The 60,948-nt window shown below is 36.8% G+C and overlaps 3 protein-coding genes across 3 annotated transcripts; all 3 read left to right on the top strand.

Moving 5' to 3' along the window:
- Positions 1-1,294: 1,294 nt before the first annotated feature.
- LOC139040596 (olfactory receptor 4C46-like) lies at positions 1,295-2,224 on the top strand. The gene has a single exon (XM_070487353.1). The coding sequence runs from the start codon at positions 1,295-1,297 to the stop codon at positions 2,222-2,224; it is 930 nt and encodes a 309-aa protein (XP_070343454.1).
- A 10,361-nt stretch (positions 2,225-12,585) lies between these two features.
- LOC106829672 (olfactory receptor 4C16-like) lies at positions 12,586-13,497 on the top strand. The gene has a single exon (XM_014838906.1). The coding sequence runs from the start codon at positions 12,586-12,588 to the stop codon at positions 13,495-13,497; it is 912 nt and encodes a 303-aa protein (XP_014694392.1).
- A 33,811-nt stretch (positions 13,498-47,308) lies between these two features.
- On the top strand, positions 47,309-48,214 carry LOC123277886 (olfactory receptor 4S1). Its single transcript, XM_070487352.1, has one exon. The coding sequence runs from the start codon at positions 47,309-47,311 to the stop codon at positions 48,212-48,214; it is 906 nt and encodes a 301-aa protein (XP_070343453.1).
- The last annotated feature ends 12,734 nt before the right edge of the window (positions 48,215-60,948 follow it).

Genomic DNA, 60,948 nt, shown 5'->3' with positions numbered 1-60,948 from the left:
TGCAGCACCACATTGTACTTGATATTTGCAAGATCAAACATGTCACTGTGTGTGCATCTGTCTGTGTGTCTTTGCATGTGTGTGTCTGCTAAAAATGTTTCATATACACTTGCCTCTGAAGTAATATTAAAGTACTTATAATTACTAGAATGATATAAAAAAGAGATTACTAGTTCAATGTTATTAGTTATAACAATATAGGGAACGGATTTAGAATACGAAGGGGAAAATAGTTAACCTGATCTTGGCCTTACCCTTTATTAGCTGTTTAATCTTTGGTGAGGTCCTTAATTTCTTTATGCTTCTATTTCCTAATGTGCAAGTTAAGCATAAAAATTATAATGGTAATCATCTTGTAGGTTTGTGGTAGGGACTAAATCAGCAGATGTCTTTAAAAACACTGTGTTCAGTTTTATAATTATTATAATGTCGACATAAGTCTCTGAGGTTACTTCCTCATCTGCCAAATGGATGAAATGCATACCAAACACACTGGCTGTTATCAGTATTAAATGGGCTCATGTGTGCAAAGCACTGCTACTATGTCATGTAGATAGCAATTAATTGTTAAAAAGTATATTTTTTAGTTATCATAAATTTATTAGACTTAGTCAAAAAGCATATGAATTCTTTTATAAAAGCTCCTGTATACTTTCTCTACATTCCCATCATCAATGACCTTTTACTGCTTATGTCAACTATTATAAATCATCTCCTACCTGGGATTCCTGTGCCTGGCTTCTACCTTCTTACTGAAACTCAGTCCACTTCATCCAAAACACAAAAAGATCTTTTACTAGAGCAATGGCCATGATTCCTCCTTCCTCAAATTCTTCTTCGTTCTTACACTCACATTCTCGATTATCTTCCGTGGTTCCCCTTTTTCTAAGGATAAAGGGCAAATCCCTTAACTTTCCATTCATATCCTTTACATGCATCTTCTACCTCTCTTTTCTTGCTTAGCTGCCACTCTGTATGTGATATACCACTTCACATTTTGTTCTTAGTCATCTCAGATGACTAAGTGTGCACAAATGGTCTCCTATGTGTTTAAAAAAGATCCTCAAGTCTATACTCTTAACAGAATCTTAAACCAGGAGTCAATTTGAGTAAACTTCCCACATTCAGAAACTTTTCTTTCTATCTCAAAAAAATCAGAAGAATTTACAACTCAATGGGATTCACACATTTAATATTTTTTAGAATGGATAAGTTCAATTAATTTAGATTACATTAATAAAAATAAAAAGTTATTTTTTTCAGGTAATGCAATTAACACAATGAAATGAAATACATGGAGAACATGAACAATGTGACAGAATTTGTTCTACTGGGGCTCACAGAGAATCCAAAGATGCAGAAAATCATATTTGCTGTGTTTTTTGTCATCTACATCATTTCTATGGCAGGAAATGTGCTCATAGTGGTCACCATCACTGCCAGCCCATTATTAGGGTCTCCCATGTACCTTTTTCTGGCCTATCTCTCTTTTATTGATGCCTGCTATTCCTCTGTCAGTACCCCCAAATTGATTGTAGATTCACTCTGTGAAAAGAAGACCATCCTATTCAATGGGTGTATGACCCAAATCTTTGGGGAACATTTCTTTGGAGCTGCTGAGATCATCCTGCTCACTGTGATGGCCTATGACCGCTATGTGGCCATCTGCAAGCCCTTGCGCTATACATCCATCATGAACTGGCGGATGTGTGGCCTGCTAATGAGAGTGGTGTGGGTTGCAGCATTTGTTCACTCGAACATACAGATGCTCTTCATCTTCCAATTACCATTCTGTGGTCCTAATGTCATAGATCACTTTATGTGTGATCTGAATCCTTTGCTCAATCTTGCCTGCACTGATACCCACACTCTAGGGCTCTTTGTTGCTGCCAACAGTGGATTAATCTGTGTGTTAAACTTCCTCTTCTTGTTGGTCTCCTATGTGGTTATCCTGCGCTCCCTAAAGACCTACAGCTCAGAGGCAAGGCGCAAAGCACTGTCCACCTGTGTCTCCCACATCACAGTGGTCATCTTATTCTTTGTGCCATGCATTTTTGTGTACATGAGACCTGCAGCTACGTTACCAATTGATAAGGCAGTTGCTGTATTCTATACTATGATAACCCCCATGTTAAATCCCTTGATCTATACCTTGAGAAATGATCAGATGAAAAATGCCATTAAAAAATTGTGTAGCAGAGAAGCTATTTCAGGTGAGATATAAATTTGCCTGGAGCCTGACATTTGTTCAACTGAGTCATCAGTCAAAAGATCATTTTTGAAATAATAAAATATATTGGTATTAAACCACAACCACTGTAACAACTAATAAAGGTAGGCACTGTTACTATCCCCACTTTGTAAGGGAGAAAACTGACTGATAGGAGAAGGCATCAAAACAGCTATATTGAAGAGCCAGTAGCCAGAACCTAACTGATGTCTTAGACCTTGCTCTTAAATGTTGATACATGGCCAGGTAATGTTGATAGAAAAGTAAGATAATTAAACTAGTCATTACTTATTGTGCCACAGACTATGGTAAGCATACTGTATATATTAGTTCATTGTCTATAACTAAAGTATAATAATTTTTTATTAATAATTCTGCTCATTTTTATACATCATAGCTGATAGTAATATGTTTCTTGTACTATTATTTTGTGTAACTACTGTAGGGCTATAAAAGCAATGGGCCATTTAGCTTCTGAGGGGTAATTAACAAAGATTACTCCATGGTTCCAAATTTCCTTGTATGCTTCAGAGTCATTTTGTTTTGTTCATATCACCATTATTAAGCTGCCAACCCACTGGAAAGAGTGATGACTCAAATAAAAGAATATTAAAATTTCAGATAGCAATGTCTATTTATTGAGTAAACAGTCATTCTCTGTAAAGTGCTTGCCTGCTGAATAACAATAGTATCTACAAGGCAGCACAATGTCTGGTGCACTCCTGATATCGAGTGAAAGAATAAAGGTATAAGGAAAGATGAATAAAGTCATTAAAATATAGAGAAAATGAATAGTACTGGAGACTAGGGAGTATTTCTTTCCACTTTTATCTGTTTCAGACTCTGAGAATTATTATTTGGGAAATCACAACTGGTTTTTATTCTTGCTTACACTGAGGAATGTGAAAGAAATTGAAATTGAGATTGTCATCTAATGAACAAGTAGTTTACTTTGATATCCTCCCTCCTCTCAGGAAGATTTCATCATCTTGTGAATGTGGGCTGTTTATGCTGTATTTCTCTGTTGATCAGTTTACTTTTTGGTAACATTTCATTATGAAAAGTTTGTTTTTTAAAAATATAGACACATCTATGCATAAAGTATTTCAGGATAAATTTATTCCATCCATTCATTCTATCCTTCATTCATTAATCAATAAATATTTTTGAGCCCAAGGAATATATCAGGTACATTGCTTCAGTGATGCATGAAGAGTCACCAGGTCAGGCTTTTTCAGAGCTTAAGACCCACAGAGAGATTGCCAGAAAAGAGCAGACAATTACAACACAACATTATAAATAATATGATAGTGGAAGCACAGTATGTTATGAAAGCATGTTTGAGGGACACACAACAAACCTGGGGCATCAGGAAAAGCTCCATAGATGAAAATACATAAAAAATATAGACCCAAAGGATGTAAATGAACCAGCACAGCTAAGAGGCATTAACTGGGATGAGAACATTCCTCGGAGAGGCAATACATAGCAAAGCCCAGGAGCTGAAAAAGAGTATGCAGGAAACCAAATCAATTCAGTATGTCTGTGGCTATTAATTCATCCTTTCATTCAATGATTATTTATTGAATCTCCACTGTGTGCCAGGCAAAGTTCTGAATACTGAGTTGCTAAAAGGCTGAATAGCAAGATATGAAACTGGAGAGATAGGAATAGGAATGATCAAGAAGGGTATCATAAGTGTTTCAAAGCTTAAAGCTAAGTACCATGGGGAAAACATTGAAAGGTCTCTCAAACTAGTAAGTGATGCAGTTATATTTGAGTTTTAGAATGATAACTTTAGCTACAGTATGGGAAATGCATTGAAGGGGACAAGACTGACAGCAGAAGAGCATTTAGGAGGTTACTGTAATGATTTTGGTGTGAAAGGATAGAGGTCTGAACTCGAGTGGTGCTAGTGAGGATGCAGTTATGTTGTGGACACTGCTGCAGTCAGCGCAAATTCCTTTCAGTGCTCCAGTGCATCCAGGCCCCAGCTGCTGTGTGTTTAGGCAGCTAAGAGCTCACAGCCCCACCCTTCTCTTGAGAATCATACCTGAGAAAATTAAGCTGTCTCACCTCAAGTACTACGCCCACCATCCCAGTGTCTACCAGTGATCAATGACTGACTGGCACGGGGTAAAACAGGCCGGTCTCCTTGCCTCAAGGTGGGATCAGTTCTGTAGTATGATGTATATCCCCGAGCTCCTGTGGCTCCAGCCTGAAGCCAAACTCTAGCTGAGACCATATCTTTTTCCCCCTACCATAGTCAGCTTCTCTCAACTCCTTCTCATTATAAATCATTTTCAGAAAAACTTCTGCATTTAGGTACACAAACTACCATGGAGAAATAGAGAAAGAATAAAGAAATATTTAGGAATTATCAACAAAAGAACTTAATATTCTATGAAAAGAATCCATGTTCTGGCTTAAATCGCTGGATGGATGAGGAAACTGAGAAGATGAAGCAAAGAGATGGATCTTCTTTGTTAGTGTAAGAACCTCTCCACCCGCTGTGCAAACAGCATCTCCCCAGTTATCTGAAGGATTAACCCTGCATAGCCTAAGGAAACTGCAACGGCCTCTCCTGAGGCAGGTGCCACAAAAGGCAACGCTGGTTCCTCTCAGGACCAACACCCACCACCTTCTTTTTCTTTAGACCTATAACTGAATTCATATTTCAGCAGGTCTCCTCTTTTTGCTGAGGAAGACTGGCCCTGAACTAACATCTGTGCCCATCTTCCTCTATTTCGTATGTGGGATGCCTGCCACAACATGGCTTGTCAAGCAGTGCCATGTCCGCACCCGGGATCCAAACCAGTGAACCCCGGGCTGTAGAAGCAGAATGTGCAAACTTAACCGCTGAGCCACCAGGCCGGCCCCAACAAAGTTTATTTTAAAAAATTCTATTAACAAGAAAAAGTTTAACTTTTTACTAGCAGGGTTAACAATATTTTATTTTAATTTTGATGCTAATTCATTATATAATATAAATATATCTATTACTAACCCACTTATTGATATCCTCAAGTTTTCTACAGTTTGCTCTTATATGCTATACAAATATCATTAATGAATATACAAGATCATATTTTCTGTGTGAAAACAATTTTTAACTGAGATATTATTATAAAGTTGCAAGCATTAATTTAAAAGATGTTACCGATCATGAAGAATTTTCATTAAAAGACTTTAGCTATATTCCACAGGATAGTCTTTAATACTATATGTCTACATATCTAAAAAGTATTTTTCTCTTATTCTTTTCATTATTTTATTTCTCTTTTTAATGTATCACCTTCTTGGACATTTTCATTTCAATAAACACAGAAGAGGATATGATTTTTTAAAATAGTTTGTCACCAATAACAAAATATTTTTTTTCCTGACCCCCTTCACCCATTTTGCCCACCTCCCAGTCTCCCACCTTCAGCAACCACCAGTCTATTTTCTGTATCCATGAAACTTTTTTGTTTGCTTGTTTTTGATTCCACGTAAGTGAGATCATATGGTACTTGTCTTTTCCTGTCTGACTTACTTCACTTAGTATAATGCGCCTAAGGTCCAGCCATGTTGCAAAGGACAAGATTTCACTCTTTATTGCTGAATAGTTTTCCACTGTGTGTGTTTATGTGTGTGTGTGTATAGACATATATTTACACATTTTCTTTATCCATTCGATTGGTTAGGTTGTTTCTATGTCTTGGTTATCATAAGTAATGCTTCAATGAACATGAATGTGCATATATCTTTTCAAATTAGTGTTTTGGTGGTGTTTTATGGATAAATACCCAGAAGTGGAATTGCTGGATGATAAAGCTGTTCTATTTTTAATTTTTGAGGAAACTCCATGCTGTAAAACATTATTTTAAAAAATATAACTATATGCAGTCTACAGGACACCCATTTTAAATTTAAGGGTACATATAGGCTGAATGCGAAAGTATGAAAAAAGACATTCCATGCAAACGGTAACCAATAGAGGGCAGGATGACTACACCAGTATCAGACAAAAAATAGGCAAAAGAGACAAGGATGGTCATTACATATGAAAAAAGGACATTTATATTGGAAATTATAATAAATATTAATATATATGCATCCAGCATCAGTGCATCAAAACATGTAAAGTGAATATTGACAAAATGAAGAGATAAATAAATAGGAATGCAATAAGAGTAGGAGATGTTGATATTTCACTTACAAAAATAGGCAGACATTCTACACAGAAAATTATTAGACCCTAGATAGAAGAGTAGTCCCAAGACCTGACTTCACTTCTGTCTCTGTCCTTCTAAATTAGTCGTCTTAATATAGTTCAAAAAATTTTCTTCTATGTATCTAATTTACCACTACATAGGTAATTTTGAAAAAGATGATAAAGTATTACTCAATTTTTTTTTCAACTTTGTTTAATTTCTTTTATTCATTCATTCACTTAGTAAACAATTTACTATTAATTGCATGCCATAAACTGCTGTTTGCTAAATACTTACCATGATAAAGATATGGTGGAGAACAATAGGATCATGGTCTCTGTCCTTAGTGTGTTCTTACAGCTTACAGAACTGGCTAAGAGTTTGAAGAATACAAATGAAACTCTTGGTTTCTAGCCCTTATGCAAAGTCTTCCTAAATTTCTCTAGGCATTGATCATTTCAATCATGATTTGCATACGTCTGAGTTTTGGACACAGTGCTTGTGTGGCCTTGTTATGCAGGACACTTTCTCACACCTTTAAGAAAGTCTTTTCCATTGGGAGAAGTTAGTCATTAGATTCTCATGATTTTTGAACATGGTTTTGCAGACCATTCTGCAATTTTTTTAGTGTTGCTGTAACACTGCAATTTGTAATTGGCTCACTTCTTTAATCTCCCTGTTTTCTTGGGTTACTTCCCCCAGTCTCATGATTTAAGCTGTTATTTACAAGTAAACATCCCCAAATCTAGACTTACAGTCCTGATTTGAAAGTCACACTCTAAAAAATCGAACTTTTTATTGATCGTTTTCCCTCGTGTATCCTATTCCTACCTGAATTTCAATCTGTCCTCATGGTCTCACTATTCATCCTTAGGACCTCAACGTGAGATATCGTTAGAAATGTCTTGCAGCATCATCACTTTGTAGGACTCCTTGATTTCAATTTAGGCTAGTAGAAGGAAAATGTTTAGAAAAACGTCAAAACACACAATAAAATAAAATAGTTATTACTACCAATGCCAGTATTGGAATTGCTACGTATGTAATCTGTAAAAGCTATTTTAACTTCATTGAGTCAGTTGTCTTTCATATGAAATATCATTGTTAACTCCTATCTCATGGAATAGTTATCTGAATTAAAAGATATAACATTGTAAAGAGACAGACTCAAAGCAGAGTGTACAAATGGTATTAAATAAATATTTGGTGTGAAAAAATATGTCAATAAATTGCATTCCTTAATATGTATCTTATTACTAATGTTATCATAAAAAATGGAAATAAATTTGAAAAAATATGAGTGATCAATTCAGTTTGCAAAAAGACTAGGCATACATATTAATCCAAAAACAACTCATGATAAATCTATAGTTCTTTAGTGGAGGAGCATCATCCTCTTCATCTATTTGTATTTTTCATCTTTCTTCCAGGTATCTTTGTTTGTATCTGGTTACTGAATATGAGGAAGATTAACTTTCTATGCAATAAGCTAAATAGAAGAACCAAATTTTGAATTTGTTGCAACATCTAGGAAGTTCTAATTAGCAAAGGAAGGGAAACTTTGGAGAATAATATCCTCTAGGATGCTAAATCTTACATCATTGTGTCAAGTATTCCCCCTGGAATTTGGAGAAAATATTTTTTTCGGTGTTCTGAGATGACTGCTATCAAAAGCCTTGAAAGAGGAAGACTTGACACTAATTCAGAGTCTTCCAACAGGTAAGTGACAGATTATTTCCATTTCTGTACTCACAAAAGCATCTTTACAAAATAATCCTACTTGGTTTTCTGTTTCCATATTTATTGTGATTCAAAGCTCCCATGTTCTCTGACAAAGGAGTGGAAAAAAAATGAACTACCTAAAAGTATTCAGAGGCTCACTGTTAACACAAGAAATAGAATAAAATATAAGCATTGAGGAAAAATGATCTAGTACTTAACAAATATTTTATGAGTACTAGATAAAAGGATCCAGTCCATATTTTCATATTTATTACAGTTTCTTGAGAGAGCAGAGTGTAGAAAAGTTCACAAATAATTTCCTGTGAAGTAGTTGGCAAGATATGTACTCACTAAGATCGAGGTACTAGAAAGTTAGAAGAGATTATGTCTGGTTAGAAATTATAGAAAAAGTTAATGGAGGTAGTGATCTTCACATAGCTTCTGGAGAATGCTAGCTTTTCCATCTCCACGTAATGGCTTTGAACAGAATATTCTACACTACAGTGTAGAAATATTACTTCTTGTATTCTTCCAAAAGGATATAATAAGAATATAATTTGCATTTGGCACACTTCAGAAATTTAATTTGGAAAGTTGAATACTTCTCAAAACATGGCAGTGAGGAGGCTTGAAACTAAGTAATGAAGTTGAGAGATCACACGCTATATATGGGGGAGGAGAGTTCCTGAAAATTTGGGGGTAAAAGTCTTCCCTTTTTTATCATTAATTCTCCTGCCCCAAATTCTCACACAAGTGATCATATCAATCCTCCTCCCTTCACCAGGTTCCTGCTCTATTTGGAAAGAAAATAAATAAATATTAACTACCAGATATATAGGGCAGCCAGATATGGTAATGGGTGTTAAGTTTTATGGTGACATTTTCATTGCAGGCAGGCTGTTTTCTAGGGCATCTGTGAACCAGGGAAGCAGGAAATATGAGATTCATTTACACAGGATGAGGAACTCAAGGAAAGTGGATTATACACTCTTTTAATTGAGCTTTTGAGGGTTAAAAATCTTGGGACAAGCTGTTATCCTTCTCACAAAGAATGTGAAATTCTGCATATACATAAAGTAGCATAGAATTTCTCCAAAAGAAAGGGAGAATTGTAACTGAATTAGGGAGGGATGGATAGTTTATGAGACAGTCCTTGTGGAAAGCAATGCTTCTCACTGTGACCTCTGCAATAAAACAGATTATTTAAGCATATGAAGATCTATCAATCCTTGCATTCCATCCTCATCTATTCTCCATCTTTGCCTGCCTGTCTTTTGGCTCTTCTCTGCTCCATCAATATCAAGAGATTATCTGTTTATTATAGTTTGACAAATTTAGTCATTCTAAAGTTGGCTTATCTTATCAAAAGAATTGAGGTAAACACAGTAGTTTTTAGAAGGTCTTCTGTATGATTAGTGTAGTTTTATCTCCATATTCTTGTAACCATTTTAGCATTAGATTCATAGAGAACCTGATGAAAGTTGTTAACTCTCCTCTGGAGAAAAAAAACGGACATATGTTCATCCTCCTAAACTTACATAAAATAAGAATTAATATAGGATGATACAAAGAATGTAAGATTATTTTTGCATGCCCTAAGGGCCAAGGATTCATTTTTTAAAAAATGCTTTAAGATCATTCTATCAGAGTCCAATGTCTTATACGGCTATGCAGTGCTATTCAGAATATAACATCTTATATAGTAGGCCATGGAGCTGATTCACTAAGTTATTTAAAATTTATCTCAGGGTTGTTTTCTTTTTCTTTTTTGGTTTTATAGAATGGGATACTATACATGATAGATAGACGATCCCAGTAAATTAATGATGCTACTATATTTTGTAATAAGACTTCCATCCAGGAAAGAAGCTAAAATAAATACACACATTCTTGCATTGTAAGCAATAATATGTAATAATATAGCAAGGGCTATAAAGAAAGACTTCAGAGAGCAGAAGAGTGACTTTCCCTTCTCACAGGCAATCATTGAAGGCCAGCTAGAGGATGTTTCTCAGCAGTTTTGTCCTTAAATTACCAGAAGATTGAAGTAGCTAGAAATGGAAAGGTGTTCCAGAAAGAAAGGAGAAGGCAAGATGAGCTTGGATATGCTGCACTTATTTATTTTTAATCTTTGGCTTCCACTTTAATTCCATTATAGACATTTCACTTGATGCATTTACTAATCTTTATATGCTCAAATTGCCTCATTAACATATCCTGACTATACATAGACTACAACAAATATTTGTTGACTTGGGAAGTATAGTCTCCCTTTTCTAGATGGTGGAGTATTATAGATTACAAAATGCATCCCTTTGTTCAAGATACAAAGAAAATCACTGAAATATACTTGAGGGCACACAACAGGTTTTCCAAAGAAATTTCTAAATATGTAGCTAAACTAGTCTGCATTGTTTGTAACACGAATGGATAGAAATTGGCTTTACAGCTGCAGATATGGGTGGAGAATTTTAAAGTCATCTGAAATTATTGATTAAATATTTGATTAGCACAAAATTATTAACAAGTTAAGTAATCACATATATTTATTATTCTCAATTTATCTTAAATATATTTGTCCAAATGGAAAGGAATAAATAAGCTTGTCCTAGAAAATAGGCGAATAGGATTCAAAACTGTACACCCAAAACGGTGGTCAATATCATGGAACATTGAAGTGACAGAGACTTTCACATCATCTTGCTCTCAATGCCTACCATATTTTCAAGGGCCAATGTTTTACAATACATCACTCTTTTAAATGAAGAAAGGAAACAGTGAACTTATTGTAATAATTAAGATACCAAGACTCAGTTCCCTTATATTTTAAGATTTTACTCAAAATCTCACAGTGCAAAGAGATCTTTTTTTTAAGCTTTGTAAAACCAAACTGAACAATGTCATGAAAGAGTTTCCCTAGAATTGTTTTGGATTTGCAGGAATAAGTGATATTTCTGCTCTGTTGAGGAGAAGAAAATTGACCAAGGGAGAAGAAAAAATGTGTAAGGCAAATTTTATGTCTATTTAGTCTATCATAGTCTGTGCTTTTCCTACTTACAACTTTCAAGACAATGTTTTGAAGATTGAATGGGACTGAGGAGGAGCAGAATAGAATAAATGTCTTCCAGATTATATTTAAATATATGATATTTCAGTTTATATTTTTGTCACTTCCAGCATCAGCTTCACTTGAAAGATCTAGAGAAAAGTTTTGTTTCTGGAAGTGAAACCCATGAGAATAATTTTTTTCAAATGTGAAAAAAAAATCATTGAAAGAAGTGACATTCCCAAGTTAAATAATCAATGTCTTTGCCATAAAAAAAGTAAATTAAATGAAGAAGTCAGTAACTGACTCTATACACTATACCTCTTTTTTTTTAAAACTACATCTCCCACCCTCTTTGCCTTCTTTGCTCTGTTCTGGGAATCATGTCTTGCAGATACTTGAAAAATACAAACACTATTTGGAATACAACTATGATTGCGCCCTACACTAACCACTTAGTAAAACAACCTGCAAACAATCACCCCAGATCTGAGATGCTTAAGCAGAAAACAGATACTATAGAGTAATAACCCACCCTCCTTTCTTTAGAAATGTAACTTCAGGGACTCTGTGCTAAAGGGAAATTTTCAGAAATTGTAAAAAGAAATATAGAAATGGGGAAATGTGATATATTGTCAAATATGAAAGAATATTCATTTTTGTTCATTGATATTTGTTGATTACAAAACGTCAGAAACATTCTTGAAGGTATAGCAGATTACTAAAAGCTGTAAGTGTTTCCAGTTCCTTTTTTCAAGCTATAATGTCTGAGAGTAAGTGTTCGGGAAGAGTTGGAACATATTAAATTTATACATATATGTATATATATATAATATACATTTTGGATTATATATGTGTAATAAATGCATCATACATAAATATATGTATAAATAAGACATTGTTTATGGGTTTAAGAGTGGTGTATGATTCAATATTTCTATCACAAACCTCCAAGGGCACTCAAATATTTCCTAAATGCCAAGTGACACACCATGCAAAACATGGGCCCTGAGGTTTTTTAATAACACAAAAAAGAAGGAAATAACAAAACACAGCTCTCCCTCTCAATTATACATTAAATAAATTGGCAAAGTTAATCAAAATCATATCAAAGCTAACAAAGACTTTTCTTTCAAAAGTCCTGTAGGAAAAAATCACATCATAAGCTTATTTGAAACTCCTTATAACAGTTCTGAAAGTGTTTGTTAAAAATTAAGGAACAAAGTATTAGCATGAATTATTAAAAAAATCACAGATAGGATGTCCTCCAAGAGGAATATTTATTTTTCCTTAAAATGTTCCATAACATTGCCTAACACATCATAAATTAATCCCTCATTTTTTGCAGATGAACCATTTTACACTCATCCTTTCTCTTCATTCATGAAATCATGCGGCTGAATAATAATGTGACTGAGTTCATTCTGCTTGGGTTGACCCAGGATCCAGTTAGGAAGAAAATAGTGTTCATCATTTTCTTGATTTTCTATTTGGGGACCTTGTTGGGTAACTTGCTGATTATTGCCACCATCAAGACCAGCCAGGTACTTAGGAGTCCAATGTATTTCTTCCTTTTCCACTTATCCTTATCTGATACCTGCTTCTCTACTTCCACAGCTCCTAGAATGATTGTGGATGCCCTTTTGAAGAAGACCACTATCTCTTTCAGTGAATGCATGATCCAAGTCTTTACATTCCATTTCTTTGGCTGTCTGGAGATCTTTATCCTAATTATTATGGCCGTTGACCGCTATGTGGCCATCTGTAAGCCCCTGCACTACATGACCATCATGAATCATCGAGTTTGTGGTGCATTGGTGGCTGTGGCCTGGGTGGGGTCCTGTGTGCATTCTTCAGCTCAGATTTTTCTGGCCTTGAATTTACCTTTTTGTGGTCCCAATGTGATTGATCACTATTTCTGTGACTTGCAGCCTTTGTTGAAACTTGCCTGTACAGACACCTATGTGGTCAATCTGCTCTTGGTGTCCAACAGCGGGGCCATCTGTACGGTGAGTTTTGTCATGCTGATGTTCTCCTATGTTATCATCTTGCATTCTCTGAGAAACCACAGTGCTGAAGGGAGGAGAAAAGCCCTCTCCACCTGCGTTTCCCACATCACCGTGGTCATCTTGTTCTTTGGTCCTTGCATATTTATATACACACGCCCTGCAACAACGCTCCCCATGGACAAGTTGATAGCTGTGTTTTATTCAATTGGAACACCTTTGTTCAACCCTCTGATTTATACACTGAGGAATGCTGAAGTGAAAAACGCTGTGTGGAAGTTATGGAGCAGAAGTTGATCTCAGATGACAAAAGACGGTTAGAAGTTTCTCAGTTTTCTTCATAGTCTGAATTGACCTAGAAGAAGTCCCTAGAGAATATTATCTTCTTGTTGTGGAGTTAATATAATACCGTCTCAGGCTATGAGAGCTAGTTCCTTCAAGACTGTAAGTAATGTGAACACATATACTAGTTAGTATTGAGTCAATTTTATGTAGAGGAAAATATACCGTGAAGTATAAACAAGTTGTACAGCCCATTACCTTAGATGTTGCTCACCGCTGTGCTTCTGCCTCTCTCGCTTGCTTAGCCTCACTGTGGATTTCATCTAGTGTGTCCCCTGCCTTTCTTATGCTGCCTCTGGTGTTTCTGCTTCCAGATACTCTCACCTTTTATGCATATTACACAGCCTTGTAACTTTTAAGTCTTCCAAACCTTTTCATTTATTAAACAATTGTCTCATCACATTTGATCATGGACTTTCAACTTAGTTGTTCTTTCTGACTAGTACCAGATTCAAATAACTGTAGAAGCTCCATGTGGTAAAGGACGATATATATAATCTACTAATCCCCTTTTAAAATATTGGGCATTTACTCCAAATTCTTACCATGTGTTTACCTAGATCCTTCTAGGAAAATGACGGAACATAGAGAGGAAATTCATCCTTCTGAGACAGATCTTTGATCTTAGTAAGGTTTTGACTGTTAGGTTTATACTCAGAATACTATCATTAATAAAATCTACTTTGATGCTTCTAACTTAATTATTTCTAATTTGGGGGATGGTATTAAGGTTTCTCTTGAATCATACCAATTATGGTAATTTTTTAATAGTATCAGGTTATGATTGTAGCATAGATGGTCCAAATTAAGGATAATATATTTATATGGGCTGGAAGAAGACAGTGTAACCAGTTGGTGTTAGTGTATTTCAGAATATTAGTAGATTAGAACAATGAATGAAATAGCTCAGAGGAGGATATTTAGACCTTGAGACAGAAACATTTGTATCACAGATATGAACTGTGAATTTATCTTTTGGGGGAAAAAAAACCCTGTGGAAACAGAAAAAAAATAATAATGGTTGCCAGGGTTTCAGAGGGAGAAGTAATGGGATGAATAGGTGGAACACAGGGGAATATTTGAGAAGGGGAACTACTGTATTTTATTCCCTAATGGTTGATACATGATGTATTGTATATGTCAAAACACATAAAACTATACAACACAAAGAGGAAACTCTAATAAAAATTATAGACTTTAGTAAAAATGTATCAATATTTGTTTACCAGTTGTAACAAATGTCCTGCACAAATGCAAGATATCAGAAACTGGGAAACTGTGAGGCAGGCAGAGTGAGTACATGGGAACTCTGCATTTTTTGCATAACTTACTCTAAATCAAAACCGAACTAAAAAATAAAATCTATTTAAAAAGTTATACTTGCAACAGAAAGTTCAAGTATTCACTACCATGTTTAAAATATTTTATTTGAATATATATACAATTCATTATATAATTACATACTTTATTAAGCCACATATTGATACTCTCAAATCCTTTACAGTTTATCCTAGTATGCTATACAAATATCATTAATGAGTACACAATATTATATTTTCTGTGGGACATATTATTTTTTTTAACTTGAGGAGTATTATTTTAAATTTGCATGCATTAGTTTGAATGCTGTTGCAGATCAGGAATAATTTGCATTACAAGGCTTTAGCTATCTGTATTACACAGGATAGTCATTAATACTTTATAGTTACATGTCTAAAAGGAGTTTTTCTCTATTTTATTTATTTTTTATCTTTTTCAACATACTAAATTCATGGACATGTTACAGTTAATAAACACAGAATATGACATAATTTTTTAAATAGTTTAAATCTCCAATAATAACAAAAAGAGTTTGAGTTTTTACTACAAATTTATCCTATCTAGATTTATCTTATATTCTGAAAGGAAGTAAATGTAAAACTTATGCTTTCAAAGCCTCAGGCAGGATTTTGCATTCTAAAAGTGTCTGAGAAAGCTTAGAGTCTAAAACTAAATTTTTAATTTACTAGAAAAATATTTTATACAAAATGAAAGCAAAAACATGTATATTCTACCTTCTTATTGCTATGCAATATTCTAGAAGTTAAAAATATGATAGTGAAGAAAAAACAATATTCATGGTATCATGGAGTTTACAGTGTGATGTACTGAAGATGGATAATAAAAAAAGATGAATATTTAATATACTAGGGATTTAAATAATGCCTTGAGTTAACATAAAGCAAGGTAATTGAAGAGTGTGATGGTGGCAAAGTTAGGGGTAAAGATGCATACATTTTAGGATAGGATGGTCAAGGAAGGTCCAAATGATTAGTTGACTTTTTCAAATAAGACCAAAATTAGTGCTTCTCAACCAGGGGACATTTTGCCCCACAGAGTACAGTTGTCAAAGTCTAGACTTGTTACTGTTTGCCAAAACGATAGGAGTGGGGGATGGGCACTGCCACTATCGTCTGGCGCGTAGAGTTCAATGATCCTGTTGAACAACCAACACCACACAGGAAAAATCCTTATAACAATGAACTATCATACTGAAAATGTCAATTGTGCCAAATATGGGAGCCTCTGACCAATATGAACAATTCTTAAATCTATCAGCAGGGAGAGAGTTCTGGGTAGATGAAACAGGAAAGATAAGTAGGATATGCTTATTATAGACAAAGAAAATCAAATATCCCAGTCTGTCTAGAGAAAGGGAATAAGAAAGACAATACTTGAGGATGACACCAAAAATATCGTGGGGAAGTTCATTTTATAGGACTACAGGATTTTATCTGGAGTGAAACAGGAAAACAGTATTTGTGGCATGATATGAGTTATGTTTTCATAGGATAATTTTGAATGACTTATTGAGCATTGTAAGTGGAAACTTGGATATTAGGAAGAAAGTGCAATAATCTAGAAAAGAGATTATGATAGTTTAGACCAAGTGAGTAGCAATATATGGTGAGAAGAAGTCTGCTTATGGATACGGTTTTCATTGTTGATGAGAATGTAACATGGTACATCCACTTTGGGTAATGTTCTACATGGTTATCATAAATTAAACATACACTTATCACATGCCTCAACAATTCCATTCTTAGCTATTTATCCAGGAGAAATAATATGTTCTCAAATGCCTTGTACTATAATGTTCACAGCAGCTTGGTACATGGTAGTCAAGAACTTTAAATAACCCAAGTGTGCATTAATAAAAAGAAGCATAAATTGCAGTATATACATACAATTGAATCTTCCTTAACAATAAAAAGGAATTAACTACTGATACACACAACACCATTGATGAATTGCAAACATTTTTCTGAGTTAAAGTCTTATTTAAAAGAGAATTTTTTTATGGTTTCATTTATATTAAGGTCTAAAACAGGCAAAGTAATCTTTGATGGAAAAGTAAAATAAAACAACAATTGCCTATATGGGGTGAGGGAGCGGGTATTGTCTAGAAGACAGCATGAGGGAAATTTCTGGGGTAAAGAAAAATTTCTAGATCTTGATAAGTACCAGGTTATACAGGTGTATTCATTTGTAAATGTTAAATGTTTGAAAAATTTTATAATAATACGTTGGGGAAATAAATTTTCTTGAGTATCCAATAGTACTAGCCATTTTATTTTGTTAGTTTTGTTTTGTTTTATTTCTGTGAAAAAAAGGTGGCTTTTATTGTGTTTGCTTCCAATAATTTTTATTGCATTTTCATGCAGTACTATCCTTTGATGGGAGCAATTATCTATTCTGTTTATTTTTCACTTTTCTATCACAATACACCATTACCCCCAGTTATTATATACCCTTCATAGGGCATTGTTTTTAATAGACGTATAGTGTTTCCTCTTACCAAGCACAACAGTATTTTAGCCATTCTTTTACTGCTTGAATTTTATGTTGAGTTGTATTTTTTATTTTACTGAACAACTTTGTGAGAAGAGATTTTTTCCACATTTATAATCATTTAGATGATAGCATCTCATTCAGTTAATTATATTCAACAGAACCTGAGGTTCACTAGATATTAACAATGATTCTTTTCATACTTATCCATATTAGACCCAATAACTCTCTGATATCTTATTTTAAATGACCAAAGTATACCTCGCCCTTTGGCCTCGACTGGAACTTGGAAGACAAAGATAGTAAAGGTGACCTCCACAAACATGAAACAATGAGAAGAAGAAGTCAAGTTCCCAGATAAACAGTCAGCCCTGCCCGTATTATAGACTGTGACACTAAGCAGACTTGTTCCCTAGGTGCCAGGAAAGATACGTGGAAAGGTAGAAAGAGACCAAATCCTGAGTTCCAAGGGAGAAAGAAGAGAAAAAGAATTAACTTAAAGAGAAAGTTTTGCCCAAGAGAGCAAATGTGGATTTAAGAGATGAAGCCTCAATAAGCCATTATCAGATGTTTGCAAATGAACCAGGGGCAGACAGAATATCAGCAATGATGCTGACATGATTTGGTCACTCTGTAAGGAGTGTCTTTTCAATATTTCTCCATTTTCTTAAGTTCTATTAATCCTTCAAGTTTCAATTCTGGTACTATTTCCTACAGGAACGAGTTCATTCTAAGTTACTAGCCAGTCATTACACTCAGCACAGCAAATAAAATCATATCCAAACAGGATGTCTCCATCACTGAAATGAAGTTATTTAAAGCCTAATATATCATTAATATCAATAATTACATTAAAAGTAATAATCAATAATCACATTAAATGTGATTTTAAATATAAATTTAACTTTAAATATCTAAATAATGATAGATATTGTCAGAATGGTTTAAAAACATGACAAAACTTTCTGCTCTCTACAAGAAACTTTCTTGACATATAACCATATTGTTGTTATAAAGTTGGTATAAAGTAGAAGGATGGCAAATATATACTATAGAAGTATTAATAAAAGAAAATTAAGAGTGGCTTTATTAATATCAGGTAAGGCAGACTCCAGAACAAAGAAAACTACCAGAAACAGAGAGGAACACTATACTGATAAAAGAGTCAATCTACCCAGAAAACATAGCAATCCTCAATGTGTGTGCACCAAACAATTTACTGCAAAATATGAAAAAGTAACAAGTAAGGGAATTGAAAGCAGAAATAGACAAATCAAAACTCCTCTCTTAAAAATTAATAGATGTATACAGAAAATCAGCAAGGATAAAGAAGGATATCACAATCTACTATTGACACTTTAGAACACTCCATCTAACAGCAACAATATATATTTCTTTTTCAAGTGCCTACCATACATATACCAGGAAAGACCATATGGTAGGCCATAAAACTTGTTGATGAAGTTGAAAGAATTAAAATAATACAGAGCATGCTCTCCAATCACAATGGTGTAAAACAATATAAAAAAATCACTGAAATCAAGAATGAGTTCTTTGAAAAGACAAGTAAATCAACAAAACTTTAGGGAGATGAACAAATTTAAAAAGAGATAAGAATCAAATGGATAAAAGTTAAAAAGAAAGATGAGACATCATAGACAATGCTACAGAAATTTTTTAAAAAATCATAAGGGACTGTTATGAACAGGTATAAACCAACAAATAGATAATGTAGAAAAAATGGATAAATTCCTGGAATATACAACATACCCAGAATGAATCAGGAAGAAATCAACAGACTGAACAAAACAATAGCAAACAGGAAATTGAATCACTAATTAAAACTTTCTGACAAACAACAGCCCAGCACCAGCTGGCTTCACAGATGAATTCTACCAAACACTTAAAGAAGAATTACTATAAATCCTATTTAAACTCTTTCAAAAACAGAGGAGGGAATGATTCCTAACTGTTTTTCATGAGGACAGCATTATCCTGATTCCAAAGGCGGACAAAGGCATCATTAAAAAAGGAAACCAAAAGCTTATATCCCTGATGAAATTAATTACAAAAAGCCTAAACAAAATATTAGCAAACTGAAATAAACAGCACATTAAAAAACTCATACACCGTGATCAAGTGGGACTAATCTCTGGGATGCAAGACTGGTTTGTGATAGGCGAATTAATTAATGTGATACTCCACACTGACAGAATGAGGTTAAAAATCTCATTATCATCTCAATAGATGCAGAAAAAGCATTCAACAGAATTCAACATGTTTTTATAATAAAAACTCTCAACAAATAGAAATAACTGACCTCACCATAATAAAGTCCATGTATGAAAAGCCCACAGCTAACATCATACTCAAGAGTGAAAAACTGAAAACTTTTCTTCTAAGATCAGGAACAAGGGAAGGATGCTCATTTTCTCTATTTCCGTTCAATATTATACTGGAAGTCCAAGCCAGAGCAATTAGACAATAAAAAGAAATAAAAGCCATCCAAACCACAAAGAAAAATGTAAAATCATCTCTGTTTGCAAATGACATGATTTTTAATGTAGAAATCCTAAAGATTCCATAAAAATCTGATAGAAATAGCAAAGGAATACAGTAAAGCTGCAGATTACAAAACCACATACAATTGTTTTGATATACACTAACAACTAATTCTCTGAAAATAAAATTAAGAAATTCCATTACAATAGTATAAAAATAATAAAATAGTTATGAATAAACCTATCAAGTGAAGTGAAAGATTATTACACTTAAAAAGACAAACCATTGATGAAAGAAATTAAAAACAAATGGAAATACAGGATGTGTTCATGGATTGGAAGACAATATTGTTAAAATGTTAATACTATTCAAAGTGCTTTACAGATTTTATGCAGTCCCTATCAAAATTCCAATGGAATCTCTAACATAATTTTTTAAAAATCCTAAAATTCACATGGAACTACAAATCTCCAATTGGCCAAAAGAGTATTGAGAAATAAAAATAAAACTGGAGTCATCAGACTTCCTGATTTCAAAATATATTACAAAGCTATAGTAATTAAAACAGCATGATATCGGCATTAAAACAGATGCATAGGCCAATGTCACAGAATAGAGACCACAGACTCACCCATGCATATCCTATAAATAGCTCTTTGACAAGAGTAAGAAGAATATACAATGGGGAAAGGATAGTCTCTTCAACAAATATGTTGAGAAACTGGATAACCAAACCGTATGTAAGAAATTGGACACTGATCTTATACCATACACCAAATCAATTCAAATGGGTTAAAGACTGTAATGTAGGACCTAGTGCCATAAAACTGCTCGAATAAAACTTAGGTGAAAAGTTTCATGACATTAGGCTTGACAACAATTTCTGAAAAAGACACAAAAGTACAAGCAACAGAATCAAAATAATGAAAGTGAGACAACATCACTAAGCACAGCAAAGGAAACAATAAACAAGAGTGAAAAAATAATTTTCATAATGGGAGCAACCATTTGTAAACCATATATAAATGATAACAGATTAATATTGAAAATATACAAAAATACTACAACTCAATAGCAAATAACTAATAACAATATATGGTCAAAGGATTTCAACAGACATTCCTCCAAAGAAGACACGAAAACTGCCCACTGATATATGAACAATCAACATCACTAATCATTGGAGAAATACACATCAAAACCACAATGAGATATCATCTCATACTGTTGAGATGGATTTATCAAAATAACAAAGATAAGAAGTGTTGGTGAAGACATAGAGAAATTGGAATGCTCGTACACTGATGGTCAGAATGTAAAACTAAGCAACCCCCAAGAAAAATAGGATGATTTCTCTTTAAAAAATTGAAAATAGAATTACATGTGATTCAGCTTTCTATTTCAGGGTCTGCATATTCACAAGTACTGATATCAGGACCTCAAAAGGGTATTTGCACTCTCATGTTCATTATAGCATTATTCACAATAGCCAAGATATGAAAACAACCCTTGACAAACAAATTGATAAGAAAATTTGGTGTTTACATACAATGGAATATTATTCAGTCTTGAAAAAGAAGGAAATCCTCTCATATGCAATAACTCGGATGAACCAGGAGGACATTAATAACGTCTGTACATAGAGGCACAAATACTACCTGATTTCATTTGTATGAGGTATGTATAATAGTAAAACTTAGAAATAGAAAGTAGAATGGTAGCTTCTAGTGCTTGGAGAAGGTGGAAACAAGGAGTTGCTTTTTGATGAGTATAACTTTCACTTATGCAAGATAAATAATTTCCAGGAGTGTGCTGTAAAACATTGTGCCTATAGTTAGCAATACTACATTGTGTACTTAAAGTTTGTTAAGAGAGTAGGTCTCATGTTATGTTCTTACCACAATAAAAATATTACAAAAATAAATAAAAATTTTAAAAGAATTGCTTTATCTCAAAAAATAATAAAAGTAGTAAAATATAAAAACGAAGATATACAGATGACAAATACCATACAAAAGATGATCAACATGATATGTCAGTAAAGAATTACAGTTAAAGCAATGATAAGATGTCACTATGCACCTATCAGAAGCCAAACCCAAAACACTGACAACAATAAATGCTGGCAAGGATGTAAAGCACAGGAACTCTCCTTCATTGCCCATGGGAATGCAAAATGGTAAACCACATAGCAAGACATCTGTTGGTTTTTTACAAAACTAAAAACCAAAACCTGCACACAGATGTTTATAGCAGCTATAACTCATAATTTCCAAACCTTGGAATCAATCAAGATGTTCTTCAGTAGGTGAATGAGGAGATTGTCTTATATCCATAATGGAATGTTATTCAGAACTAAAATTAAATGTGTTATCTAATAATGAAAGAATATGGAGGAACCTTAGATACATATTACTAAGTGAAAGAAGACAATTTGAAAGGCCACATATTGTATGATTCCAATTACATAATGTTATGGAAAAGGCAAAAAATGGAGAAAATAAAAAATATCAGTGGTTGACAGAGGGTGGAGAAAGGAAAGGATGAATAGGCAGAGCACAAAAGATTTTAAGACAGTGAAATTATTGTGTATAATATTATAATGGTGGATAATGTCATTATACATAGGTCAAAACCCATACAATGCACCAGGCTAGGGGTAAATCCTAGTGTAAACTATGGACTTGAGGTGATAATGATGTGTCAGATTCCTTGATTGTAACAAATGTACATCTCTAGAGAAGGATATTAGTAAAGAAGGAGGCAGTATATGTGTGGTGGGTGTGGCACAGATAGTATATGGGAACTCTGTTTTCCACTCCAATTTGCTGTGAACCTAAAACTCCTCTGAAAAATAGTCTATTGCAAATGTTATGTTTGCATCAAGAATTGAAAAACTGTTAAGTTTTGAACCTGATTAAAATTAAAATTGTCTGTTCTGTGAAAGACACTGTTAAGACAATGAAAAGACTAGCACAGACTAGGAGAAATTATTTGCAAAGCACATATCTGACAAAGGACTTATATCCAAAATGTACAAAGAACACTTAAGATCAACATTAAGAAAACAAGCAACCCGATAAATAAAACGGGCAAACTATGTGAACAAACATTCACTGAAGAAGTTATATTGATGGAAAATAAGCATATGAAAAGATTATTATCATATGTCATTAGAGAATGAAATACCACACAAACTTATTAGACTGACTAAATCCCAAATACTGACATCACCAAATGTTGGTGAGGATATGGAGACACAGGAACACTCATTCATCTCTAGTGGGAATGCAAAATGATACAGTCACTTTGAATATAGTTTGGCAGTTTCTTACAAAGTCAAATGTAGACTTACCATGTGATCCAGCATTGTGTTCCTAGGTATTACCCAAATGAATTGAAAGCTTAGGACTCTGCTAAAAATACACTCTGTCTTTCAATAGATGACTGGAGAAGCAAACTGCAAAACACCCATAGAGTGGAATATTATTCAGCAATAAAAAATGAAGTATCAAAAAACAAAACAACAGGATGGAACATTCAATGCCTATTGCTAAATGAAAGAAGACAATCTGAAAGTCCACAAACTTTAAGATCACAAATGCATGGTATTTAGGACATAAAAAACAATGGATACAGTAAGGAGATTAGTGTTTGCCAAGAGTTGGGAAGGAGGAAGGAATGGGGATGATAAAACACAGCACAGGGGATTTTTAGAAGGGTGAATCTATTCTATATAATACTGTAATGGCGGATACCTGTCATCATATGTTTGTCAAAACCCATAGACTATGCAACAACAGGAGTCAATTCTAATGGAAACTGTGGACTTTGGGTGATAATGATGTGTCAACCTAGATTCAGCAATAACTTAAAACATTATATAACATAATGCAAGATGTTGATAACACTATGACACTGGACTGTGGGAACTTAGTACAATTTTCATTCATTCTGCTTTAAAACTAAAACTGATCTCTAAAAACATCAGGATACCTGTTATCTTAAAATTGAGGCAGGGGCAGGGTAGAGAAGGTGCTCAGAAATAGATGTACTTATGGGTAATATTTTATTTCTTGTGATGATTGGCAAATTTACAAGTAGTGATATTAGTTAAATAAATGTAGAAGAATAAAATATAAAATGAGTAAAATAAAATGTAAAAATAACTTGGATATTAGTGAATTCTACAAGTAAAATTTTACTATAAAACTTTTTTTTTTTCTGTTTATCTGTTAGCACTTCCTTCTTGCTGGTTTTCTCCACTTATGGTGAGCAGGAGATCCAGATCTGTTCTCTCAAAGACTCTTTTAGGAAAAAAAAGAATGACTCTGTTTAATAGTCCAAACAAAAGTAATGACTGTGTTTCATCTGCCAACAGATCCCTGACACAATTACAGCCTCGGGGAAATGTTTCTGATCAAACTATCTAGACAAACTCATATTTCAACCTTGTGAGATAACTCCACCTACACCTTATATACTGAAAAGTGGAGAAGTTGTACTTTCTCAGAGGAAAATCAAGATTCAGTTATTGAAGAAGGAAAATAGACTCCTCTCAGGGATGAACAATCAGGGCCCACTAAGGCAGCTTCTGCATCTCATGTTTAACCATCATTATGAATCAGGGCAGATGTGTCTGAAAATCTTTTTAGATTTGTGCAGCAAAACAGCAGATGTCCTCCAATGTTGACTGTATCCTCCTTGATGTCGCATTCCTCACCACATCATGAAAAATATGCATGCTGTTGAAGAGACAACCTGTCATTTTCAATGTTCCATTTGTTGTTGTCTCCCAGTGCTGTTATTCTAACTACTCAAGTCACACCCAAGTAAGGTGTTCCTAGAAGACCACTTGTTGTGTCCCAAGACCTGACCTCACTTCTCTGTGCCATCCTTCCAAATTTGTGGTCTTGATAGTTCAAAATAATTTATTTTATTTCATTTACCACTATCTAGATAATTTTGTAAAACATAATAATAAACTGTTACTCAATTTCTTTTTTAATTGAGTTTAATTTGCTTTATTCATTCATTCACTTACTAAACAATTGACTACTAATTGCATGCTATAAAACATTGTTTGCTCAATACTTACTGTGATAAAGATATGGAGGAAAACAAGACACTCATGATCTCTGTCCTCTGTGAGTTCCCACCGTTTACAGAACTGGCTGAGAGCCTGAGGAATAAAAATGAAACACCTATTTTCCAGCCTGTATGCAATATTTTTCTATTTTGAATTTCTCTAGTCACTGATCTGTTTAGTCAGAATTTGTGTGTGTGTTTTAGCCACTACTACTCATGTGGCCTTCTCAGGCAGGACCCTCTCCCATAGATTGGAAAGTCCATTCCTTTGGGTACCATATCACTACTCTTTCATGATTTTATGCATGACTTTTGAACATTCATTTTGAGGCCATTCTGGGATTTTTTTTTAAAGTTGGTGTAACCCTACCTTTGGTACTTGGTCCACTTCTCTAAACTCCCTGTTTCTCCCCAACCACATGATTTAAGCTGTCATTTACCAGTAATGATTCACAAATCTAGTTCTACAGTCCTAACTTGAAATTCATATTTTAAAAAAGAAACCTATCTACTGAAAATTTTCACCTATAAATCTTATGGCTACCTGAATTTCAACTCGTCCTCAGTATTTTACCATAAATTCTAGGCACCTCAACATGAGATGCCATTACTTAGCTATTAGAAATGTTTTTCATTATCATCACTTTATACTACTCTCTGCTTTTCAGTTTAGGGTAGTGTAAGGAAAATGTGTAGAAGGAAGACAAACCGTGGAATGAAACAGTCATTGTCAACACTAGAATCACTATATGTATAACTTAGGCAAGCTTCCTAACTTCTGTGACTTTCAGCTTTCTCTTCTATGAAATGGCATTATTAATACCCACCTAATGAAACGGTCATTTGAACTCAAAGATATGACATAGGTAAAGTGGCAAACACAGGGCTCAGTGTATAAAAGGTATTCTTGGTGAGAAAAATTGTTTCAATAAATTGTATTCCTTAATATGTATCTTTTTACTAACATGAGTTAACAAAGTAAATGGAAATGAATTTGAAAAAAGTGAGATGTTAATTCAGCATGCAAAAATAGCTTTATATACATATTAATTATCAGATCGCTTCTGATAAATATGTAGTTCCTTGGTGGAGAATGTCTGTTTCAGGCACTACATTGACTTTCCTGGACTGAACTTGCAAATAAATTACAAGAGCTGGATAACTTTGTTTCCTAATGCAAGGTGAGGCGACTTAGGGCACTGGGTGGGAGCAGAGTTGTTTCTTGGTGATCTACTTTCTCTTCTACCAATGATAAAATTTCTTCTTCTTGTTCTCCACCATCCATTTATATTTTTCCTCTTTCTTACATTGCAGTTGTGGGCTTTCATTCCATGTTCCTTTCTCTACATGAGGCCCAGTGCCACTCTCCCCACAGACACCATCATGGCTGTGTTTTACTTGGTGGTCACACCTCTCTTAAACCCCAGCAATTACTCCTTCAAGAATGCTGAAGTGAAAAATGCTGTGAGGAGACTGATGGAGAGGAAAACGACTTGGGACAAGAAATAGATGATTAGGTAAGGCAAATAGGAGGAGAAAGGGTTGTGAAATTGGGGTACCTACGATCTCTCTTTGTCTCTGTCTTTACTGATGGGGTGGCCTTGGGCTAATTACCGTCATTCAGTTTCAGTTTCCTCATCATTTTGTGACTGGACAGGATCAAAAGGGTCTCTAGGATGAAGTCCAGGAAGGATCTTCTAATGCTGCACTTCCACATTTGACAGTGACCATGAGGCTGGTTTTGAGAGAATGAACTCTTCTAGAAAACCAGAGTCAGCCCAGCAATAATGAAGAAGGAACTGGAACAGCAGATGAGGACCATATCAGGGAACAGTGGTCATATGCCCTCTGTGTTTGAAAAGCTTGAACTTTTGGGTTTTGGGAGGTGAAAGGTAGAGAGGCAAGTAGGGGAAATAGTTGTCACTCAAATGCTTGGAAATTCTATTGACCTGACACACTGAGGATTTGCCCAGTGGTTCTGGGCAGCCAAGCTGACCTAAAAGGGTTTAGTCCTCAGAACAGGTGATTTGACTCTTGACAAGAGATTCAGATGAGCTCATTTTAGCATTAGACTCAGTATTTTTTAAGAATCAAATGGAGTCATAAGGAGATTTTAAGTGATTTGAAAGTACTAGACAATAATATCTATTTTGTAGGTACAAGTTTTTCTTTTTCTTTTTTTCTGAGGTATACTTTTTGGTGAGGAAGATTGGCCCTGAGCATTAGTAATAGATGTTAATCTATTACCCATCATAATCTTTCTTTTTTTCTCCCCAAAGCCCCAGTACATAGTTGTATATCCTAGTTGTAAGTCCTTCTAGTTCCTCTATGTGGGGTGTTGCCACAGCATGACTTGATGAGCAGTGCACAGGTCCATGCCCAGGATCTGAACCAGTGAACCCCGGGCCACTGGAGTGGAGCATGCAAACTTAACCACTATGTCACCAGGCCGGCCCCTGTAGGTACAAATTTTACTTTCCACATATCATTAACATTTTTTCATGTCTACAATTCTCTTCTGTTCACATCTGTGTGTCCTTTTTCTCCTGTTTTCCCTCCTTATGCCTCTGGTTCTTTGGCCCATTAGTTTTCTCTCTCTTCAGCATCTTAGCTTCTTGTACTTCTCAGCCATTCCAACAAAACACTGTGATAACCTGCTCTCTTCTACCATCATTATTGCTTTGATGTTCTCCTTCCATGAGCACTCTACTTCTCTTTATTCATTACTCTGGAGCTGCCTATTGATTAAAGTGTAGCTTTAACTGCCCTTGGGTCCTCAGTTTTTTTCCTATGATATTTTAATCATCTTCTTTTGAGTCCTACTTCATGTAGCCACCACCCTATACCATAAGAATGTACCTCTAAACCCTAACCACAGCACTGACCCTCACTCACAGCAGATACTTTTTCACCACATTTCCTGATTAATCACTTGAAAGCATTTCTCTGATCTTGTCCTTCCACTCCAAAATTCGTCGGTGACTCCCAATTGCCTTCTGTATCAACCACAAAATTCTACTTACTATACAACACCCTTGAGGCATGGTCTTCTCTGAATGTTTTATTTTATTTTCAATTATACTCTGGTAGAGCTCACTGTTTCCTGAGCATCCTCTTGTGTCTTCCACCTAAAATATTTTCCCTATATCTACTTGTTAACATCTTATCCATCTTCCAATGCCCATCTGAAATGCTACTACCTTTAGGAAGCTTCTGTGAGAATCCTATCCAGATATGTTATTTTCCTTCTTTGAATTCCCACAGCACTCACTTTACTATCCATATTTCAGTGTTTATTCCCCCTTATTAGACTGTTACTCTTGAGAATATGACCTAAAGTGTACTTATCTTTGTATTTTGTTGTAAGTGACAAACAGTAAAATTAATAAATATTTGTCCAGTTTAATTTGTGGAAGTCATTACTGCTTCAGATGAGACAATGGTTATTATATCTATATTTTCATCTCTAAGTAATATACCAAAGTTACACCACTTAAGACAAACTAATTATCACTTCTGTTATTGTGTGAGAATAATATTTATGAATAAATAATATGTATATTATACATATTATGTATATGTATATGTATAATATTGTTATTATGAATAATAATATGTGCATGTATATGTGTGTATAGTTTACCATTAACCAACAGAGTTCATATATTTTATCTCATTTGATCCTAAAACACTCTGATGAGGTGGGAGTGAGTTCCCTGTTTTAACAGGAAGAGATTAAATCTTTGGAAAGTCAGTGTCTTGACATAGTCACACAGTTAGTAACTCACACACCCTGAGTTCAAACCCACTTCTCCCTGATTTCTAAGCCCTCTCTCTGTACATTCGTCTATTTCCTTTATAGATCACCAGAACATGAACATATCTAAGTTTCTGAATTTCAAATCTGAGGTCTGATAATCTCCTTATTATTGGCATTTCCCCCTCGAGTCAATTCAAAGTAATAAAAAGTGTGTTTTCAAGATTGTAGCATGAACTTTCATGTGGGTGTCAACAGGCATTCTTGGATCCACAGAAAGCCAGGGACTGAGATGCCATATCTGGAAGTAGAGAATAGGGAAGCAGGAAGATATGATACTTGTATAAGCTAAAGCTCCTCTTCTCATGTAGGCAACCTGGACATTGAGCTGCAAGAGGTAACTAATGCCTGGAATCAATACTCAATGTGTTGGCCAAGGAAATATTTTTTATAGTAACTTAATGCAGAATATGGCAGCATTCTTGAGAATACCATGTATATCAGAATATGAGAAATAGGAATCAAAAGACTAATTTGAATTGAGCATATGTCAATGAATTTCCTAAAATTAAATGTCAGGAGAGTGCCACCCTGTAGGTGGGACAAGTCTCACTTTGCAGTTGAGGAGACTGCAGGTCAAAGGCTCTTCTAAAGCCTTGGATGTTTTTTCTACACCAGTTTTGTGTGAACCATGATCCAAAGTGCAGAATTCTGCTGGTATCTCAGGGATTAAGGCAGGAGAAGAGCTGGAGAGGGTAGGAGGTAGCTGAACAGACGTGTGAAACTACAATCAAGACAACTGATTATCTCTTTTAAAAAATATTTTAATATGCATTTATGTTGATAAAAGAAATTCAAATTCTAAAAAAGTTTTAAAAATCATTATAATATACTATGCTTACTCTTCTTTCTTTATTTGTCATACCCAGGTCTTCTGTGGCTTGGTTATGGAGTGACAGACTTTAGGAAATGACCTTCATTCTGAGAAGGAAAAGCTGAGCCAAGCCTTCTTATAAAGTTTAATTCCAGTGACTCAGAGCAAGAACTTCTTCAATGACAGGGAAGACATGCTTCAGAATATGTAGCATGTCAATTGGGGTGAACTCTCTGGAGCATACAATGTTGACTCAACCCCATCTGAAATTGCCTCATCTTTTGGGATGATGCAGCTACTGCATCTTTTTATTGTGATTGCAGGCTGTGCCATGATATTCATAGAATTCAAGATTTTCTTCATAATTTTGTAAAAAGGTGTGGCTTGTGTAAACTAAAAGTTCTATGCTTTGATCTTTCATGTGTGTGGTTAATGTCATGAGAATTAGGTGAAAGCTATAGTATTCCTAAACTGTTCTAAGAATTCTAGGTGTTAAGGCTTTTTACCAGATTGAGAAGCTACCTTCAGAGACACCTCCCTGCTTTCCTCGTTTCTTATCTTTGCTTAGCATCCACATTCACTGACAATTCCAGCAAGCACAGATATCAGATAAATAGAGACATGGCTTCTCTTGGAAAAGTCTGAGAAGCCAGATGTTGCAAGGAATGAATAACACATATGGTCATCATGGTGTATCTTTTGGAAATGGTGGCTTTCTTGTGGGTGAAAACCTACGCTGGAGAACCATACACAGTGCTGGAATTGGCATAGTCATAGCTATCATACAGGGCATCATGTAATGTGGGCACTGGGGAAGGTCTTATTACCCCTATTTCACATAGATTCTGCTAATACTCGGATAATTTTGGTTGAAATCATGGAGTAGATAGAGTGGGTATTTGATCTCACAGCTGTTCAATTCTGGAAGTCATGCTCTTTTCATAACCAACACTTGAAGCATCAGAGGATCTATTCTGCACTTTTTTCAAAGTAGCAAGCTCATAAATCTCCAATACACCTGAGAATCACTTGATTTTCCATCTTTTATTTAATGCCAAATTTGAAAAAGCATCTCCTTTTTCTTTTCACTTATTAATTCCAGCTTTTTAAAGATATGACCTCCAAGAGTTGCCTTGAATTCCTCTCTATCTAGCCATAAAAATCCAACTCAAAGTCAGACTTCTCCAGGAATCCCTCTGAGACACCTGACTCCTACTTCTTTGTTTAATGAGCACCAGTAGATATTACTTTCCTGATATTTTTTTCAATGAATCAAGGCAAACTTGTGCTATCTCTTCTATTGTTCCTTAGGACTGTGATGTAGATATTTTTATTTGACTTTGACGTGTTCACAGGTTGTCTTCCCAATTCATTTGTAAACTCTTTGAAGGCCGGTACTGTTCTGTTTCTCCCTCCTCTATTCTGCTTCTCCTCTCTTATCCATTACATAGTGATATATTTGCTAGTCTTTAAACTGTAATCATACTCTATTGGTTATTGGACCTTACAGTAAGCTTTGAAGTAAGGTAATGCAAGTCCTCTAACTATGATCTTCTCTTCCATCAAGATTCTGTTGGATATTCTAGGTCTTATTCATTTCCAGATAAATTTTGGAATAAGCTTCAATGTCTATAAAAAAAAAAAGCTTAATGAGATCATGACTCAGTAAGGAAGTAGATTTTGATCTACATCAAACTGTAGATCTATTTAGAGACAATGAACGTGAACATGGTATAGCTTTCTATAAATTTAGGTTTTCTTTAATTTCTCTTAGCAATGTGTTACAATTTTCAATGTAGAATTCTAGCACATCTTTTTAGAATATTCTATTTTTTTAGGCTTTTAGGTAACATAAGTTAAATATTTTAAGTTTTTGTTAAGTGTTTTCATTTTTTGACATTATATTTAATAGTACCTTAAATTTATAGTGGCTCAGATTTCACTTTCTGGTTGTCTGCTGCTAGTATTTAAAAACACAATTGACTTTTATACATTGACTTGTATCCTGTGATGTTATATTCACTAAAGGTTTTGAATAATTGTTTAGTCCATTCGTTAGAATTTTTTGCATAAATAATCATGTCATCTGCAAATAAATGCAATCTCATTTCTTCATTTCCAATCTTTATGATCTTTATTTTTTTCCTTGCCTTATTGCAACAACTACAAATGCTAGTCTAATTTTGAGCATAAATGTTGAGAATAGATATCACTGCCTTGTTCTCAATATTATGAGAAAGACGTTCAGTATTTTCATCAATAAGTAAAGTTGAGAAAGTTATCTTCTATTTCTAGTTTACTGAGTATTATTATATTTTTAAATCAGGAATGGGTGTTTAATTTTGGTAAATGATTTTTCTGCATCCTCTGAAGTAATCATATGAATTGCCTCTCTTTATTTTGTTAATATAGTGAATTACTTTGATTTATTTTTGTGAGGTTTGATCTTATTCTTTTGTTTGAAATATATTCCTTTGTTTCTTCATTTTGCTTAATTCTCTGTGTTTGTTTCTATGCATTATATTAAACATTCACATTCAACTCTCCTAGTTTTGAAGAAGTGGCCTTGTGAAGGCTATGAACCTTACCGTTCAAACCTACCCTAACTCTTGGTAACACTTTATGATTGTTCAAGCAACCGATTTTATTTTTCATAGTTCCCAATAGTTGAGGGTGTGCCAAGACCTGTCAGTGTCTCAAAGGGGAGGATTTTAATTAGCATCTAGAGTCAGGCTGAGTGGCAGCCAGACACTCAGGCAGCAGCTTTTATTTCTTTCTTTATTTTTTGAGGATGATTAGCCCTGAGCTAACTACTGCCAGTCCTCATCTTTTTGCTGAGGAAGACTGGCCCTGAGCTAACATCCATGCCCATCTTCCTCTACTTTATATGTGGGACGCCTACCACAGCATGGTGTGCCAAGTGGTGCCATGTCCACACCTGCGATCTGAACCAGCAAACCCCAGGCCACTGAGATGCGGAACATGTGAACTTAACTGCTGCACCACTGGGCCAGCCCCAAGGCAGCAGCTTTTAAAGTATGCAATTATATACAGTTCTAAGGGACTGTAAGGGTAAGCTCTGCTGGCCACCAGAGCCCGGAGATCTGGAGGTGTCCCTGGGCAGCAGTCACAAAAGTCTGGCTCCAAATGAGTACATAAGTTCCTTTCTGGGAAATACTTTCAAGCTGTTGTGAGGCAGAAAGGAGAGTGCAAAGATGGCATCCCCATCCCTATGTTCCCTGATAACACCTCTTTATACCCCTAGAAGTATGCCATACCAGAAGCCTGTCCTTCAGGCCAAAGCTCCTAGAAAAGCAAATAGGGCTCTTTCTCAGAATGATTGGGGATGTGTTTCATTCTGCTATCTATGCAGTGCCCAGGGCATGGTAGTCTGTCAAAAGCCATCTCTCTAATTGTTACAGTCCCATAGAATCCAAGAAAGCCAGCCCCCTGGCCTCTAGGGCTAAGCGATCAAGGGGTGTACCCTTTGTGGCAATCACAAAAACTTGGGCACCACAAGCATGTAAACGTCCCCTCCTTTAGGAGATACTAGTGCTGCGGATTGCAGGAGAGGGAGAGTGCAAAGGAAAGATAAAAAAAAAAGTCTAGAGAAAAAAATGATGCTGCACTTTGGCTTTTGCAAGGAAGAGAGAGGGCACGAAAAGGGCACCTGCCAACCTTCATCTTCAGAGGGTATCCCAGTAGGTCCCTGCCGTTCAGGCTGTTGCCTTAAGATTAGCAAATTAATCTCTTTCGCATAAACTCTGGCTGCTTTTCAAATGGCTGCTTCTGCACTAGGCCTTGGGGCAAGTGAGTCTGTGCGTGAGCTTTTTAAGAGCCATTTCTCAGTTTTCTATGGCCCTTTGTGTCTCATGGACCCAAAGTTGGTTGGTTTTCAAAGGTGCAGGACTTAAAAATTGGGGCGCTTGATATGGGGTCCAAACCCTTTACTCCTTGGGGAGGAACTCTGAGTTTGTGAGCTCCCTCCCAATTGTGGGTTGCTGTGGGGTGGAGTTGATGGTGAGATTGTGTCTCAGCCTTCATTACCCACTTTGATGTGGTCTTTTGCTTGTTTGCCTTATTAGAAAGTGTTGCTCAGCTATTTTCAAAACTTTTTTAGAGGGAATGTTGTATATGTGCTTGTAGATTCAGTGTGTCTGTGGGAAAAGATGAGCTCAGGATGTTCCTACGTGGCCATCTTGAAGTGCGTCTCTGATTTTTGAATGTCAAAACAACTTGGCATTCCTGGGATCAACTCCACTTGATCATGATATATTACCCTTTATATACATTACTGAATTTGATTTAAATTTGTTTTATTAAGGGTACTTTTCGCATCTACATTCATGAGTGATACTTCTCTGTGATTTTCTTTTTTTAGAAGGTGTTTTGTCAAGGAGTCACTTCAGCATCATGGTGGAGTGAGTTATTCCCTTTGCCATTCCCCTCTAAGTTACAACCAGTCAGACATCCATTGACAAACAAAGGACTCCCTGCAAAAGAACAGCAGGGCACCTAAGAAATCCATGTGCCTCAGAGGTTACTGGTATCTTGCTGCTTACAATGCCACTGCAGTTGCAGGTGTCACCACCAGGTTCACCAAGCTGCAAGCACTTCTACTGCTTCTGTGGTGGTCTGTGTCTCATGTTCCTCTGCTGGTTCTTCATGGGCTCTCTATGGGCTCAGATTCACCTATATGTCTGAAGGTGGGTGGACTGGACTTCTGGGAAGCAGTGGAACTAGGGGAACCTTCCTCTGTTGTCATCTAGCAGCAGCAATCCAAGGTGCAGATCCTCATACTGGTATGGACACCTGTGAACAAATGCTGCAGATGCAGACAAGGTGAGGCTTAGCCACTGCTCCCTACCCACAGTGGATCTGCTATGTGCGCCATTGAACAGAGGCTGCAGGGGAAGACACATGAATTGCAGCATGTGCCTGGAAACAGAGATTGCAGGAGCAGAAATGGTAGGCACGGCTTATCCCCTGCCCCACCCCAAGCACTGGTAGATGGCACACATGTCCTGAGGAATTCAGAACACAGAACACAGCCAGTGACCAAACTCCCTCCCCCTCCTCTAGCTGTGGCCCGGTCTTTCCAACAGTGAGGACAGTATAGAAACTCAAATTTTCTTGGCTGGAGTGGGACACCTTGGTCTGAGTTTTCAAAACAAACCAAATTTCACCAGAGACCAGAGGCTGCATGAGAGATGAGCGAGAATCTCTCACTGCTTAGCCCCTGCCTCAACCCTGCAGTGACAGGTGGAATCTATGATAAGAGGTTCCAGGAAGAACAACAGAACCAGCGATGCAGCCCCCAGTGGCAGCACACTGCAACACTGGCTATAACAGCAGTGGGGGCTGCATAAAAGTATCTGAGTCCCCAGGTCCCTAGCAGTGACAGTGATACCTGTTAGCCCACCACCTCTGAAAGTTGTGCAGCCAGCACTCCCAGACAACCTGGGATCAGCAGCACAGGTGGTGCTTGGGGCAGCAGAATCTGAGCCCATAGAGAGCCCATGGAGAGCCAATGGGGGAAAATGAGACACAGACAACCAGAGAAGCAGCAGAAAAGAAACAACAAGATTTGTGAGTCTGCTCGAATTTTTTTCCTTTTTTGTTACTATGATGTTTGTGTAAAGGATCTTTAGATGAGATAGTCCTAGGTCACTGTTTTTTTTTCCTTCAGCAGTCTATTTAGGTATTTATTAGTTTTCTTGATATCTTCAAAGAACTATTGTCTGGCATTTGTCTAAAACTTTTTCTCTGATTTTGTTTTCGTGTGATTAACTTATCCCTCTTATTTCCTTTCTTTTACTTTGATTGTAGTTAAATTTGCTCAGATCTCATCAAAATGGCAGCATAAGCAGACTCTGAACTCATCTCCTCCCATGAACACAACCAGGTTACAACTATTTTTGGAAAAAATTACCCCTGATTGAAAACTGAAAACTGGATAAAAAGAACTCCACAACAAGGGATAGTCCTGACTAAGGCAGAAATTCCTGCTGGAGAGGTAAAAAGCCATCTTTTGGAGAGGTGGAGCTTCTCACCTGGCCAGGTGGGAGACACCCTAAGGTACATAGCCCTCCCTGGAGGAGTGAGGTCTGGAGTGGGGGCTGATCCAGGTATAAGTATTCTTCAGATCAACCCAACTGAGACAGGGGTCTTACAGTGTGTCCAACAGTGCTGATGCTCCCCAAACCATATTTACAAACAGCTGGCCAGGGAAAGAGGGACTAGACTCCCTGGGTACATGCAGTGGAAGCAACCCTGTCACAGTAGAAGGACACAAGTAGCCCACAATGGGATCACTCCTGGGTCTTCTGGACTGGTGACAAGAGGGAAGTACACTGCTGGGGCTCATAAGCCATTTCATACATAAGGTCACTTCTCCAAGATCAGGAGACATAGCTGATTCACCTAATACATAGAAATAAACACAGAGAAAGAGGCATAATGAGGAGACAAAGGAATACTTTACAAGCAAGGGAATAGGACAAAACCCCAGAAAAAGGACTAAATGAAACAGAAACAAGCGACCTACTCAACAAAGAGTTCAAACAAAATATCATGAGGATGCTCACAGAGAAGAGTGGATGAACACAGTGAGCTCATCAGCAAAGCACTGGAAGATATAAAAAAAATCAGAAATGAAGAATACAATACTGGAAATGAGAAATTCACTAGAGGGACTCAATAGCAGAGTAGAGGATGCAGAAGAACGGATCAGCAAGCTAGACGAAAGACTAGAGGAAATCGACCAAGCAGAACAGTAAAAAGAATTAGACAGAATGAGAACAGTCTAAGGGAACTCTAGGACAATATCAAGCATGCTAGCATTCAGATTATAGGGGTCCCAGAGGGAAAAGAGAGAGAAAAGTGGTAGAAAATTTATTTGAAGAAATAGATGAAAATTTTCCTAATCTGAAGAAGGAAACAGACATCCAATTTCAGGAAGCACAGAGAGCTCCAAACAAGATAAGCCCAATGAGGCCCACACCAAGACATATTATAATTAAAATGGCCAAAATTAAAGACAAAGAGAGAATACTAAAAGCAAGAGAAAGGCCACAAGCGACATACAAAGGGAAGCCCGTCAGGCTATCAGCAGACTTCTCAGCTGAGACCTTATAGGCGAGAAGAGAATGGCATGATGTATTTATAATGGTAAAAGGAAAAAACCCACAGCCAAGAATACTCTTGTCATTCAGGATGGAAGGAGAGATAAAGAGCTTCCCAGACAAGCAAAAATTAAAGGAGTTTACCACTCAGAAACTAGTTCTACAAGAAATGATGAAGGGCCTTATTTAAGTGGGAAAGCAATGACCACATATAGAGATTAAAAAAAGTATCAAAACATAAAACAACAATAACAAAAAAGTAGGCAATAAAATCACTTGGAAAGGTAAAAATATAGTGAAGGTAGCAGATCAACTGCCTGTGAAGATAATATGAAGGTTAAAGGACAAATATAATAAAATCACCTATTTCAATGACAAGAGAGTAAAAGATAGATACACACTAAACAAGAGATTATATATGATTTGAAAAACATAAAATGTGGGAGAAGGGGAGTGAAAAAGTAGAGCTTTTAGAAAGAGGTCAAGATAAAGAGTCTATCAACTCAATATAGAGTGTTATATGCATAGAATATTAAACAGGACCCTCATGGTAACCATGAATCAGAAACCTGTAATAAGCAAGAAAAAAAGTAAGACAAAAGAAATCAAACATACTACTAAAGATAGCCATCAAACCACAAGGAAGAGAGCAAGAGAAAAAGAAAGGAACAGAGAAGAGCTACTAAAACACCCAGAAAAAACAAAGTAACACAATGGCAATAAATACATATTTATCAATAGCCACTTTAAACATCAATGGACCAAATGCTCAAATCAAATGCCACAGGGTGGCAGACTCATGCATATGCTGCATACAAGAGACACACTTCAGATCTAAAGACACTCACTAACAGAAAGTGAAAGGAAGTGAAAGGATGGAAAAAGATATTCCAGGCAAATGGCAAAGAAAAGAAAGCAGGGGTACCAATATTTATATCAGACAAAATAGACTTTAAAACAAAAAGTCTAACAAGAGACAAAGATGGGCACTAAATAATGATAAAGGGAACCATCAAAAAAGAAAATATAACACTTGTAAATATCTATGCACCCAACATAGGAGCACCTAAATATATAAAGCAATTATTAACAGACATAAAAGGAGAAATAGACAGTAACACAATAATAGTAGGGGACTTGAACACTCCATTTACACCAATGGATAGATCATCCAAACAGAAGATCAATAAGGAAACACTGGCCTGTAAGGACACATTAGACCAGATGGACTTAGTAGATATATAAAGAACATTCCATCCAAAAACCACAGAATAAACATTCTTTTCAAATGCACATAGAACATTCTCCAAGATTGATCACATATTAGGCCACAAAACAAGTCTCAATAATTTTAAGAAGATCGAAATAATACCACCCTTTTCTGACCACAATGGGATGAAACTAGAAATCAACTACAGGAAGAAAACCAGAAAAGCCACAAAAATGTGGAGTTAAACAAAATACTACTGAACAACGATTGGGTCAATGAAGAAATCAATGGAGAAATCAAAAAATTCCTGGAGACAAAGAAAATGAAAATGAAAATACGACATGCCAAAATCTGTTGCATACAGCAAAACCGATTCTAAGAGGAAAGTTTATAGCAATTCAGGCCTTCCTCAATAAAGAAAAAAAATCCCAAATAGACAATATAACATCGTGTCTAAAGGCAGTGGAAAAAGAACAAAGCCCCAAATCAGCAGAAGGAAGGAAATAATGAAAATCAGAGCAGAAATAAATGATATAGAGACTAAAAAACAATAGAAAAGATTAATGAAACCGAGAGCAGGTACTTTGAAAAGATAAACAAAATTGACAAACACTTAGCTAGACTCACCAAGAAAAAAAGAGAGAAGCCTCAGATAAGTAAAATCAGAAATGAAAGAAAAGAGATTACAAAGAACACCTCAGAAATACAAAAGAGAAGAGAATACTATGAAAATCTGTATGCCAACAAATTGGATAATCTAGAAGCAACGGATAAATTCTTAGAAACATACAATCTTCCAAAACTGGTCCAAGAAGAAGTAGAAAATTTGATTAGACCCATCACCAGTAAGGAGGTCGAAACAGCAATCAAAAACCACCCAAAAAATAAAAGTCCGGAACCAGATGGCTTCCCTGGTGAATTCTACCAAACATTCAAAGAAGACTTAATACCTATCCTTCTCAAGCTGTTCCAAATAATTGAAGAGGAAGGGAGGCTCCCTAACTCATTCTACAAAGCCAGCATTATCCTGATACCAAAACCAGACAAGGGCAGCACAAAAGCAGTAAATTACAGGCCAATATCACCGATGAATATTGATGCAAAAATCCTCAACAAAATGCTATCAAATCAAATACAACAATACATTAAAAAGATCACACATCATGATCAAGCGGGTTTCATTCCATTGATGTAGGGATGGTTCAACATCCACAAATCTGTCAATGTGCTACATCACATTAAGAAAATGAAGAATAAAAAACACATGATCATCTCACTAAAAACCTTTTAGAAACAATAAAGGAATACAGTCAAGTTGCAGGATACAAAATCAACGTACAAAACTCCATTGCTTTTCTAGACACTAACAATGAAGTAGCAGAAAGAGAAATTAAGAACACAATCCCATTTGCAATTGCAACAAAAAGTATAAAATACCTAGGAATAAACTTAACCAAAGAAGTGAAAGATCTGTACACCGAAAATTATAATACATTGTTGAAAGAAACCGAAGAAGACACAAAGAAATGGAAAGATATTCTATGTTCTTGGATTGGAAGAATTAACATTGTTAAAATGTCCATACTTTCTAAAGCAATCTATAGATTTAACTCAATCCCTATCAAAGTTCCAACAACACTTTTCACAGAAATAGAACAAAGAATCCTAAAATTTATATGGAAAAGCAAAAGACCCTGAATAGCCAAAGGATTCCTGAGAAAAAAGAACAAAGCTGGAGGTATCACATTCCCTGATTTCAACATATACTACAAAGCCATAGTAACCAAAACAAAATGGTACTGGCACAAAAACAGACACACAGATCAGAGGAACAGAATCAAGAGCCCAGAAGTAAACTCACACATTTATGGACAGCTAATATTTGACAAGGGAGCCAAGAACACACAATGGAGAAAGGGCAGTTTCTTCAATAAATGGTGTTGGGAAGACTGGACAGCCACATGCGAAAGAATGAATGTAGACCATTACTTTACACCATGCATAAAAATCAATTCAAAATGGATTAAAGATTTGAATGTAAGATCCGAAACCATGAGACTTCTAGAAAAAAACATAGGCGGTATGCACTTTGACATCAGTCTTAGCAGCATATTTTCAAGTACCATGTCTGACTGGGCAAGGGAAACAAAAGAAAAAATGAAAAAATAGGACTACATCAAACTAAAAATCTTCTGCGCAGGAAAGGAAACCATCAACAAAATGAAAAGACAACCTAACAATTGGGAGATGTTTGCAAACCATATATCAGATAAGGTGTTAATATCCAAAGTACACAAAGAACTCATACAGCTCAACAACCAAAAAACCAACAACCCAATTAAAAAATGGGTAAAAGATCTGAACAGAGATTTCTCCAAAGAAGATATACAGATGGCAAACAGGCTTATGAAAAGTTGCTCAACATCATTAGCTCTCAGGGAAATGCAAATCAAAACTACAATGAGGTATCACCTCACTCTGGTCAGAATGGCTATAATTAACAAGACAGGAAACAACAAATGTTGGAGAGGATGTGGAGAGAAGGGAACCCTTGCACACTGCTGGTGGGAGTGCAACTGGTGCAGCCACTATGGAAAGCAGTATGGAGTATCCTCAGAAAATTAAGAATAGATCTACCATATGATCCAGCTATCCCACTGCTGGGGATTTATCCAAAGAACTTGAGAACGCGAAGGCATAAAGATACTTGCACCCTTGTGTTCATTGCAGCATTTTTCACAATAGCCAAGACTTGGAAGAACCTAGGTGCCTATCAAGGGATGAATGGATAAAGAAGATGTGGCATTTATACACGATGGACTACTACTCAGCCATAAGAAATGATGAAATGAGGCCATTTGTGACAACATGGATGGGCCTTGAGGGTGTTATGCTGAGTGAAATAAGTCAGAGCGAGAAAGTCAAATACCATATGATCTCACTCATAAGTAGAAGATAAAAACAATGACAAACAAACACATAGCATTGGAGATTGGATTGGTGGTTACCATAGGGGAAGGGGGCAGGGCAAATGGGGTGATTAGGCTCACATGTGAAGAGATGGAGTATAATTAGTTTTTGGGGGGTGAACATGATTTAATCTATACAGAATTCGAAATATATCATGTACATCTGAAAGCTATATAACGTAATATCCAATGTTCCTGCAATTCAAAAAATCAATAAAAATAAATAAATAATGTGATGGCCTTATCAGTAAATTAAGGAAAATTGAACCAATTGCCCAGATTATGAAATGTGTTATCCTATTTAGGTAAATTTAATATGTATTTTTAATCAAATACTTACTGAAATATCTTTTTATGAAGCCTTAATATGAGGATGTATGTATATATTTTTAAGCATTTGGAAGGAGTATAAAAAGCTGTTACCAGTGCATACTTCTAGAAAGTGCCTGGGAATGGTGATAGAGAGAGGCAATTGTCTACTGTTCTTGTAATCGTAATGAATAAAAAGTTGAATAAATAAATAAATAAGTTTGCTCTTCCTTTTTTTGGTCTCCTAAGGTGCACACTTAGTTCATGTGTTTTAGACCTTTCATCATTTCTAATGTAAGAATTTAAAACTGTAAATTGCTTTGAGCAGTGCTTTCTTGGATGCCATAAAATTTCACATGTAATTTTATTATTATTCTGTTAAAATGTATTCTAATTTTTAAAATAATTTCATCTTTGGTCAGTGGATTATTTACAAGTGTGTTGCTTCTTTTCCAAATGATTTGGATTTTTTTCCTTGCTATCTTATTGTTATTGATTATTAATTTAATTTCATTGTGGATATTGTCATTCCTTTTACGTTTATTAAAACTTGTTTCATGACCTGATATAAAGGCCTATCTTGGTGAATATACCGTGTATGCCTGGAAGAATATGTATTCTTCAGTTTTAGGGTGCGGTGCTCTGTGAGTATCAGGTTAAGGGCTTTCATATGTTGTCCAGATCTAAGTTTATATTGATTTCTCTAAATCTAATCATACTCCCACTTGCTGGGGGAGTGGCAATGTTAATATCCTCAATTATTATTGTGGAATTGTGTATTGATTTCTTTAAGCCTGAGAAAGAAAAGATGGCAGATTAGAAAATAGCATCCCAGAGATGTTAAGCCACTTGTTAAAGGTTATGTACCTAGCAGGTGGCAAAGTCAGCCCTTAACGCAGGCAACTTGACTCCTTAGTCCATACTTTTAAGCACCATATTACATTGCCCCTTTTCTGTCTTACCCTCCTCACAGGGTGGAAATACTTTTCAAAATGCTATATTAACATCAGATAGTAGCCAAAGGGATAATTTACTTCAAACTTGTCCCTCCTATTTAAAAAACAACAAAAATGTTAGATCAGTTTGTATTTAACACAGCTTATTTTCCCCAAATAGATGTCACAAAACCATGCCTTGTATATAGTAGCTGCTTAATAAAAATTGTTGAATGAATGGATTTGGGAGGATTCAGATAGAAATACAAAGTCAGGATAAACACAGTGGCTCCCTTGGCCTCTAAAGTTTGTCTGAACCACTAAGTTAATGTGACAAAGGAGTATGGCTGTCTCCATGGCCCACTTCTCTAATTGGGATGCAACACACTTGTGGCTCATTTGCAAGTCTCAAGACACTTTTGCTAGCCATGAATGTGCTATGGCTTCCAAAGCAGAGGTGTTCAAATCCGGCAATGACTTTGACTGTGTTTACTCCACATGAGCTTCCCTGAAACCCTGGTGCTTAAAAGTTCACTTCACTTCTCTGGCCAGACTCCTTTTTCACTGCTCAACTGAAAAGGGTGGAACTCACTAAGGTCAGTTGTCCTGTAGTCTTGGCCTTTTGGGGACTCTCTGAATAGAATAAACCTGAACCTACCAAGGACCTTTATAGAAAACAAAAGTCCTCACTTGCTTTGCTGTCCCTCTGTTTTGTTCTCAATGCCCAGATAAAAGTCCTATCGCACAGTTATCTGCGTATTTCTCAGGTTCCTGCCTCCAGACGCATCAAGTGTGTGTTGAGTTTTCTTTTTTTCAAATTTCCATGGCATCACTAGAAATCTCCTTCAGCTATTTTCTTGCTCATACTTTATCTGCTGAAGAAATATTCTTTTTGGGTGATCAGATGCTCCCATGCCCCCAGTCAGAAGTGTTGTATGATGACTAACAGAATAGTTTTGAAGCCTGGTACACTGGGTTGCATTTCTGGCTCTAACACTTACTAGTGTGACAACTTGTTCAAGTCACTCATTTGCTCTAATCCTCATTTTCCTAATTTAAAAATAGGGACAACCATATTAGCTTCCTTAATGTGATGTTGAGTGGATTAAATTAGATGAAGCATTTAAAGTGCTCTGCACAAGGTCTGGAACACTGCATTCCTCAACAAATACAAGCAAATATCATACAGCTCTGGTTACTACTCCCTCTACTTGTGGAGATGTTCAAGCTCAGAGAGTGCTTTCCCACACGTGATTATTTAGAGGCTCCCAGATGAATGCCCAGCCTGTGGCTGGGGCTGCTGAAGGCACAGGAGAGTGGAGGGATCAGAGTTTACAGTGAGGCTAAGTTCCTTCACCTTTCTCAGGGGCTGTCCTGGTGTGTGGTCCCTGGCACCTCATTTAACTTTTTGGAAATTTGACCAATTCCAGAGTGTATTTCACTGAGGTACAGTCTTGGCACCCTGTCCCCAAAGCACAGGCCCACCTGGCAAGATGTCCTTTCATGTAAACAAATCCTCTGATACTTGACTCTTGAAAGACTCTTAAAAGACTTATTTGTATTTTAATCTTTTAAGGTAGAAATGTTTCTAAATCACATTACTAATTTTCTTTCTCTTTCAAGACACACAATGTGTCTGAAAACCAGTGAGAGAGCAGACTCAGTGTCCAAGGCATAGCAAACATGGAACGTGAACCTCAATCCCCTACCAACCCTCGTACAAAGTGGTGAAAGGAATTAGTAATGATGCAAAGCTACTTATGTGCTTTCTGGTTATTTTTAAATTCATCAAATATTGATTATAATTGTCAGAGAAATTAATTTGTTGATGTATTTCTACTTTTCCAGCTTAGAATCGCAACACTTAATCCAACCATCATTTTGTACAGATGGGGAAACAAAGCACCAAGCAGAGGGAGGGAGATGTTTGAGCTCACTCACTTACCAGTGAGAAAGTTGGCCCTGAAACCAATGTCCTATGATTTCCAGATTAGAGCCCTTTTCATGTTGTCATGCTGCCTTCTTTGGGAAAAGTCAAGTCCAACGTCAATCCCTCTGACATTTTGCAGTAGTGTGAGATTAGAGAAGGTAGGATGGTGTAGCAAACAAGTATTGCGAAGGGAAGGGGTAGAAAGATACTATTGCAATAAGGGAGAGGGGACTATTGCAATAAGGGGAACTCTGACTATAAGATCTGCAAGTGTCTCTCAGATTTGGCTGTAATTCCTGTTATGGCACTTGCTATCAGAGGCCTCAAGTAAGTCACTTGAACACTAAATTTTGGAGCTTCCTTTTCTTCATCTCTAAAGTGAAGATACTGATAGTTATCTTAAAGGGTTGTGATGAGTGCCACCTAGGGTAAGGCCTGAAGCTCATGAATGGTGTCTGACTCACAGGAGCTCCCCCTGGTGACAGCAGCATGAGCTGCAGGAAGTGGGAAGTTCCTTTCCCCTCTATTCCGTCTTGTTCAGGTCCTCACAGACTGTACGGTCCAAGGGTATGTTTATGGCTTAAGGATGGTGTGAGGAATTTGGAGAGTACAATAGAGGTGGGAACTGGGATGGAAATGAGTCCTTGGAGGAGAGGTTGAAGGTGTTGAGATGTTTAGGTGGGAGAATAGTAGTCTGGGGTGGGAGTTAATAATGATCCTTATTTTGTCAATGTCTTCTCTAATTCCTGGAAGAGCAAATGATGTTGTCTTCATACTACATGAGATTCTATCTGAACCCTAGAAAACATTCATGCCCCTCACCTCAGCCTTCTCCCTCTAAGGAATTGATCTTAATGAATATTGTCCAGAGACTTACAGAGGAAGGTCATGTATTATAGTATAAGTAGGAACTAATATAAAGCTCATAAATATATAAATGTCCAAATAAATTATGGTACTTTTTTATAATGCACCATTACAAACCTCTTTTGAAAATTATCAGCTTGGGGAAATGCTTAAATGAAGTGTGATGGGAGAAAAGCTATGAATACATTTGATTCACATTTGTAAGAAGTGTTTGCATAATTAAAGGAAACAACAGAAAGAAATACACCATAATATGAATGATTCCTAATTTCTCATTGTATTTTTCTACTTTCCAAATTATCTCTAATGATTATGTACGAACTTGGGCAAATTGCTTAATCTTTCTGAGCCTCATTTCCCTTATTTGTAAAATGGGAGTAAGAACAGTAAATACATAATAGGAATGTTTTGAGGATTAAATAATATAAGGTGTGTATTATTTTATACTACAAAGCATAACAGTAAAATACAAATGATGATGATGATGATAGTGAATTTCTCTGGAAAGTCTGGGTCAGAATAGAATCTCATGAATGGAAGGGAAGGGAGAATAAACCTTGACTTGGATCACTGCACCGTGTTGTTCCCTCTTTATCCTTAGAGAGATTGACTTTATGCGCAGGTGGCTGACCATCTTTCCCATTAGGTATTCCAAGATTTATGGTTCTTTGTACTTGAAATTTAATAAAAATGTTTTTAAATGAATAGAAATGAAAAATAACTTTGGAAGTAAATCCTATGGCATTGCCCTTATAAACCAACCTCCCATCTGAGTCCAACATACAACCATTGAGATCTAATTATGCTCAATCTTTATTGGGCACCTTTTAAGTGCCAGCCACTGTGCTACATACTTTTATATTATCTCACAATGGCAATCCTAGGTGATTGAATTATTAGCTCCCTCTGAATATGAAGAAACTGAGTTTCTGAGAGGTCAAGTAAGTTGCCCAACATCATTCAGCTGGAGAGTGGAGAGTCCCACAAAATCTGAGTCCAGCACCTGGGGTCTTGCTGACTGTGATGCTGCCTCCTAGAGCAGTTTTCACATGACAGCCCAGACACCAACCGTGCAATCTTAGGCAGGCCTTTGATCTTACTTCAGAAAGCCCTTATTGATTATTTTGGAGTGTTACAACTAGATAGAAACAATGTGCATGTGTTACATTTACTGTAATTCTGAACAAAGACAAAATATGGTAGAATTTCTTTCTCATGAACAAAATGCTTAGGTTATTTATCTGCTACCAAAGTCTTTTTTTGGGGGGGGGGTGTACTCAACGATCATATTATTTTGGGTTATAGCATTCTCCTCCAGTCGTGGAAACTAGCTGGCTATTTCTGAAGCTCTTTCCCCTCTCTATCCTGTAGGTAAACACAACCATCTGATCAAACCATTTTCAGAATTTTAGAAGAGAGTAGAAAAATAATTTTGCTGTAAAATACATATATTCCCTACTAGGAAATTTCTGGGAAGTGCGGAAACTTCATAAGCCTGGGCAGAATGTCCCAGGAAATGACAATTATTTCTTTGTGCCTGCCTCAGGCATTGACATTGGTTATTGCTCTCCTAACTTTCAATCACACCTTAATTTGGCTCCTCTGAGTGGAAACCCTTTGTGCCAACCTCAGTAAGTCTATGCCCCAGGCATTTCTATTCTTCTTCTTTGACTTCTGCAACCCACTTACTAGGATCCTAAGTCTCCTGGAGATGCAGACACTGGAGCTTGTCTAAGTCCTTACATTATATGGTAGAGAATCCTCTTTACTGTTCTGCCATTATCCAGTGTCATTTGCTATGATATTTTTCAACCACAATAATGAAAAGGTTGTGATAAAAGCAACGCTCAAACACAGTCCTGCAGGATTTAACTTCCTTTGTCTCCACTCTCTACCAACCTACCTTTGACAATGAATCATTAATAACCAGCAATAATCCTCCTTTTGTTGCTAATGTACTCACAGAGCTTACTGTAGTTTCCCAAGCTTATTGATTGATGCACCAGAAAAGTTGTGAAGCCCAGCTTCCTAATGTCAACCTAATTATCCTCCCTCCTAAAAGATAACCCTATTTTATCCTGGAAACAGCCATACTGGAAAAGATATTTGATATGGTCCTAGGCACTTAAGAGTCAGTGACAATCTTTGTGGGCATTTATGGGGCTCAACAATCTTTGCTGAATTTAATAGAACATTCAATCTTACAGCAATGTGGGAAACCTCAGTCCCCTTATTGAAACAGAATATTAGAATCATTACTAGACCTGAATAGAGCTTTCTGACTCCCTAGTTTTGGGAAACTTTCTTATACCATGTAATTTGTGTCCCTGTAGAAGTAACCTCTTTGTTGGTGCTTGGGGCAGAGAATCCATGGACACCAAGAACAACGTGACTGAATTTGTGTTATCTGGCCCTTTCCAGAGAAGGGAGATGCAGCATGTGTGCTTTGTGGTCTTCTCCCTATTCCATGTCCTCACCATCCTGGGGAACCTTCTGGTCATCATCACCATCAATGCTAGCAAGACCCTGAATGCTCCCATGTATTTCTTCCTCAGCCACCTGTCTTTTACTGATATGTGCTATCCTTCCTCTACCACACCCAAGATGATTGTTGACACTTTCATGGAGCGCAAGACAATCTCCTTCAATGGCTGCATGACCCAGCTATTTTCTACCCACTTCTTTGATGGCACTGAAATTTTCCTCCTTACAGCCATGGCCTATGATCGCTACATGGCCATCTGTAGGCCCCTGCACGACACAGCCATCATGAATCAGCAGAAGTGTGGCCTGCTGGCCGGGGCCTCCTGGGTGGCTGGCTTCCTGCATTCCATCCTGCAGACTCTCCTTACAGTCCAGCTGCCCTTTTGTGGGCCCAATGAGATTGACAACTTCTTCTACGATGTTCATCCCCTTCTGAAGCTGGCCTGTGCAGACACCTATGTGGTGGGGCTCATTGTGGTGGCCAACAGTGGCATGATCTCTTTAGTGTCCTTCATCATCCTTATCATCTCCTACATGGTCATCTTACTGAACCTGAGAAGCCAGTCATCTGAGGACCGGCGAAAGGCTCTGTCCACATGTGGTTCACACGTTGTCACTGTCCTTTTGGTCCTTGTGCCCCCCATGTTCATGTACATTCGTCCCTCTACCACCCTGCCTGCTGACAAACTTGTGATCCTCTTTAACATTGTCATGCCACCTTTGCTGAACCCTCTGATCTACACGTTGAGGAACAGTGAGGTGAAAAATGCCATGAGGAAACTGTTGCCATGAGGAAAATGCCACAAAGCCCCCCCAAGGGGGCCTCAGGGAAGAAGTGACACTACAGGAAACCTCATCCAGCCTGGAACTTGGGAGACTCTGATCTTGTAGAATCTAACGTAAGCTTTGGAGCTCCAGTTGGAAGCTTGTAATGATAACTCTCCTCCTAGCTCTTTTCATAACAATCATCCCACATGCTCCTTCAATCCTTCATTCATTAAATATTATTGACTGTCTCCAATGAGTGAGACACTGGGAATCAAAACAAAGGATGTAATCTCTACCCTCAAGGGGGTCACAGTACAGGAGGGTCTTAGTGTGATATTCAAGCGTTCGTTCAGGAAACCTGTGAGAGCCTGTGAATGTGGGAGCCTCTTGCAAGTTCAGATATGTCATCTATACAATGGAGAATAGCACTAGATAATTCCTTTATGTTGACATATGCAGGGCTTGATGAAATTCATTTTCTTCTCTGTTATGATATTCAAGTCATTTTACTTTTCTTGCTTCATTTCATGCTCTCAACAGACAGATGAATAAATAAATGTGAGGAGGTTAAAAGATTTACCCAAAGTTACACAGTCAGTTCAAAGCAAGGTGGGGACTAGAATTCAGGTTTCCTAAGCCTACTTTTAGGACTCTTCTCCCGTCAAGACTCCTTGAGAAAATTTGAGTGAATGGACCCAGCAGTAAAAATGAGGAAGTGTTGAAGGACTGAGGACTGATGGTGGGTTGGGATGATGGGGAGCAGACCCTGAGAGAACAATTTCTCAGTATTTGTCCAGCAGTGCTGACTCCTCTTCAGCTGATTCCACTTCAGCTGAGCAGGGACTGCTGCCCCCATGAATCCCTGTTTCTTCACTCTATTTTGCTGCTAAAGGGAGACACTTTGTGCAAGATGAAATTAGAAGAGCCGGATTCGTCATCTTGCTTAATTGGCCATTTCTGGGTCATTTAACCTATTTGGGTCTCAATTTTCCACATTTACAAATAGAGATAGTAACAATACCAGCTTCAGAAGGTTGTTAGAGGACAGAATGGACTTTGGAAAGTCCTATATCAAAGTTTATTGTGCTGAGGTGGCTCCTGCCTCTGTTTCTTTATAATGTCTTCTGTTCCCTTTTCTCATCCTATTCCCCACTATGTCCCTGCCCTTTCTCTGGAAGCCCTTGTAACTACCAGATTGATTATTCACTTTGCAAATGTGTATTGATCACTCAACATGTGGTTAAGTCTGTTCCTTTTTTTTTCCATCTGTGTTTGTCTTTGTTCAGTAGAGCTCCAGTGCCCAACACTTCCCCTGCAGTGGGCTGGGGGAACAAAACAAATAAAGGCCACCAATGCGTGAATGTGGATTGGGGCAGAGCCTGATGCAATATGAGGGTGTACTTGAAACATTGGCCCCAACATCAACTGTCCATCACTGGTCTCCAACTCCCCACAGGCTCTAGGTGGGGTCAGTGAAATTGTCCATGAGGAACAGATCTTGGACCTTCTGCCATCTCCATCTCCTCTTCCTGTCTGCCCTCTCTCCTTCCTAAGACAGGTCCAGAGACCAAACTCTCCATCTGGCTGGGAAGGTGGGAGAAGGAAGGATGGACAAGGCCTGTGTCCAGGTCTCAGGCAATGCCCTAGTGCCTTTCCTGAGAAGGAACTGGAGGTACAATAGAAAGGAAGCAGACAAAAATTCTTGTACTCATGGAGCTTATATTTAAGTGTATGATAAATACTGACTCTTCTTGAAGTCTTCCAATATGCCAGATACTGTTTTAAGTGTTTTCAGTGAGCCTAAGCCTCTTAAGTGAACTTCACAAGAGTTTCTCAGTTTTGTTTTCTCCACTCTTAGGTGGAACAGCATGGCTACAGCTAATAGGAATTGAGTGTTTTCCTTCCCCCAGGTCAATTAGGCTCTGATGATACCCCAGCAGGTTAGGTTCTGCTTAACTAGTTTCCCCTAAGGGCAAGCCATGTTAAGAAGAACAGCTGCAGGGCCAGCTGGGTTGTGTGATAATTAAGTTCCAGGAGACAGAAAAGGAGATATGGGGGAGGGTAAACTGATCATTTTCCCTTTTAGGAGAGTTTTGAATAGTACCACAAAGCACTTTTACTTTCATTTTATTTGCTAGAAATTAGTCACGTGGTTGCCCTTAATTGCGAGGAAAACTGGAAAGTCTAATTTTTTATTGTAAGTGGAATTATGTTGTGAAAAAAAAAATCAGCGTTCTGTTATGTTCCTAAAGAAGAAGGGGAGAATGCATGTAAGGATTGGCATATTGTCTGACATAGTCAGTTACATACATAATTTCCCATGAAATTAGATACTTTTCCTAAACACGATTTGTGATGGCTTGCTAATATAACACAGTCTAATTGAGGCATAATTTACTTAATAATTCACCCATTTTAGAGCTTTTTGGTTCATTTAATATTTTATTTGACAATATTTAATGAGCATGTACTATTAGCCAGGACTTGATGGAGAAACTGAGGCACAGAGAGACTAAGTGAATTATACATGAATCCATGAGTGTTAGATGCATGGTACGATGGCGATAGTCTAGCCCAACTCTGTCATTTATATAAAAGAAGGAATAGGAGGGTGAGGAGTAGAGAGGTGAAATGACATGGCTTAAGTTACATGGTTAATCAATTACTGAACCAAAGCTAGTGCCCAGAGTCCTGTCTCCCTGTCCAGTCCTCATTTTAATGTCTATTCACTCTTCTTTTCATTCTCAGTAGTCCAGTCTGGAAAAAACGTGCCTTTGATGTCTTTCCTTCAACTTTCTTCTCTACTACCTTATTATTGGGTGTAAAAACTTTATAGAAATCTCACTAAACTAGTTGAAACAGATTTTGAACCTTTTCCCAAGTCATAGTTTAATTGGCAAAGTTTCACCGAAGGGAAAAGAAATTCCACGGGGAAGTTCTTCCCTTGATTGTAGTGTATACCTGATTTATTTTAAATGGTTCAAGGATCTAAGCATTTAATCAAAAGCCTTGGACTTTCAGCGGGTGGACTGGTTTTCTACATCAAAATCAGGATCTTAAAATCTCTGGGTTTGATGCTTTCTTTGGCTTTTTAAAAAATTTCTTAGCCATTTTAAATGCAAATATCAACCCAATCCAGATCTCATGAATTTTCCTGTTCTTGTGGTTCATCTTAGCCCTCAGCTACTTTGTTTTCTAAAAGCCCCCAGGAATATTGGTGATTTGTTATTGGGGTCTGCTCTTTGAATTGCAGTAGCAACCACCGCTCAGTATCGTCAGAAGGCAGCCTAGTGCTGTTGAAAGAGCACTGGTTTCTAGGTTAGTACCCTGGGAAATATCTATCCTGTGGCCTGGGAATCTAATTAACTTCTCAGCCTCTGTCGCCTCATCTAAAAACAGAGCAGGTTGGAGTAAAAGGTCTCTATGTCTTTTCAACACCGCTCTGAGCTGAGTGTGATCTGGACTTTGCTCACTGGGGGCCTTCAGTGAAAAATCAGCTGGGAGGGTAACATTAGGCAAGGGACCTTGCTCGTCCAGGAACCAAGATTCCCAGAGAGGAATCCAATGCTGCATCCCACCCTAGTTTTCCCAAACCAGATTATCTCCTTGAGTAATGATTTATTCCAGCAGGGTGGCTAAATTCACCCTGATTGGAGGCACTTGAGCGGTTTGAGATCCATCTAATCCAATTTCCTAGTCTAATGAAGAACAAAATCACACCAGATTTTATGACCTAAAGGTAGGTGTTATGGCTGGAAATAAGGTGCAGAGACTTTCAGCAGCCACAGATGTTAGGCAGGTCAGTTCCTGTCCTCGAGCCATGTGTGTTCATTTGTAGACAAGGTGATTTGGTCTGAAGATTTTTAGGGGGGTGAGCAATGAATTTATTTATTTTCATTGTAAAATACATATAACATTAAATTAGGTGATTTTTAAAGTCCTTTACAATTTTGGGATCCTGTGAGGCACCATTTGTGATTACCAAATGAGAGCATGTGGTTGGCATGGAGGTTCCATTACTTCACTCTGAATTCAGTCACATGGGCACGTGAAGCTCTCTCATACTTTTCCTTGCCATTGTTGGCCTTCTGTCAGTGTACTCTGGTCCAGTCCAGCAGGATGCCTGATAGAGAGTCTATATGCTCAAATACAGATTTAGATTTTTACATGCTGGTCACCTTTTCTTTGCCTGCTTCTAGATGAGGCAGCATTGTGGGGAGAGAGGAGGTATTTCTTATCAGTTCGGTGGAAGAGACGGTAGGAATTACTGATGGCAGGTAGTAGAGAGAGCCATAAATACAGAAAAGGCAGAGATGCCCAAAAAGGAAAAGGTGGTTTTCAAAAGGAAAGGCTATCAGGCATTCCATTCTTATGGTAAAGCCAAGAAAAACTGGACCCTATGTGATTCTCCTCTCTGAATGAGCTCTCAGATTGGCTCTAATATATATTTTTTTATTTTCACAAATGGGTAAAAAAATGGATTGAATTCATGCCAAGATAAGAGGTTTGTGCAGGCAAATAAATATGCCTTGGACTTCTAATGAAAGGGCATATTTAATTTTAGCTCTTCACTTGTGTATTATGTACCTAGAAATTATACAGGCCAGTGATGAAGAGCACAGGATCTGTGACTAGGCTGCTTTGATTAAAATCCTGGCTCCACTGCTGTGTAACCTCAGCCTAGTTAATTCACTTATCTGGGCGTCTGTTTCCTCATATGTATAACAAAGGGGTGATAATAATAATACACACATCATAGGTTTATCCTGGGAATTGAATGGATTAATGTACACAGAACACTTATAAAGTGTGTGGCACATGGTACTATTGACACACTAGCTATAGTTATCAACCAAAATACAATTAATAATAAAGCCTTAAGAAGAATATTGAATTGGTAATTTTGGATATTTTATAATATATTTCTTATTTGGAGATACAGACAGAGAAGCTAGAATTGTGAAAAAATCTGTCAGTTGCTGTAAAAGAAGTATGATAAAGTACTCTAGGAACACAAAGGAGAGAATATTATTCCTATATACTGAAGATCCTCATGCAATCTAGAAAGAAGGAACACTAAACACAGAAAAGGGATAAAGGGCACCTTGGGTTGGGAAATATTGGGTTGGGGTATTACATTCATTTAGGGAGTGACAATAAGGGTCCAAGATAAGCAATGGCCAGTTCAACAAGGACCTGGAATCCAGGCTAAGAATATTGGAATTTATGCTGTGGGTAACGGGGAGGCGTTGATCGACTTTAGGTAGTGTAGTAACATGATTTAGTAGCATTTAAGGAAAATCACCAAATTATTTACAATGCTCAGAGAAGAGAAGATTCATATAGGTTGGACTATTAAAGACAAGCTTCATTGAACACACCACACTGGAATTGGGCTTGGAAGGTGGGCAGGGTTTAAGCGACATGGAGAGGGCATTTCTGGTGAAGGGAGGCCCAGTCATGGGATTCAGCAGGATGGCCTTGTGGGATAGGGAGAGGACCCTGAGTTGAACAGAGATGAGGTAAAGTTATTGGGTAGAGGGTGATTGTTGAGGTGACTCTGTCTGCAAAGTTCCTTAAAAGTGAGTCAGAGGAGTTCAGGTTTTACTCTGGTCCTCCAGAGTGGAGGGTCTGAGGAAAGAAGAGTCAGGAAATAATTTTCTGGCTGCAGTGTGTTGGATGCATGAAGTGGGAGCATCTTGAGGATAAGGTCCTTTGGTAATTTAGCCATCAGCTGACCACATGTGGGAATTTGGTGGCAGCAAGAATGGAGAGAAAGGACCCACAGGACAGAGGGTTTAAAGGTAAAATTAATGGAACTTGGTGATGACTGGATATGGGAATGAAAGATGACATGGGTCACACATGACACCCAAGGTACAGCATGGGCAACTTGGAGAGCAATGGTGTCATCAAAATATCTTCCAGCTCACATTTGTCTGTGGTCTCCTGCTACTCCATAGCTTTGTCTCATCAACTGAAACCCTATTCTCTGTCCAAACCCTTTCCTTGGGCTCATGAGTAAGAATGTGGTAAAAGGTGATACTTGAGGAATCTCACAACCTTATCTTCTAACCATTCAAATACTTGATTTTCCAAGGTTCTGAGATGGTGCCAGATATGTCTAATGATTCTTGGTGCCTGGTGCCCACAACACTGCTCCTATAGGAAAGGGCACCACACTATGATTAATTTAGCAATATTGCTTGTGTTATGCCATGGATATCAATGTAATTTCTCTGCTGCATCTACCTTCCTGGAAAGTTGACTGAAAAAGTATAAGATAGAACTTTCTAAGTTAATGAAAGAATTCTAGATCTTGAGTATGTTAATGGTTACATGAGTAGATATGTTTATCAAAACTCATCAAACCATATGCTTAAAACTTTGCATTTCACTGTATGTAAAATTCATGTCAGAAAAGGAGTTGTATTAAAGAAAAACTTATCAATATCTCTAAGCCCCAATAGAAAATACTTGTCAAATCTAGTGGTCATTTCTATGGAAAAAAATAAAATAACAGAACTGCAATTGTCATTAAGAATTTCATTCCCAAGAATGGAAAAACCATAAATATTTTATTGAAAATTAGTACATAATAGTGACTTTGAATACCTCCATCGAACTTCATCAAAATGACAAACTTTTGTACTGAAAATTATATCAGCAACAAAGTGAAAAGTCAACCCACAGATTGGGAGAAAATACTTGCAAACCATGTATCTGATAAGGAACTGATTTCCAGACTATATAAAGAACCCCTAACATGTAATAATAAAAAGACAATAACCCAATTAAAATTGGCAAAATATCTAAATAAACAGATCTGCATAGAATATATATGAATGGTCAAAAGTACATGAAAAGATGTTCAACACCTTCAGTCATTAGGAAACGTAAATCTAAGCCATAAGGAAATACCTCTTCACACTCACCAGGATGTCTAGAATCAAAAGACAGACAATAATAAGTGTTGGTGAGGCTATGGAGTAATGGAGTTCTCATACATTGCTGGCAGTAATGTAAAATGGTACAGCCACTTTGGAAAACACTTTAGCAGTTCCTCAAAAGGTTAAACTTATAGTCACCAATGACCCAGCAATTTCACTCTTTAGTGCATATGCAAGAAAAATGAAAACACTATTTACACAAAAACCTGTACACCAATACTCATAGCAGCATTATTATAATAGACAAGAAGGGGAAACAACCCACATGTCAGATAACTGATGAATTGATAAGTGATATATCCATAAAGTGAAATATTACTCGTCACTAAAAAGAAAATAAATACTGATTCTTGTCACAACATGGCTGCAACTCTAACAATATGATGCTAAGTGAAAGAAGCAGATTATTAAAGACAACACATTGTATGATTCTTTTTATAAGAAATGTCCAGAAGAACAAATCTATAGTGACAGAAAGCAGATTAGTGTTGGCCTAGGGCTGCTGGTGATGATTGTAGACAATGAGGAGTGACGGCTAATGGGTAGATAGTTTCTTTTTGGGTGACAAAGATGTTAAATTAGATAGTGTTGATGGTTGCATAGCTTTCTATACTAAAAAACATTAAATACACACTTTTGTGAGTGAAGTGTATAGTATGTGAATTATATCTTGATAAAGCTATAAAAAGTAGATAAATGCTAAATCTAGGGATAAATCTGCCGATCATTAACTATCATTAAAATTTCTTTCCTAGAAATGAAAGATGTGTAAATATTCTATTAAAAATTAGTACATAACCGTGACTTTGAAACCTAATTATCACGATTAAAATTTCAAATAATCAACCCTGTATTTGATAATTTAATGTATATAATTAATTTAGAATGACTCATAAATTGTATCGTTGGGAATATTATTCCTCACGTAGCATACGAAAAGGCCTTTTGTTTCTCACCTGCAAAATAGTGCCATGTGAACTACACTCTGGACATCTGCTTCAGCAGCCAAGTGTAGAGCACAATTCTGCCCACTGAGGGCAAATGTCCTATGTGCTACTGTACTTTCAGGTGCCCGAGGTGCCTCAGGTTAAGAAAACTTGAGATCTTGAACCTTCAAATCTCTGAAACTTGGGCTGCCAGATTCATTCCCCTACCCAGGCTTTAAGATAATAGCACGCCTTTGACTAAGGAATATAATGCCTTTACCTGAAACAGGATTCTCAAAAGATTAATGTCTGTGCTTCTCAAAATCAGATGCTACAACACAGCAGGAGACCAACAATAGGTTCAAATATCTGCATAACAAAAGTACAGCTCTGAATGTGAAAGAAAATAGTCTATGCCCCAAATGTATTTGCAAGGCTTCACAAATATTAAATTGTGTGAGCTGGGAGAACACTTTTGAAGAACGGGCCTCAAAAGCGTTAGCAGAACTTAATTCTAGATAAGCATATTCTGGGTATTGAATGGGCAGGTGAGATTCAATATGTTTTCAATCTCCATAGGCAGTCATCTCATTGGATCCTGGATAATATTGTGGATTATAGCAAATTACATGAGGTGCATGAGCTTCCTAAGGGAGAGGAGAGGGTGACAAATGATCAACTTGCCAGAAGAACTTTGTGCTGGGGAAAGGGGAATGCCCATACTTCTTGAGGATTATTGGATGTAATATGTGACCTATCACTGATACAGACCTAAAATACTATCAAAATCCTCCAGTTAGACTGGAGGCCACATGATAAACTGAGTTTTGGCACAAGATGGCCTCAGAGTAGGTTCAATGTGTCTACGAATATGCCTTGTGATTATTTCCCCTTCTTCAAACATTCAATTGGAAAATATGTATATTTAGCACCTGAAAGAAAACTCATGTTGATTCTTCTATAACAAGAGCCCCTATGTTCCAGACAAAACAGAAAATCAGAAGCAAAATGGAAGGAATTTCAGAAAGAAAAATAACCACAAAATATTTGAAGAATTGAAGTTCCCCATAATGCCATTTAATTAATTGATCTGATGCATGCAAAAAAGCAGATGGATTGCAGCATATGACTCATATGACTATGGACTACTATAATAACACTTAGATGGTATCCCCAGTGGAAGATTCAGTGCATGATATATTAACTTTATTAAAGTATCAGAGCCTCTAGCACCTGATTTGTAGCTCTTCTCCAACCCAGTGAGAGAGTAGAACAAAATGAACTCACCTCACATGGCAAGGACTGTAGAATCTTGCCTAAGAATCATGTTAACTCTTATGATTTTTTTTCATATTAGAATCTCAGGAAATTTAATCTTCTGAACATTGTGCAAAACATCCAATGGTCCACTGCATTGATACCATTATGCTAAATAGCCTGGTGAGCAAGAATTAGCAAGCATCATATACAACCCAGTGTACACAATGGCCACAACTTCTTTGCACCTTCTTCCATCAAAAAGTGGAATCTATCTGTCTGTACTTTTATCTGGGCTAACCTGGTGACACACATCATATGAAACCTTTTAACCACATGAGTAGAATGTGGTAAAAAGTAACATACAATTCCTGCAGTGTGGCTTGAGAGTCCTTGAAGATCTAGCTATCATGAAATACAAACTTCCCTGGAACAACAGTGTAGTGATAGGGCCCAATCTATGCCACTGGAGAATGAAAGAGAACTGAAGTACCTGAGCCAATTGTTGGATATATAAGTGAATCCATATTAGAACATCTACTCCGCTCAAACTATCGGAATATTTCCAGGTAAAAGGAATGGAAAAACTACTTAGCTGAATCCAACCCAAATTGCAGAATCATAATCAAATAAAGTATTTTTATTTTAAGACTTTAAGTCTTGGTTTTGTGATTTTTAAGCTACTAACTTTTGGCTTAGTGTTGTTTGCCAGTACATAGCAATAGATAACTTATACACCTACTAAGTTCACACAGGCAGAGAGTGGAAAATAAACACTGTGAAATATCAGAGGATTGTCACTTGGGTAGAGTTCTTAGGAGTCCTGTGGTCTGGGGGATGCAGAGATTTCCTCAATAAAAAGGAGTGTTTTCTATTCATGTCTTCTGTGATTAAGAAAGAGACATAGTACTTAACGGGCTTTTAAATTTGGAGAAAACATATACTGTATGGGGAGGAAGCTACTCCAAATCATGTATTAGATGACTAAAGAGACTGCTAGTTTTCAGTAGGATCTACTGACAAAAGCAAAGCAAGAAAGAATCAAATCCATTTTGGGTGAAGGTGTCAGCTGAGAGGTTAAGCGATGGAGAGCTAACACCTAAATATGAGGGAGAACACACCCAGGTGGTTGGAGGAGTAAATTGATGAGTATCAGTTATAGCCCTAGGAACAGCTGCAGCAGAAGGGACCTTAGCTTGATTTTTTAGCCCACTTTAAGTCTTCTGAGGAAACTAGAAATGGCCACCTCCTGGAAGAAGTTGACTTATACCTCTGATTTCCTCTCCTTTCATGGAAAAAGCTAATTGTATTTCACTCTCTAACAAGACCCCAATATCATTAGAAAATACAAACAGGTATAAGTGGCACCAGAGTGAACTGTACTGGACTTCATTTGTATGAAGAATCACCCAGATTTCCTGTACTTTCCTTTCTTATAGCCTGAGACACTCTCGCAATGGCCTACACTTCACCATGATATTAAGAGACCATAGATGAAGAGACCTGTGGAAACTGTTCTACATCTTTAAGTTACTCATCGCTTTTACTTGACAAGACCTTGGCTGACACCCACGTGGGCACTTCTGGAATCCTTCGTCAGATATTTCCTGTTGTTGCTGAAGTGATAGATACTGTGCGACATGAGTGAAGCCTAAATACACTCAACGGCTTCCCCATCAAGCTTGCCTCCTGCTATGAATGTCCCTGATGCTAACTTGGACTCTGCCTTCTCTTAAAACTGCAGGAAGGCCAGAATATGCATGAGAAATAGCCCACTATGGGGAGAACTTTGGCCAGTGAGAAAAGGGAGACAATGGATACATTTTTCTCCTCTATAGCTATTTACAGATCGTTTGTAAAAGGAACATATAGCCTCTCTTAAAAGGTCTAGTGGATCAAGAAATCAGCTGTGCTTACTACCAAGTGGTGGGCAGCTCATAAGTTCCCTCAAAGAGTATGAACAACTAAGAGTATGTATGACTTTTTCGATGTTGGAAGAAAAAGGAAGAAAAAGGTGAGACAACAGTAGAAAAGGGAAAGAAAGAAAAGCAAGATTGAAGGGAAAGGAAAGAATAGGAATATGGAAAAAAATATGAAACAATATTGGTGGTCAAGAGTCAACCTTAATGGTTTACAATCAAAAAGTAAAAGAATGAAAGCCTGCACTATGATTCATCCCAGGTATATGCTGAAAGCAAGCTATCCATCAATTTCTCCAGAAATCAGCAGACTCAGTTAAGAAGAAAAGCAGTGAACCCCAATAGCACTATCGAATCCACTGTGTTCCAATCAAGTACAATTTTCAAAAGAGTAGAATAATTAAAGTTCAATAGAGAAACATCATATATTAAATATTTAATATATATAGAAGCGCATTAATCCTTTGAACAATCCTAGAATGATTATTTCTGTTTTGTTCAATATATTTGTTTTTATTGAGGTAACATTGGTTCAAAACATTATATAAATTTCAGGTGTATATCGTTTTATTTCAAGTTCTTTGTAGACTACAATATGCTCACCGCCCAAAGACTAATTTCCATGTCACTGTACACATATGCCCGATTACCTGTTTCACTTTCCTCCCTCCTCTCTTCTGTTACAATTACTTCTGTTTACCTAAATGCTTTGGATTAGTTTTACAGTCTTAAATGCAAGAAATGATCGAGTTTTAAATGTAGCAAATAAAGAAAAAAATTTGATATTTTTTAACAAGTTGGAAAGGCATCTGGAGATTAAAGCTCATTTTTATCTGTGTGATATGGCTTTGATTATGGAGCAAGCCTGGGAGAAAGTCTTTCTCTGAGGTCATTAACGTTTTTCATCATTCTCTTTAAATAGACCTTATAAGAAGTAGAGAAAAGAGCATTCGTTGCCAAAGATGTTATGAAATGGCGGATTTCAGTAGGAGAGAGACAGAACCAGAAATAATAATGATTGACTTCTACTAGCTTTTGAGTTTGGGGGGTCAGGAATTCTCTGGTACTAATTATTCATAAGGTAATTCCTAAGGTATCACTCCTACTTTATTTTGGACAGGTGTATCCAAATTATCTTAGAAGAGATAGGAAAACAAATCAAAACTCAAGCCTTGGACAATACTGGTGAGATTTTCTTTATTCTAAGACTAATTTAAAACATCTGCAGAAAAAGAGAATTCAATCAAATTTCTTTATTTTGAATACCTTTAAAATAATTGCAAGACAGTGTTCCTAGAAATAAGGGGAGGATAAAATTATTAAGCTGATGATAAGATAATAAAATACATCCATATATGACTATGAGATAGTGTGGGATGATTGTGAAGAAGAAAATGCCAATAATTTCAAAAGAAATTGAGGCATTATCATGTTTGAAATGCTCAGAAAGTGGAGGAAGGAATTCATTGAGATGGGTCTTGACTCAAGGAGAAAGAATTCTTCTAGGACTCATGGAATGGACAATGGAAGCACAATTGCCAAGCTTATTCTAGATGAAAAGCAAGCAACACAATTTGTCAAAAACTGCTGTGATTTGAGCTATCGTAATTGAAGGGCTCTCTCAGTGAGTATAGTATATATATATATTTTAATTTAGAAGGAAAACTAGAGGAAATGAGCATGTAAAAAAAAGCAGAGGGATGCAC

Source organism: Equus asinus, chromosome 17 (genome assembly GCF_041296235.1).
Source record: "Equus asinus isolate D_3611 breed Donkey chromosome 17, EquAss-T2T_v2, whole genome shotgun sequence".
Lineage (NCBI taxonomy): Eukaryota > Metazoa > Chordata > Mammalia > Perissodactyla > Equidae > Equus > Equus asinus.
The sequence above is the reverse complement of the archived record's forward strand: the minus strand, read 5'-3'. Positions and strand labels throughout refer to the sequence as shown.

Coding starts and splice junctions, on each gene's coding strand:
- LOC139040596 (XM_070487353.1), top strand. CDS start 1,295: ATGGAGAACATGAACAATGTGACAGAATTTGTTCTACTGGGGCTCACA.
- LOC106829672 (XM_014838906.1), top strand. CDS start 12,586: ATGCGGCTGAATAATAATGTGACTGAGTTCATTCTGCTTGGGTTGACC.
- LOC123277886 (XM_070487352.1), top strand. CDS start 47,309: ATGGACACCAAGAACAACGTGACTGAATTTGTGTTATCTGGCCCTTTC.